Here is a 60,948-nt window from a genome sequence, read left to right as displayed (position 1 = left end):
TCTAGATGTCTTAAACTGCAAATCAGGGAATCTTGTTTAATTTGTTTAGATTTCTTTAATTAATGTTCTCATTAATTAGACTGCTTTGAATGCTAGGCATGTAGACACGGGACTGTATTAAATGAGGTGTCTCTGTTTAGCTTATCAGAGCTTCCTCCCACCTTATAGTATGTGTAATTGAAAGGAAAGTGATAATCTTTCTATTTAATCATTCTGTCTTTGTTGCAGGATGATTTGTCCATGTGCAGAAACCTCACAGTTCTCTACCTGTATGACAATCAAATTACGCAGATCTGCAACCTCGGCTTTGCATCCAATCTCACACACTTGTACATGCAGAACAATAACATCACCCAGATAGAGAATCTCTCCTCTCTCGAGAAGCTCTGCAAACTGTGAGTTTTAAAATGATCACTCTTAAGCTTTTAAAGGAATTCATTCAAAATGTATTTCAGAAGCTCTTGGATTCTTGTCCTGAAATTTTGGAAATGTGCACTAAAATTGTATTTGTCTCACAACATCACAGAACATATAATCTACTGTATTCTCATATGAGATCCATCCATTCAGCGCATTTAACCTTAAGTGGAAAAATGCACAATTTCACTCATACATGAGTCTGGTTAGTTGGTAATAGCTTTTGTGTGTGTGTGTGTGTGTGTGTGTGTGTGTGTGTGTGTGTGTGTGTGTGTGTCAGATTTCTTGGTGGAAACAGCATCACTGTGGTTGAGGGTCTGGAGGAGTTGAAAGAACTGAAGGAGTTGCATATCGAGGGCCAGAGGCTGCCGCGTGGGGAGAAACTGGTCTTTGACCCCCGGACTGTCCTCGCTCTCTCTGTAAAAGTCTCAGACACTCACTTGCTCATGCACAGTCACACACACACACACACACATCTTTCTCTATATATATGGGGGCTGCGTGTTATAGCTTACCTCAGAAATTTGCCTACAGAGATGGAAACATACTGTATTATGTTACTGGCCACTTTTCAAAGTGGAGCAAATGCAGTAATCTGAGAGAGCAGATCTGTATCATGGCCATTTTTACTGGATGTGATGATGGTAAAAGAGCTCTCTGTGGCCACTTACTCATTTAACAAATCAGTGTGGAGTGTTTACTGCCTAGACCTTGGGTAAACAAACTGCAAATCTGAGAATCTTGTTTATTTTGATAATTAATTAAATTGCTGCGTAAGTGTGAGAACGGTGGATTTTTCCTTCAAAATGTCTGTAAATGCTCTCCATTTAGTACTAAGGCTACATCAAATAAGGCATCTCTGTTTATTTAGGCAAATATTTGTGCAATTAAATATATACTGCTTTAAGACATGACTGTAATGTTTTTTTTTAAGTGTAAGAAGCTGCAGTACTTGTTTCATCTTTTCAGGAATCATTATGTATTTTGAATATAAATAACAACAATATTGATGAAATAAGGGACCTGACGGCCCTGAAGAATCTGACTCAGTTATATGCTGCAGAGAACCAGCTACAGGACATACAGGTAACACATAAATCCCCTCCCTGGAACAGTGAATCAGAATTTGACTGTGGAACAGAAAACGGTATACAATAAAACTTAAAGAGGAACGTATGCTGTGTTTATAAACAAACTAGGAGGCAGATCAAGAAAAATGCGCAGCATTATGGATTGATTACAACATTCTCTCTGAAACAAGGAGCTTAGAGAATATTAATATGATATTTTTGCAATCTCCAACAATGTGTGAAATGACATGGAGAACAGAGTGCTAAAAAAAAAAATGTAATCCTGTAAATCCTGAAGGCAGTCCCAAGTCTCTGGTCTTGCACTGGGTCAGAATTATTCAACAAATCAGTGAGCTGGTCCCTGGGGGACTGTCTTTGCTGACAACTTAAACAAGCGCAAGTTTTCCTCATTCCTTACAAGACAGATCTACCTCTGAATCACGCATTTGATACTGCATCTACTCCAACTCTGTGTGAAAGAATAATTTGAAGCAAATATATAGTTTCCTTTCATGGAAGTCGTATGAAAAGTAACCCTGTTGACTTTTGTGATATTTTTCTCAGAAAAATTCTTTCCCCTTTTGATGAGCTAACTTAAAAGCATGATAGAATTGCCTTAAAAAAAAAGATAGAGAAATAGAAACTGTCCAATTTTTCATACACACGTTTAGATGTGAAATTCTTAGTAGTTGTTAGCTGTAAATCTGCCACAGAAGATAGTCCGTTGAAGAACTGCTCCAGGTAATTGCTATACATGTGTCAAAGGAAGCCGTCATGTTTAGCGGATATCTCCTTTAATTTATACAACCCTGTGGCCAATATTGATTCAGCAAAGACAGAACTCCCGAGGATCAATTCTTGCTTTGAGCAATTTGGTCCAAATCCAAAGGAAACATTATGGATTTTTAAAATAGATTATGACAGGCAGTCAAGCCCCAGTGACAAATGGGTATCTGCCGAAGCCGTTAGCAGCTCGTAACCAGACGGTGAGGATGAAGATCGAAGCTCTGGTCAAATACAGGTTCATAACTGGCCATCATTATTCCAGCGTAGGGGGCTGGAGAGGACCACAGCCAGGGGTGTAGTCAACGCTCGTACGCAAGGGAGGGCAATTTGGAGCTGGGCAGTTCCCAGCGAACCCCCCGGTCTGAGTGACGGGCGTGACATGATCATTTATCAAAGCCTGTGAACGCGCACAGCACACACAGAGGTCTCACTAGAACTGATTGCACATGGACTGAAAAGTGGAAGCACTTTGGCTGAGACAGGAAGGCAATGAACAATCAGAGCGTGTCCAGAGAGTATTCATATTTCCAGCCTGGATTAATGTGTCGTTAGATAAACACACACTGTGGGCCGCATGCTTCAGGAGCCGCGCCCCAGGGACCTTGTTAGTTCCAATGTCCCTGTGACAGTATTTATTAGAACAAGCTGATGTCTTGTTTACACTTTTTCCTTTCATGCATGTAAATTCTGTAAGTTGGAGTTTTGTATAATCATATAGTTTTCTCCTGCGAATGATCCGTTTCTTTCTTTCTTTTGGGTTTTTTTTTGTTGTTGTTTTTTTGCTTTTTTTTTGGTTTGTTTCTTTAATGTCTTCTGAATACTAACCTATTTCCTGTTTAGAACTGATTTTATGTGCCAGAATTGTTTTGCCTTTAACAAAGGAGAATTCCTTTGTCATTGTCTTATACTGACCTTCAGTTTAATTGAGAACACCCTCAGCAATTATGCAGTGGCGTTTTAACTGAATGAAAACTCTGCTGAGTAGCCGTGTAAAGTGTATGTTTTATGTGTTCAGGAGTTGGAGGGGGTGTCCAGTCAGTGGCCTCAGCTGCAAAGAATGGATTTGACTGGAAATCCTGTCTGTCAAAAACCCAAATATAGAGACAGAATTATAACTGTGTGCAAAAGACTAGGTAAGAAAATGTTGGATTTGTGTACTTCTTATATACATTTTGAAATTACTAATTCATTTGTAAAATACTTCCTTTAAAATATTTTCTAGACATTAATATAATGTTTACCTATAAATTTTTATATTTGTGTATTGTATATTTCATATTCATATAAATCATATTATATGACTTCTACACTTTGTAACCAGAGAACAGTTGAGGGATTGCGTTACCAAAATGATGTTTGCCAAACTGTTGCTGTAAAACATGTAAAATACCATTGTTTTAGTGTTGTTATAATGACAAATTCCATTTTCTTGTACTCAGAGGTCCTTGATGACAAAGAGATCAATGAATTGTCCAGGCAGTTTCTTATTAACTGGAAAGCATCAAAAGAAGCCAAGAAGAAAATGAAAGATGAAAGAATTATGACAGGGCAGATTCCATACCCACATCTGAGTAAGAGAATTGATTATAAGTACTGTTTGAAATCATTTTTGATGGTTTTACTAAAAATGACAGTTGTAATTTTTTATTAGAGTGACTGCAAGTACAGGAACTGCATATGTGATTAATTGTTACACACTGTCAGGTTTCCAAGTTTCCTCGATGTATTTTTACAGTTTGGGTGAAAATCTATCCTTAAAACATTTTTGCAAGTAATGCTAAACATATATTACACATATGTCATCACCATATTGCTGAACACACCCACAACTTGTCCCCCTTTGTCTTAAGCCTGCAGTCACTGACAAGGAGTGTGACTCACTCTGTTTGTCTTACAGCTGACTTTCACATAGGTCCCCAGAATCCCAGCGCCGACAACTACGCTGGCTTTCTGGGCAGTCGGAGAGTATCCCAGTATGGGAAAGCCTGCATGAATCTCAAAACAGAGCCAGTGCAAACGCATTGCGCCACAATGAGGTATGAGCGGCCATGTTTCCATTCTGCAGTCCATAGCAAAGTTCCACCAAAGGAGTACAGGACATTCTGTAAAAAGTCTAAGTAATGCAGGCATGGTGAAAATGCCTGTATGTCTCTCTATAAATATATATAAATATGTGTGTGTGTGTGTGTGTGTGTGTGTGTGTTTGTGTATATTTACAGGGAGAGAGAGAGAGAGAGAGAGAGAGAGAGAGAGAGAGAGAGAACACGTATTCACACACAAAAAAACACAGATTCGAACTTTTTTTTTTTTAGATTTTTTTTTTTAATTTACATCATCAGATAAGCAGAATTTGTATTTTGCACTTAATGAGAAAAATGTTTAATCGATCTAAAATGTACATGAAACATGCTTCACTTAACTGCTTGTTTCCTTCCTCTCTCCATGCTTGATGAATGGCCTGCTATTTGTCAAACGCTACATCTCATACTCTTTCCTCCCCATGCAAATAAACAGCTTTCTTACTCGCAACAGGCCTGGGGTTAACCACCGTCTCAATATATAATCTAAGTTGAGTTATGCCTTTAGCCTAGAAATTCATTACTAAGGGTCGCTATCTTTCCGTGTTTCTTCTTTTCACTTTGATATTGATTGCTGTTTCTTTCAGATGATGAGCAGAAGTATTCAGACTGAACATTTGTCCTGCGTGGCAGAAAGACAGACTCGTGAATGACGGTTTGGTTTTGTTACCCTTAATTTACTTCGAGTTATTGATTGATGATTGATGTGCAGCCAACAATATGAAGCGCTGCATATTTTTCTACAATAAATGAACATCTAATATGTATAAAGTGTATGGCTACACAGACTCACACTGTACTCATTTATTGCTTTAAAATGCAAGCTACTTGGCAGTTGGACAAATGACTTGTTCAGAAATAAACAGTACAAGATTTAAAAATAAACTAATACTAAAAAAATCAGCTGTTATTAAACATAGACTGTTTGTTAAAAAAAAAATCTAATGCAATTATGAGCATCGTAGTAATATGTTTGAAGTTCTGTAGTGGTTTTTACATTAGAGTCGACATCTTTCTGTTTACAGGCAACAGAAAGTAAAGATTCAGCTGAATGCTGGGATGCTTATAGAAATGCCTGCCTCTCCTCAAATTCAAACTTACTTGACTTTGTAATAGCTTAGGCACTCCTGACCTTTGTAGGCTTCACGCAGAGAACTGACACACACTCTCTCTTTCTCCCTTTCTCTTTCTTTCACACACATACACACAAACACACACACACACACACACACACACCAACACACACACCAACACACACACACACACTGTCATCACTGCTTTTGGATTGGGTCTGTGCACTGTCAGTAGGATGAGGTCCATGGTCTTACTCAGCTACTGTCATTATGTCACTTCTGTGTATGTAGATGTAGGAGAAGCTTTTCATACTGATAGAATGAGTACGCTTGCTTAGCTGAAGTTGACTGAGATACGGTTCCATACGCACCTATGGCGCATGTTGCTGATTTTTTTTTTTTTTAATTAAATTGTGTGTTAACTAGCAATAAAGATTCTGTTTGGTTATACTTATTTTAAATTACGTGTCAAGATGTGCATATTGATTTGCACTGTGAATTCAAATGTATTATTGTTAGAGCTATGGATTTACCTTGACACTTTCTGGTTGATAATCTCGAAATATGGGTTGAGATCTAACGTGTTTACTTTGATCAAGAAATGTTAAGTTGAGAATAATTGTATCATTTGAATGTACAAGCAAAACCATTTTGTCTTATATTTCGCCACATTGGTATTTTGGTATCAGTAAACTTTGTTTCAAAGAGTGGCAGGTTCTGATGGACGCAACCAAATAAATATTTTTTTTAACGCCGACTCATCATTATCACTATCATTTTACTTCCTTTTTTCTTCTTCATTTCTGTTACATGAACATAAAACCTTGGGAAATGTAACATTGTTTTGTCGTTAAACTTTTCTAGGCGAGTGTGACTAACTCACTAAATATAATTATTATTCAAATTAAATGGATTTACATTAAACACAGATGTTTACTCACTGATGTGAACAGCTTTGATAGTTAACGTAATCTTATGTCCAAAATACCAATGCCAGATTTATGACCTGACACGCATTAAGTCTTAAGTAAACAAAGAAAGACTCATCATAGCGTCTGAGCTGTTTGACTTAAAATGTGAAGGCTGGATGTTCGTCGCCAGATTTTGTCGGACAGTACGGGAATATCGCTCGCTGTTAGGCGGTAGGGCTCTGGTGGTCATTGTTCAGTTGCTACACACAATTCCCTGCTTACTTCAGAGTGAGCCTCTGAACCACGCCAGGGTATAACCTCTGAAAGATGTGGTGTAATTAGGTAGAGAAGCTTACTTAACCTCTTTTGCTTTACTTCATAATTAGTGGCCTGGAGCGATACTGTTACTTCATCCTTACAAAAACAATGTTTATTAAGAGCAGTCTGAGATATACTTGTTATGAATAATTCCATTCATTAATTTCCCGACATCTCTGTTTGCGGACTTTGGAAAACGGAGTGATTAATTTATGAGTCTCACAAGAATTTCCTCATGGTTGCCTGTTGATTGCAGTGTTTGGAGTTTATTTATTAGTTGAGTCTCAGAAAATGAAACTCTGCTGTCTGCAACTCAAAATGGAATGGCAATATCAGCTTACTCATTTTTAAAAGTCATAGCCCAGTGTCAGCGACAGCCTGTAATTAAATGCAAGCGGCACACCAAAAGAAAGGATATTTGGCAGATTACACACAAATGTGATAGGATACTGCACAGTAAGACGAATGGTGGTCGACTCAAAGTTGTCACAAAGACATGTCATTAATTATGAATATGGCTCATTTGACATAAATAATAGAAGTTAAAAATGCATATGCCTTGGTCATGGTTTTATGATATTATATGGTTTGCATGTAAATTGTGGTATGCAGGGAAACGCGAGTTTGGACTTCAACGCGCGAGAAAAAATGCTGCCTCTGGCGTTGAAAATTGTTCTACCCTCTTCTGTTGAAATAAGTTGAGAAAGGGAAAAGAGCAGAGAGTCTCTGCCGCTGCCAGGGAGTTTTAGGGGATTTTGATTAATTGCGTCGGAGTGGACGGCTTGTCAGCTCTTTGTGTGCCCAATAAATTAGAGGCTCCTGAGACTTAAAGCATTCATTCAGGTGAGGGCACCACGCGTGCACAGGGACATCAGCGCACTTTCAGTAGTTGCCCCTGGTTTATATAGATTTCTGCGATTCCAACTGGATTACTCTCTCCTCTCTTACGGAGCAGTGCAGGAACTCTGCTAGGAAGAACGGAAGGTACCCTACCTTGATGTGCAGCCACTCAAGAATACATTCTTGAGAAGATTCAAGGTGGGTTTTTAAATTTGTTATGAAGCAACTGTAAATTCATAACTGATAAATGGTTGCCTGCAGTTTTTGAATTTTTTCAGTTTACGAATTCGTCTTTTTCACTCGTAGACTGCAGACAGTGTTACGTAAACGCTAGAAGGGTCGTGAAGTCAGAAAAGTTACAGTTGAGGGATGCTGTAGCCATTTTTATGAAGATGTTTTCTAAATGTGCGAGCTTTCTGACTGTTGGATGAGTGCAAATGGACCGCGTGTAAATTCTTTAGCCTTCTTTCATTATTTCCATTCAGTCCAGACATAGCTAATTTTAAAACGTCTGGCAAAAGCAAGAAAACCCGAGCAAAATACATTGTTATTTCATCGCTCGTTAACAACAAGCAGTATGATTCAACTGAGGAGCTGAAACATTTCATGCTTATAATCAAAAACTTACAATAATAAATGTGTCAAAGTACTTGACAAATGCACATTAATTACACAGACATATGTTATAATTCAGGTTTAAAACTGGTCCTTATGGTTGGAAGACAGACGATCCGAATGGATAGTGGAAATGGCCCTGTGACAATTATGGATGAGAGTCCAACGTCCAGCCCGAATTCAAGCCCCAGCCCTGACATGCTGTCTTCCGACAGTCGGCGCACGGAGGGCCTGTCGCGCTCCAGGGTGGTCCCAGCCAGTCTCAGTGGCAGAGGGCGTCCGGCTGCAGCTAACGCTGCGAGGGAAAGAAGCCGAGTACAGACTCTAAGACACGCGTTCCTGGAGCTTCAGAGAACATTGCCATCAGTTCCACCAGACACCAAATTGTCCAAACTCGATGTCTTAATATTAGCCACTACATACATTGCCCATTTGACTCGAACCTTGCAAGAGGAAGGGATGGAGGAGGGAGAGAACACAAAACAAACTGAAGCTTTACACTCACTCAAAGGCGATGGCTACCTGCACCCTGTTAAAGTAAGCTACTTCCTTTAACTCCCTTAAAATACTACTATTTTAGCCACACTTCGGCCCTTAGCAAACCTAGTTCCAGTAGAACATCAGACGAAAAAAAATGCTTGTGTGGTAAGCTACTTCCTTTAACTCCATTAAAATATTACTATTTTGGCCACACTTCGGCCCTTAGCAAACCTAGTTCCAGTAGAACATCAGACGAAAAAAAAAATGCTTGTGTGACTATTGCTGAAAGTATAGGCCTACAGAAAATATTAAGCATCAATGACAAATACCATTTTAGTTAAGTTAACAGACACCTCATTAATGGAAACGGACATGACAACCTGATTTGTTGCCACATTACGATTTTAACAGTGTATATGAGTTAATCCATAAATCCTTTTAAACTCTTTTTTTTTTTCAGAAATGGCCAATGCGCTCCAGACTGTACATCGGCGCGACTGGTCAATTCCTGAATAATTCAGGCCAGAGCGAGACGCAAGGAGCATCCTCATCATCTCAGACATAATGAACTTGCACAGCGGACACTTTTTGATCCAATGTTCTCAAATATGAAGGCTTAGATTTCTTTTTCTGCAAATCACCAAAATATAAATCGATTTAGCTAAGTTGAAGGAATTTCAGCTACTGAAATTCAACAGCCTAATATGGCATTGTTTCTTTTACGTGTGTGATATATGGTTTTTAAAATCGGTTTTGTTGTTTTATTGATTTCATATTGAAATAATCAGCTACGTTTAAACAATCCGACTAAATAAGTAACCTATATAATAACACGAGTGTACATTCATCTTAATATATAAATATTGCGATTGTGTATATAAAGGTTTTAATGACAACCCGTGGAAAAAAAAATAGGGTTTCCTTTATTCTACAAAGTTTTAACGGTAGGCCTACATGTATGTGCTTTACTTCTGTGTTCAGGAATTCTGTCCTTCTTGGAGGTATTGCCGTGTCCTTTCAGAAATTCCATGTGTTGGAGTAATGAGCTGTCATGCTTGACTTGTTGGCTATGCACTTTCAGTTAAAACATTTGCACTAAATGCATGTGTGAATAACTTAACATTTGTCATGTGAAGTGGTCTGTCAGAATTGCAACAATAGTAGTAGGAGCCTTCGTTTTCTGCTTTTTTCTTCTTCTTTCTTTCTTTTTTACACTTGACTGTTTCCGTATGTAATCGTGGTTTGTAAACAGACAAATAAAGATCATAAAGTAAACAAACAGATGTTTCTATTTCAAGGCTCATTTCTAACCTCAGATCATTAGAAAAAACACCCTTAAATGTTTCATTCATGATTTCAGACGACATGAAGTAACCTTCTGGTTTAAAAGTTTTATTACGTGAAAGGGGGAGCTCGATGTTTCGATGTAAATGCTCTGCGTGTTACAATTAAATACATTACATAGCCGAAAATTAGCAATAAATTAATTAGATACCTACATGCCAAATGAATGTCTTACATTGACGTCAAATGACTCTAACACAAAGTTATGGATTACACAAAACGATTCTTACGGAAGTGTGAAAAGATTTTTAAAAACCATTTGGCCGACAAAACAGCCACCTTGCATCAAGAGTATTTCAATATTTTATTTGTTCTATAATCATGTGTAGTGGGTCACATAACGAATAATGTGCTTTATCTACCTTAACATTTTCCGAAAACATTGAGAAATCATTAAAAGATCATTAGGAAATTATCAATATCTTGATCAGTATTGTCCCCAGTCTACCGAAGACAATGTTGAATTTCTTTAGGTGACGCATGTTCCATTCCTGCATCTGGTGAAGACTTGACCACAAAAATTGTAATTATTTTTACATATTCATTCCAATTTCGTTCTGAATATGATTCAGTGTGCCATTCTTTTAGTCTATGGTGAATTTTGGAGAAATGAATAAAGAATGCATCCGAAATAGTTCCTGAACTGTAACTAATTGCAAATGGATTGCGAGTAAAGTGAGTTATCTGACAGTGAAAGAATTTTGAAATAGAATTGTTGGTTAATCAGCGCCGTGCAGTCGCCGCAATAACAGCAATACTTGATTGTTTAAAATAAATTTGAAGCATGACGGGGTACCTCAGAAAATATCAACTTCACAGTGTATTTCCATCTGGTTTAGGGTTTTAAGAATCTGGGATTTTGAAAAGGTCACGAGTAGACACATTGCACTGCTTTTGATTCACTTCTCCAATTTCTCAAGTTCAAGTGATTTCCATTGGTTAATTTTACAGTAAACGACTTTATTACTATTATTATTATTATTATTATTATTGTTGTTGTTGTGTCTAATGCTCTTCGTTGTTCTTCTTGATCTTGTAGTGAAGAGAAAGACGAGGGCGACGGACAATAAGGTATCACAAGGGTGACGCTGACTATTCAGGAACGTGTGTTTAACAGTTGGTGAACACTTGCCACGTAGTTTCGAGTGCGCATGACTAAGACTTTTCTGCAGGCTTTAAAACTTCTGCGCATGCGTAACTTTATCCCCTCACCCTCGCAACATGGCACCAGGAGAGTCCGTCTTCTGCTTTGTTGCTAATATCCAACAGTCCTCTCCAGGTAATTTAAACATCTCATTTATAATTTTACGTTTTTTCCTCATTGAGTCATGCCATCTGAATACCTTGAAGATGTTTCACTCTTTGGATTTGAGCATGCATATTTTCGAAGTATGGGCAAGCTCATGACGAAAGTCGCTTGCTGACTGCAAATTATTGATTAGAGTCTGACGTGTAAAGTAAGCAACATCTAACGTGTCGATCTGCATAAAACAGACGGTCTCGAATATCATGTTCGCAGCTGAAGACTTATACCTTGCACGTTTTCGCTGCTCGCCTGGACCTGACGCCATTGTCCATGAGATCAATTGTATCAGTTAGGTTGCAAGGAACTAGATGTACAAGTACTCTACAGAAGTTTCTCCTGAAACACGGCAAATGCAAATTTCGGAATTAAAATAAAATAACGTGAAAGTACAAGGAAACGGGAACACCATCGGCACTTTTTTGTTCCGACCACGTGGGCACCATGCGTCGCAATGACCCAGCAGTGAATGCCAGAGGCCCCCAACCAGTACTGCTACTTTTTTATTTCGTTTTCCTCACTCGCATTTTCTCGCCCATTTTTTCCATCATAGTTGATCTTTATTGCTTTTTGCAAAGCAGCAGAAATAAGCTTGTCTATTTCCGTATACGTGGTTTGGGCTTGGCTCCAAAGAGGGGGAAGACATCAGAGAGTAGTCTTGCTGCAGTTTAATGTAGATTTGACGGTTTCTCGTATAGTCCGACAGTCTACAGCTAGCACATGCTGCATTGGATTAAGTCCTGATTTGACGTTTGCCTAGGTCACTTACGTTCCCTGTTCATTTGGAGGCTGTGGGAGTAGCCTATAATGTATTCACAGTTAGGCAGCTGTTTGACACACCTGTGCCATACAACATTAAACTAGAGGCAGTATGAAAATACGACCTCGGAAATAGAATCTTAGAATAAGCACATTAACAAACTCATGTACTTTCTGTACGTCCCCTACATAATGCACACTGTGGTTAAAAGCAAGCTAGCTTTCTTCCCACAGTTCGGCACTTGGCTTGTAATGAAAAAGAACCTCTGACCGTTATCATGAAGGGAAGTGGCGGGGTGGGGGGGCTTTCAGGAGCTTAATATAATAGTATAGTTTGACACAAGGTTAGCAGTACTCAGTGGTGCCTGAAGATGTTGTTTCATCATATTGACTTTTATGAACTTATATGATTGTTTAGTTAGTACTCGGATACATTTTAAACTCGCAAAGCACTAAAATTACCCCTAATAAGGAAATATGTGGTCAAGAACTATAATTATATGCCCTGAAACTGTGGAGTTCCTGTGGTCCTTTTTTATAAATAGTTTGAAGTTAAGTCCTGATTTATTCCACAAAAGGTTTAAATGTCCCAGCAGTGCTGCTATAAATCATGTTGGCAGCTCCGTGTCCCACTTCCAATGATAAATTGCCCCTTTGCCATTTGCCGTGCTGTTGGTTGGACTGTCCACCAACTCTGGCCAGGTCTGACGTCCCTCATGTGACCATGCCGTTTGGGGAATTGCCTTTACGTGGTTTGTATTGGGGAAATAGCGGCTTTGGCTCTCTGAGGTGCGGGAGTCTTGGAAAAGGTCCTGACCTTGAATTGAACCGGCCTTGGCGAGCCTTTTGTGGTAGTGTGAGAGGCTCTGCTCCCAAGCTGTGTTACACGAACCCTTTGACCTCTGGTTCATCAGTCATCTTTGTGTAATTGAGTCTTTCATTTATTGGCTGTTCCCTCAGTGCTGCTTATCTACAACAGCATGAAATCAATAGTTGAAATACTAGTGGGGCTATTATTTAGGGTGGTCCACTTTGTCTTCCAGTAGGGCCAGTGTTTCTCCCATAGTTTAATTTCAGAAGACAAAGTACATCCTCTAAAATGCTAATGGAAAACATAAACCCAAACGTACTTAAAATCAAGGCCTAAAATGTTCCCACTATTCCATTTTGACTGCCGATATGACTTGTGTAATATCCTACTGCATAGCTTGTTAGATGTTCGGTGTTTACACATGATTATTAAAGACAACTTACAAGTTTCTTCTGTTTTCTTTGTAGCAAGGGAGCAGATGAAAACATTGGTTGCTGCTCATTCTAAAGGAAAATTCATCATGAGGTGAATGACTTCAACACTAGGTACGAATCACCACGCTCAAAGGGAACTGTTGAGGGTAATAATTTGAAAAGGCAACAAAGAAAAAAGCATTTTCCAAAAACTTTGCGTATTTTGGACCACTAGCCTCCGACCAAGCTGTTGTAAATATGATGATTTTCACATTTTCGCCGTTTACCCATCAGACCAGATTGGGTTGCTGATGCCGTGACTATCTGAGACAGCAGGAGAATCACTTCCCTATTAACAAGTGGTTGCCACTAAACGTACTGCCACAGTTATTCTGACTGTTTGTTTGAATCAAAACAGAAAGTAACACACTTCCTCTTTTTCAGATGTTTTTAAGGTGAGAGAAGATGACCCCTTCTCAAAGAACAGAATGGTGGGTTTCAGGTTGCTCTGATTGAGAAACTTCTGAAATAACTGCATATAACATTTCTTATGGACGTTTCCTATTTTCCTTTGTCAGATTTGATTCAGCAGGACAACCCTGAGAAGAGTGACTGCACCATTTGCCAGTGATGGTAGGTCTTTTTTTTTTTTTTTTGCTATCCTTCCTCAGCCTCACAGATATTTAAAGCTTGAGGAAAGTCTCCTTACTCTAAAGACAATTTCAAGTTTCCCGCTGCTCTGTTATTTTCAGAGGAAGGTTTAATGTAGGAAATGTTTGCCAATATTGCAAAAACAATTTGCAGGATAATATGATCGTGCTGTGATTATGATGATTTTCACTTTTTCGCCGTTTACCCATCAGACCTGATTGGGTTGTTGATATTGTGACTATCTGAAACATCAGCCTGACAAAGTAATGCTGCAGAGTTGTCATCGTCATCCCCCGAACCTTTTAACTGAAGTGAACATGTCTTTTTACAGGTAATGGAGAAAGCCAAGGGCTGCTGCAGCAGTTTTGTGGTACTTATTTTGGTAAGCAACACTATCACTGTCATTCGTCTTTGTGTCACGGTAGGCTGAAAAACTACTCAGTGCATACATACAGGTGTGCGGTGTGGTGATGTTGCTGTTACGATGATGAATTTCACGTTTTTCGCCGTTTACCCATCAGACCACATTGGGTTGTTGATACTGTGACTATCTGACGTGCTGGCATGATCACTACAAAATCGCACAAGCACATTTGTTGTGGGACAGAAATTCAGAATTATATTTAAGTTTTGTACTTTTTTTTTTTTTTGTCACACAGATAGCCCAGCAAGTCTAAGACGACTTCAGCCGTTGGCAAAAAGAGTCCAATGAGTTTAAGACGACTTCAGCCGTTGGCGGCACGTGGTGAGTGTCATTCAGGCTCTAGTTTGAGAACTATGAGGAGCTAAAATAATTTGAGTCAGAGCCCGTGAAATAAACAGAGAATTAATGCTTAGATTCAACTAACTACTGCTAAAGAATGCTGGTGAGAGAATAATGATTTGCTTCTGAAATGTAAGGTGTATATATACAAATTCTCTCTCCCCAATTAGACAGTTCTGTGTTGATAGTTCAGAACTTTTCTTTTTCTAATTTGTACCTGTGTTACTTCTATAAGCCTTAACTAACTCTCCTCCCTTATTAGATGTCAAGAGGATGTCTCAGGATGAAGACTGATGAAGAATGTTGTACGTGTGCATGTTCAGTATTTCTATGTGCATTTTATTTGTGTTTATCTTGGAATAGCACTGGAGTGGAATACAAAGTTATGAATTTTAACCTGGCACCATGAACCTTGTCATTAAAATGATTGGTTTGCATCTCTTGGGTCTTTTCATTTAAAAAATGATTAAAACTACCTTGTTTCCCTGCTCAATATAACATGTGTTAGGGTCATAAAAAACAGAGCTTGGTGCATTTAACTGTAATTAAAACGAGTCTAGTTGGATGTATTACTGTCAGGAGCAGCAGTGTATAGTATAGTACACTACTCCTCTGTGATGTAGTTTGCTGCTCCTGGTGCATAGGTGTACACAAAGCGTAGGATCTGCTGGTGGAGCTGTTCCAAGGTCAGGTCTCGCCTGTGCAGGGAGTCCAGGTCACGGAGATCACAGGGAAACGCAGCGTCGGGTGGGATAACAAGCACTGAGCCCCCTGGGTTCCCAAGACAAACTCAGAGACTCCTGCCCAACCACTACATCAAAAGCTTCTTCTACACACTCAAAGACTAAACTTGCAATGTACTGCTACAGGGTGGACAGAACACATCTAGCTTTAAGACGGTACAATCCAGAAGTGAAATTGTTAAAATGTTACCCAGCAGTGAATATTAAATCAGGATGGTAAACAACTGGTAAGTCACTTAAGAAAAAGTTATTTTTGGAAAAGTTATGCCCTGTATTTTTTTTCCAAGGAGCTTTGCTTGCTCCAGGGTCTGTGTGTGTGTGTGAGGGGAAACTCACCGTGTTTCAGAGTGATGGAGTTCTCGCACAGCAGAACTGCTATGACGGCATCCTGCTCCAGAACACGAGGCCTCAGACTGAGTTTACAGTGAGCCTCGGCCAGGGCTACACTACCAAACAACCAAACCAGCAAAGAACAATGGCATTACACTGTGCTTTAGGTTTAACTAGTCACCACAGCTACCTCTAAGTGTGGAGTAATGTATAAGCCAATTCATTCAGCTCAAATGGCAATGAAAATAAAGGACGTGAATGAATAAGACTGCACTTGGTAAATTCCATATGTCCTGCTATTGAACGGCTTTAGTATCTATCATAAAGGTACTAAGTAGTTCTGCTTAATTTTTTTATACAGAGCAGGCATTAAAGTGAATGAAAATTCAGAACTGAATCAAACATGTACCAAAAGATTAACTGCCCATAATCTAAGCTGACAAAATCTTCCACTATTCCCTATAGTAGAAGTAGAGGTACTTTGTCAGACACACACTGAATAGCGTGCAGTGAAATGCAGCCTCTGCATTTAATCCATCCTAACACCAGTAAGCACATACACACCCACACTATGAGCTAGGGCAGCCGGTGCCGGAGCCCGGGCTCTAACGTCCAGCTCTTTTTGCAAGTGCCTTGGTCAAGGTCACGGACAGGAGTACTAATCCTAGCATGCATGTCTTTGTGGTGAGAGGAAACCGGAGCACCCGGAGGAAACCCATGCAAATATGGGGAGAACATCACACAGAAAGGACGTGGGACAGCCAGGATTCGAACCCAGGGCCTTCTTTCTGTGAGGCAGCAGTGCCAACCACTGAGCAACTGTGAAGCCCAAAGAAAAAAAAAAAAAGCTTGGAGAATGCGGGCATCGATCCCGCTACCTCTCGCATGCTAAGCGAGCGCTCTACCATTTGAGCTAATTCCCCTCTGTGCTGAAAGCCATCTATTTTTCAACACTTAGCCTTCAAAATGAAAGCCTCCTTTCTAAATAGTCCCTGACACAACACTGAAAGAATTTTCTAAACATTTGTGGTACAGTTAAAGAAAAAAAAATTAGACTTCGCTTAGCACAACGTTTCTAATTGTTGTGTAAGTGGTATTACTATACCCCCTACAGGACAAATGTGGTACTGCTTTATGCTCAAAAAACCCACAAACTTCTGATGTGTACTTCTTGCAATCTCTAAATTTCAAAGTCCGTTCTCAAGGGCGGTTTAACTTGGAATCACCTTAATACTGATTTGCATATTTAATTTGGTGGGCGGGGTTATATATATCCGTTCAGTGCTCACAGTAGTTTAATGGAGGCGGCAGAGACAGAGGAGCTTTGTGACAAGTCAGAGCGCACTTTCCTGCTCGCCATGTAGTAGCCGTGGATCATCGTCTCAGCCTCGGGGCTCATCTCCACCCTCAGGCTACGAGCACAGGCCAGCAGCTGGGTGAGAAAAAAACAAACAAACAAACAGGCACATCCTGTTTGAAGGACTGTCTGTCTGTTCAAGCACTGTGTGTCTCAGAGTGCAGGAGGCATGCTCTGCATGTTTCTACATGTGTATTGTCTCACCCAGGACACAAAGCCAAATGCTAAACTGAAGTCCTACGCAATACCTCCTTGTAATCCTGGCTGGTGAATTGCATGCAGGCTGGATACAGGGGTTCTCCAGGTTGGGTAGACTGCCTGAGTGTGTGCACTGCAAGGGGCAGGAAAGGTTGGTCACCCTGTCTCTCTCGACACTGGATAACGAGGCCAAAAGCCTCAGCGACCTGGGAGGGAACTGAGCCCATGTCCTACAAAACAAAGACAGTCACCAACAATGAAATATAATGTAATGTGTATGTTATGAATTTATGGCCCTGGACCAGCATTTCGGCTCCAATTGCTGGTGAAGTCAAAATCAGGCAAATGTTGTATGTCTACTGTTAGCGGATGCTGTGTTAAATTTAGACTTTTGGCGAGAGCAATTTGGGAAGAGAGTGTATTGTTTTGACTTTCTCTTCCACATATTATCCTAAACATAGACAGTGAAGTGAGGAGACGAGTTAATTTTCGCATTCTTTTGCTTTTGGTGATCTGCTGAATTGCTATAAATCAGTCCAGTTTACGTTATTTTACAATGGTCTGTTCATTATTTTGACACTTTTTAAGGTTTCAAGAGACAGTGGTATGAAACTCACCACAGATCCCAGCAATGCACTGTCACATTTGACAGATTTTTTCGAATTAGCTGCAGTATCAGCCAGAGCCCAGAAGTTACACTGGAGGGGGAAGGAGAGCTGTTGATTTGCATCCTCCCCATACTTCTTCCCAGGGATGAACACAGACACTGTTCTACTCTCCAGAGCTGAAAGAACAATAGCGCAGAGACTGGCAGTCACGGGTCAGAGGATAACACAGAGGTTTTCGGCGCATCTCCGTTAGATCTGCATCCTTCTGTTTCACTGAAACCATTTTATTTCATCATCTCGTGATCTCTTTCTCACCCGATACTTACTGACGATTCTCTCTGATAAAACAATACCTGACACACGATACTAAATAAATATTGAATGTACTTGGGTGTGGGTGGTGTACCTGGCTGGAGCATGTCTAGCTTGTCTTTCCTGTAACAGGCCAGGTCCCCCAGCAGGCACACCCCCCCTGTGGCTAAGAGCGCAGAGCCAGCGTGAATGTTGGCAGTCCCCGCCCCATGCTCGTCCCTGGACAGGGTCACAAACAGCTCCCCTGTGACCGGGTGACGTACCCCACGCGAAGCCAGTCCAAGGCTGTACGTCATCAGCCTGAGAGTAAAAACACAGATTAAACCTCTCTGTCCAACTTCAATGGAAAACCTGTCTACAGGATCCTACAAAGTGAACAAACAAGCCTTTTCATCTCTCTTTACAGGAAAATGATAAGCAGATTTCCAGCTGCATGGACTTAATGCTCTGATAAAGATTATGACTTAACGGTTTGGCTTTGTGATAAACGCAGTAATGCATGCTCGTGGTGGAGCTGCCCCTGATGACAGCATCTAATAAGCATGTTAAATGAGACCGAGGCCAGACCTGTCCAGAATCAGAGTTTCACTCGTGAGGGCGAGAACATCCAGATGATTGTGTGAGTCTGGATCTTCCTCTGTCTGCACCAGGCTAAGCAACAGGCCAAGCTTCAATGTCGCGTACAGGCCCGGTGGGACCACTGAAGATCCAAAAGAGTTTGCCACGATGGCCGAGAACCTCCAGGGGAAGCCGGCGGTGGCAGCCAGTAAGGCCTGGAAATTTTCACTGAGCGTGCACGGAACTGTTTAGGACAGTTAAAAAAAAAAGACAGTAACTTCGACACGATATCTACGGTCGTTACGGCGACACCGATGCTAGAGAAAGGCCTCACGTTCTGGAGTCCACGGCTGAACACAGCTAGCTTCGACGCTCCAGGTGACGTTGGGCCACTGGTGCACATGTGCCGGAATTCCAACCACTCTGTAGAGCCGACCGATTCGCATCGAGTTACACAGTTCATCTAAACATTGGGAAACAAAACACTAATATTCATGGGTTTGTTCACGTATTATTTAAGAAACATGCATGCCACCTATTCGGCTGCCAAGACAAACACTGCAGGGTCTCAGGAACAAAGAACCCGTTATGTGCGCCACTGACTAATGAGCATTCCCTGCCTTTATTAACATATATGTTTAGTAACTGGAGAAGAGTGTACTGCATTCCTGCTTAAGACTAGGTCAACAGAATATGCTAATGCTGGCACTGAGAATTGACAAGCTCTCAGGAGAGCTGAGTGGACAGTGTTATTGTAAGGGACAAGAACACTCAATATCTCACTGAGGGAGCCACGGTGACGGGATGTCTGCTTAACATTCTATTTATTTGAATTTTCCCAGTGGCATTAGCACTCTGAAACGGAGTTCGCTTTAACTAACGACAAACCAGACCAGAAAGACAAACATAATCAGACAGGCAGCCAGGCTCTATTGCTTGCTTGGACTTGCCTTTCTCTAATTTCATTTACAAAAGTTATTTTCACTTATGGAAATATAATATAACATTGAGGCTACATGAATATAGTCAAAACTAAAAGCACTCGTATATGGATAACATTGCTAAATAAATAAACTGAAATGTAAAAAATTTCAATATATATTATTGATTTATGAGGCACCCAGTATGCACTGTGAGATGCATCTTTTTTATACCAGATCAGTACCTCTCAGAAATAGTGTGATGGACTGATATCTCAGGGAGGAAGCAGGGCGTGACCCCAACACGTCCAGTGTTTTCACATGGATGAGTTCAACCAGCTGCTTATCTGTAATACCATACAACGTACTGGCCAGACTAGAAGGGTCCAACAATGTCACTTTGACTTACTGTAAAATTATGCTCTGTTCAACATTGTGTTTGGCACAGATTGGTTTAGGTTAGATTAGATTTAGATTTATTGTTAATCATCTCGCTGATGTTACAATCCACTGGGCACTAATGTACAGTCTAATCATCTCATAATTATTCTTTGAAGATAAAATACCTCATTACTCATTGACTCAAGTCAGACTGCACTACATTAGAAACCTTCCTTTCCTGCAGGATCCTGGATCTCACAGATTATTGCGTCATCTCTACTCTGTCTTTAAGGCTGTCTGAACTAAAACACTGTACACTGTCAGAGAAAACACCATTCACTCTGGAGCGTTCCAAGAATTCCAAGAATGAAACTGGAAGTCTTGTCCGCACAATGTCGGAAACAGGCTCGATTGTCTCACCGCCTAACACTCTGGATTTCACATCCTCTTTGAGAGGAGAGGAGCACAGGAAACAGCTGAAGTCGCTCCGAACCGTGGCAGACTCTGTGGCTCCTGGGGCATGTATTCGTATGTGATGATACCCTAAAGATACAGAGTAAAACTATAGATACACTCTGATATAGAGGTCAAGGGAAGGACCATTGGCACAGCCATAATGCTGAGGGATTCAAGGTATGAAGGGCACCTCTGGAACAAGGGCAGTTCTCCTCTGTACACAGGAACCTGGCTCCCTGTGTGTATTTGGTGACACGGGTCATTGCAATTACGAGGCCCTCCATGGCCATTGGCCGCATCAGACCATATCCACGAGGGAACTCACAAAGATCCAGAGAGTAGTTGGCAAATGGAGGCAAGTGAGTTGGCTTCAGAACGACATTGACCTAATGGTGAAATTTAAAATGTACTTCTTCATCTTGAAAAAAACATAACCTACATCATGTTCATGACACAAAAGAAGGAACATTCTCCACTGTAAAGGGCTGTATATGTATTCAAGCTGTGAGATGGGGCCTGTCGTTAGCTTCTCAGGTTTCATTTTTGAACATCTAGCCTACTATTCATTAACTCTGCTAGACGCTGAGGTAAAAAGAGTATTCCTACCTGATTTTCTGTGTGTATTTGGTCAATGAGTGACAAAGTCTTTATTGACAGAAAACAAACCTATAAGAGGGACAAAAAGAAAAAAAAAAGAAACGCATTTAGTTTGGTCTACTGTACTCAGCTATTTCACTAGGAAAACTTGGTCAAACTTACTGACTGAAAAAGAGCAGTGGCTTTGGACGGATCGTGTAGTACGCAGTCTCCCAGTCTAGCATCCAGGTCAACAACATCAGTGGGATTGACATCAAAACTAAAACGATACACTGCCTCACACTGCAGGGTATCTGTTAGACATGTCATAACGTTAAACTATGCAGCTAATGGTTTTAATTTTGGCAATAATCTTACAAATCCGACTTCGATAAAGCTAACACATTAGAGTTAGCTAGGTAACTAGAAATCTGACGTTTGGGAAATTAGCTGTTAGCTTGCCACTTGTTCCATGACTCCAAACCACGGACGTACTGTTAGATAATACATTATATCGATGTAACCTCATTTCATATATTTTACAGCAGAGTTCGGGGTCACCTTTGAATGGTTTACAGTCTTCAATGAGTTTACGAAGCCCACCGCTTCTGTCCAAATAAACCAGTGCAGCCTCTTTCAGTGAAAAATGGTCATCCATACCTCAGAAAGTGCAGTGAGCTCGTTAGTCGACGTCGAACACTTTAAGAAGACCATAAAGGAGATTTACTTACCAATAACACACAGCCTGCTCCCTGTACTTTTGACATTGTAGCTTAATTGGATACTGAAGGCAAATGCATGGACCTCTATCAATGTGCATAAATCTTTGACCATTAAGTGAACCTACAGTTACAAAACGATATGATTACACCTCGTAAGCTATATAAAGATATTTATTTATTGATTGATTTATATAAGTAAGTATAAGATATGGCTTTCTGTGCCCGAACGTTCTATTAAATTAAATCTAAATCAGTGTACTGTTACTACGAAATAACAATTTCTTAACAAAGATACGGCTTTTAATGCGAAACACTGACGACCAAGGAGACACAAAGGATCTGATGGTTCGTTTAGTGACACGTTTAATGATACAGCACTGTTATCTCACAGACACTGTGCATTGTGGTGCGTGCCATATTCATATTTGTCAGGATGAGACAAGGGCAGTTATCTAGGGGGAGGGAAAATGAATCAGTGTCAGTTAGGGTTAGTTTCCACACTTTGGCTATGACTCTAAAACATTTCCTGTAAGGAGGTAATCAAAGCCTACAACAGTTGACAACCCAGCTCATTACATACTGCTTTTTATGAGAAAGTGCTGCACCAGCCTCTCAAATGACCCTCGAATAATCTTTTAATCTAAGAAATTTGTTTTTTTTTCTTTCTTTTTTTACTTTTACAGTAAAAAAAACCCTTCTCATTCAGTAATGACATTTGACTTTTTTAACATAGAATGCATACATCTTTGGTAGAGGGGATACAAATTCATATACCATTTACTTTGATACACCACACAGCAATTTAAATTGCACTTTTAACATATATGGATGTCATTCCATTCTTTCCAGTTTTTGAAAAAGAAACCAGACTGGATTATGTACTTTGCCATGAGTAAAAAATTAAGGGTAATATCAAAGAAGATAAATTCTGTGACATTATTTGAGAGGAGAGGCTTTGCAGGTATTGGAATGTGTTCAATAAATTGCCTCTGGTTTCTGTTTCACTGCAGATAAAAATGATACTGTGCCTCTCTATTGTTTTTGTTTTTTTTTGTGTTGGGAAATCAAAACAAAACATCTTTATCACACAAAATATTCCGCAGAAAAAAAAAATAGAGCTCCTGAGATATATCTATGGGAAAGTGTTCAATGCTATACAAAATATAAATCTATTATTTGTGAATAAAAATACAAAGATTTGAAACACCCTGCAAACCCAATAATTCAATGCACTGCATGTTATAAGACGCTGTGATCCATCCACTGAGCAAATTCTTCCCTTTTCATCAGAAAGAATGATCACAGAAAAGTGATCTCAAGAAAAAGCACTCAGTGGATTACTGTTAGTGGCAACACCATTTTCATAGCCAATTACAGGAAAGAATCGTCTGAAGGCGGGGCATAGGAAAAACCCAGGAATGCATCATCGGCCTCCATAACACTGGCGTTAACAATGGAGTGATCTGAAGTGTTGCAGAGGGAGTTCGGAACAGTCTCCTCCGTGAATTCTGGGTCAAAGTTCGAAATGTCATATGGAGACTCCTATTAAAAAAAAGGACTAGATTAGGAGAAATGTGCAACATGCCAATTTTTTTTTCACGAATGCTGCTTTGTTAATGTGTGATATAAATATGCAGCCAAACGAAAATAAACCTAAAAATATAGACATGTATGATTCCTAATTATGGGGAAGCCACAATTTATAGTCTCTTTTTCTATTCTGTGAAAAAGACAAGTGTACAATCCAAGGCCAATGCTGAGCAAGTCAGAAGAATAAGTGCCACAAGACTAAGGAGGGGAGATTATATTTACCACACTGGGGTTGAATGGAGGTTGCACCTTTCTCTCTTCAAGGTCATCCCAGTTGATGGAGGAGAAGAAGTCATGACTTTTAATCTCGTTCTATAAGTTAAACAAGAAGGTACACTTTAAAAATTTTATCTGTAGTTCCAGCATATCTAATATGACTATGTCCACAGCCACTATTAATTTGAATATACCAGGAGAGACCGGAAAAACAGGAGTCTCAATTATCAACTGCAGCAAGCCAAACACATTTTCAACCAGAAGAGGGCAACATTGGTAGAACTATGACCAAAGGGGAACGTACAAAGTCATCTCTGTAACCCAGCCTTCTGGTGTGGTCCTTTTCCAAAAGACCTAGCAGAAAAGACCAAGCAATTGTAGATGCACCAGGTCGCATCAGCAGCTCCTTGTGAAGTATGTTGTCATACATCTCTTGAGTGTCCCTGCTGTAGAACGGTGGCTTTTGAAGACAAGCCGGGGATACATAGTGAAGAAATAAGAACAAAAAGTTGTCACAAACACAAAATCTAGAAGTCATTTAAAGCATATAAAATGGTGCCTATGCATGTTTTGATAAAACTAGGCTCCCTTACCAAGCCATAGAGCATCTCATAAAGAACTGATCCAAGGCACCACCAGTCCACTGTGTTGGTGTATGGTTGCTTCCTTAGTACCTCTGGAGCTAGATACTATTGAGACATCAATGATGGAATTTTCATAAAATTCTTTTGTTTCAATATGAAACCTTCTAATGAGAGTTTCAATGTCCAGTATAACATAGTAAATAGAGCCGTCACCTCAGGAGTCCCACAGAACGTGGTAGTTTTGTCATCTTGAGAAATGCCTTCCTTGCACAATCCAAAGTCTGTTAAGACTATATGTCCCTGTACAGAGAAGAAATGTAGCTACTTGTTAGATGACGTCTCACTACACAAACAGCCTGTTCTCCTCGGGAAAGGGAAAGAATCTTTTGTGAGAGTAAAATGTTGGCTGGAGCCAGGAAACAAAGCCCACTCACCATTTTATCACTCTCTCAATAAAATTCACTTGGCCACGCTCGAGTAAAACCAAAATCTAATCACGTGTGCTCAACAACCAACACCCCCCCCCCCCGCCCCCCCCTTCTTAGATTGAAATGAGACTCCAGTTTCACAAGTATATTGTACTTGGCTGGCTAGCATTTTCCTTGCGTTGGAAATAAGGAATCACCATTGCCAACCTGAACAGTTTCCTGTAGACACACAGCTAGGATACTTTACTTACTTAACCTTTGGGACTTTGACAGTGATACAACTTCACAAAAATGTTATTCTTACTTGAGAGTCCAGCAGGATATTTTCTGGTTTCAAATCCCTGTGAAAAAGGACAATCTGTAATCAATCTCATATCATGGCACCGGCTTCGCACTGTTAAGATAAATGTTTCTGAGTACGTGACAAGAAAAATGAATTGAAAACTGTCATTATAATAAATGATCAGTTGAAAGCACTGTAACTTGGTGCTGTTAAATTTCATTATACTGGATAATAAACAATTTTTAAATCAGCCACACTGAATCTAACTCAGCTGAAAAGACATTTTCCCGAGACTGCTTGAGCACACACATGACGTTGCAGTAAATTGTATTCACATGTAAGTTATTCAACAAATATAGACATACTGGAATGGCTGCAATGACGTGTGCTTTAATTAAAATTACTACGGCCAATGATAGTTCATTTAAAAATTCTTTGAAAAGAGATGCTATTTCTGAGAATGGCCGGTCACACCACTTGCTACTGCAATGAGTGGTGTCAAGCTAACTAAAGAGTCATGGGTTACATTTAAATTTCAGAACAGTCAACGAGAAATTCTTTGGAAGTTCATCAGAGGACAGCGTAAAGTAGAGGATGTTAAATGCTGCTCTTTGAAGACGTACTGTCAGACATTTAAAGAGTTAATTATTTAAAACACTGAAGAGAGAGGAACTGATATTACAGACCTATAAACAATGTTTTGAGCGTGTAGGTAGCCTAGTGCACTTGCCATCTCAGCGATGTAAAACTTTGCTCTGGGTTCAGGGAATGTTCTCTCTTTCTGAAGGTGAAAAAAAAGCTAGAATCCCAAAAGTGAAATATTTGTTTTAGTTTCAAGCAGAAGAATAAAAAAAAAAGTGAAAATATCAAGGTTAGAATCTGCAGTGGAATTTGCAGTCTGTGGCGTTTTGTATGATTCTAAAGTACAGGCATGACCAGAGAAATAAACCTTCTTACATCCCCTCCTGGTTTTGGATGTCAAATGGCAAGGCACCTGATTCATGTGCATTAAAATACTGCTGTATATTTTTATGTAGAAACCCTTTCTTATGGTGCTTAGTGTGAACAGCTTGTGTCTTTTCTGGAAGAAAGATCTTATCAGGCCAGTCTGCTTGGACAGCCTCTAACAAGGGTTAGGTCTGGCTCTGTCCGGATAACATTTTCACGTATTGTTTTGACTTTCTGAGAATTTACAACTAGGCCTCTTGCCTTTAAGTGTGAAATTTGACAACAAAAAAAAGTTCAAGGATCATTTTGGAAATCATAAGCCAGGGAGGTTACAAAAGAACAAACAGAGTCACACAGTTACTAATGTTCACACCACAACACATGCACTGCATTTAAGCTAGACTTTTTTTTTTTTTTTAATCCGAATGTCAGCCCTTCCTGAGAGTAATCTTGAGTCTGTTTCCTGTCTTTTTACTTCTCGAGGTTCCTCATTGCCTGATGACTCAATAAGGCGTCAAACACAGACAAGTGTGTGTACACTCACTTCTCCTCCATTGACAAAATCCAAAACAAAGTATAACTTCTCCGCTGTCTGGAAGGAATAATGCAGTCCCACCAGGAAAGGGTGCTTCACGCTCTTCAGCAACACATTGCGTTCTGCCATGATGTGTTTTTGCTGGTACAAAAAAAATAGAGGAGCAAGGCCAAATGAAAAGAGAACTTTTACAAGCGACCACACTAGAGTGGTACAAATAAAACTACTGTGAGGCTCTATGACTGTTTGTTTCTCTAATAACTAACCAATTCAAGAAAATGTTCGTTTATATTAAAGAATATGGTATATATGCGAAAAGATATAATAAATACAGTTAAAAAAAAAACAAAACTCAGAGACAAACCCTGCCTCTGTAGGTTTACCTCTTTTCGGTTCAAAATGACCCTTTTTTGTAAGACCTTGATTGCATAGTACTTCCCGTCCCGTTTCCGCTTTGCAAGGAGAACCTTTGTGTGAAAGAGAAAGAACGGTGGGTTAGTGCAACCCCAGTTTCCACTGAATCAACAGGGAAGTATGAAAAGACAGACTGTCAGAGTGCCATAACTTTGAAACTCTCACTTCCTTTGGGGACAGCCTATCGACACCACAAAACACAATCAGTCTCGACAATCTTTAAGGTTCATCACTGTCAACGGCTTCTGCCTGAGGTTGCATAATTTCATAATTTTTTAAAAAAATTTTCTCACATTACATAATAAAGGAATGTATGATGGCTGATGCAACTGAAGCCAGTTTATTTCAAATAAACCTTACCTTTCCAAAGCTCCCCTTACCGATGACTTTAAGAAAGTCAAAGTCAGAGGGTTTCGCACTGGAATGAAAATGTTTTACTTGTGTGAAATACATAACCAACGTTACACTTAAACTATGTCAAAATACAGTGACCAAATACAGTGTTCTTTGTAAAATACGAATCTAAAACTTCTAAGAACTTACTGTGGATTTCCAGATGGTCCCAGGTTAATATTTCTGGAGGTAGAACCGTTCTGCTCGGTAGGAAATTAAGACAAAAACACAAAAGGCCTTATCTTACAGTTAAATCAGAATATGAGCAAAACTTATCAAAGGAAAACAATATGAACTAACTCTTGTTAAAAAAAAAGGTTCCTGTGCAAAGAATCACAGTTTTATTCAGTCAACCAAGCAACTGATGTACATACTACAATCCCAACACCGTGGAAAATATTCATGAAACAACTTATACTCCTCAAAACGAAGTCTGTCCAATGTATGGCGACTTGATATGATTAAGAACACGAAAACAGTTCAAACCTTGTCATCCTCATCCTCAGAGACATCTGAGAAGTTCTTTGCTTTATCCATCTGCAGAAAGTCTCGTACATCAGGGCTGAAAGTTTGAATATGAGAGCAGTCACATGTTAGCAGTCTGACTGAGAAAACACCAAGCTGCTGCTGCTGAGTCAAATAAAGCCACAGATTTGCGAGTCACTGGATCAAAAGACGTAGCCATAACATAAGTTTAAGAAGCATCTTTGATCTGCTTCATAAGAAGAGAAAGGTTTTGAATGCTATGTGGGAAATTTGTTTTAAATTTGATGTTTTCTAGTGATATTTCACTGAGAGCTTTTGGGTTTTGTCTAGTTTGTCTGGCTGAGGGTATCATTTACAAACACCATATCAAATCATCAGAACTTTGCATGAACGTGCGACTCCCTCTGAATAACAATATTCATGACAGCAGAGCTGAACAATTGTCCGTTGTACTCACTGGTTGCTGAGCTGTGGATGGGACACGATTCTCTGGATGAACTCATGTAACCCAGTTCTTCTCTGTTTTATAAACTCTAATATAAATCATATGAAGTACATTAAGCATATTATAAAGATAATTATTGTGATTTTCTTTTTTCTTTTTTTTTTTACATCAAATCACATTTAATCACACATTATCAAAACATTATATGAACTGTGCTTCATATCGCATAACAGATAATGGTTCAGAGATTATACTTAAAATGAATCAGTTCCCTAGGTGGGTGGCACGCAGAACTAATCACTATGTACTGCACTGTACATAGTGATTAGCTCTATGTATTTTGTGAGCTTTTTTTGTATGACAGAAGTCGGTACTGTCATAACACAAGTGCTAAGCCTAAGTATGATACAGGACACGTGAGCATCTGTGGTTTCATAGTGGGTTTTAATAGTATGTTTTTCACAGACATCTGGACATGATGTGTATTTACGCAACACCTCACTTCTGTGAGGGAACACATGATAAATTGAAGGTATGAGGATTACAGTTTAATCATATAGGCAAGCCTAAGATGGTGTTGTCAGTTATTCCATATGTCAAAACAGTTAGGTGAGTTGAGTTAAAAATCATGTTCAAATTTATGTTTATGAAATGAACAATGAGCTTTTGCACATGACGCTAGTACCTGGATCAAAGTTGTCTCCGAATATTCTCTTAGCAGGGATCTTCAAATTCAAAGAGGGAAACTGTTTTCTCAACTGTTGGAAGAAAAAAAAAAAAACAGCAGTATAGAGTCGTGTCAGAGTGTGTGTAGAAAAAAATAAGGCAAAAAGTACACAAACATATTCCAAAATAAAGTAACAGAGAATCTGAGTGAAATAGATAATTAATATTCATGTCACCTCAACACAGATCAGTGTAATTATATAAACTTCAAAGACACTGGGGTAGAACTGAATGACACTGTTATATATCAGATTGTCACTACACATTGCTTCATTAAGTGATATTTCATTTCAAAGCTTTAAACACTGCCTTTGGCAATGCTGAAACATGCAATATCTGTTATCCAGGGGTTAGTGAGGGAAAAAAAGAGATTAAGCAAATTATTGTTTAACTGCAAATATCCAAATTTAACCATGTGCCAAGTCCCGAGAATCTTTGAAAATGCTGTAATAAAATGCAGAAAGCAGCATTTTAGTTGCTCACAAACACATAAATATATTCTTTTTATTTAGGTTCACCGAATGTATTCTATACTCTTATCCTTCCTTGAAATAATCTTGCATCTTATTAAAAGGTATTTTCACTTACTGTGTTGTACAGTTTATCAAATTCTGTATATCTTCTGAACACGAACCATTCATGTCGCCCAACATTGACCATCACTTTGTAAACCTATTCAACGACACAAAATGCACTTTTTGGTACATCAAAGACAACATGACAAAAGACCGATTAAGACTGAATTCCAGACTAAGAACCTTAATAAATCTGGTTAATGTATTTCAAAGAGAAAGAGTGTCTAATACTGACACTATCTCAAGCTCAGTGATCTAAAGGTTACTCAGAGAATGGAGCATGACATACTCAAAACTATATACTATAAACTGACATAGTTCGAACTGCTTTTTGGAAATTCTGCAGTAGCATATATGCACTCCCAACTAATCTATACAAACGAACAGAAATTCTGGCCATCGAATTTCTCTAGACCTCTTACTTCATCCCAGTTTTTAATCAACAACTCTACTCACGGTATAGCGTTTCTTCTTGTCTCTCTGCTCATTGTAGCAGGGAATGCTGATTTTGGGGCAGCTGGATTGGTTCTCCATCCTGAGGGCTCTCCCTGGTGTCTGTGCTCAGTGGGGTGAAGTCACGGCAGAACCAGCTCTTCAGCGTACCGAGCCTCTAATAGTTCAGGGCTCGCACGGACAACTGGCAAAGCGCATCCTGGCACTGTAGAGAATAGACCACAGGACAGAGAGTGTGTTCTGTTAGGTCACTGTATCCTTGATTCTGTTGGGAACAGACCGCAGAGCGTTTAAAAGCACATCCACTCTTGCTCTGGAGGTCTCTTCTTTTAGGAGAGCACTTAGCGTGACAGCATCGGGGTCACTGATCAAGTTCAGCATAAGCACAGTGTGGAGCCTCAGCTTGGGCAACCAGGCAGTAAGTCCCTCCTTTCTCTCTCTCTTTTCTCTTCATTCCCCCCTTTTCCCTCTTTCCTGTCGAAAACAGACTGGACGCGCACGTTTTTTTTGTTTTTTTTTTCCTCATGTGCCCCTCTCACACGCACGTTTGGCCTATGCGCACACACACACACACACACACACACACACACGCTCGCTCACTGGGCGGGCGACATTCTCCTTCCCTCCTGTGAGAGGGATGGTATTTGTAGCTAACCTTCCGCTGGACTTTGAAGTTGCAAGCACACAGACCAGGTGGAGCACCATTACAGCAGCACAGCATGGTCCCCACTGGGGAGCATTACCTCGAACTTTACTATATGTAAAAGCAATGACAACGCTATGAAATCCTACAGAAGGATTGTTGTCACATGCCATGAAACACAGTGAACTAATGTTCTCCAGATTTAAATCACAAAACAGTAGAATTCATTCACCATTTCAATGTTTAAATCAACTATCATTCGAGGTGTAGGGTTTTACTCAGTTCATTCATGGTACCCTCCATGCTGCTTAACATTTTTTTTTCTTTTTTTTTGGACATGTTTTGACATGTCAATACTGAATCTTGCAATCCCGGCCAACAACAAAAGCTGAATGATGGGATTTGGCCGACGATAGACATTTGCATAGTAGGTCCAAAGGAAAAACACCAGTAAAATCTGAGTGCACATCTCACCCGGGTTTTCATGGCACTCCACATGGAAAAGATAAAATGAAAACACGCTTGTTGACATTCCAGAGCTATCCCAGAGTGTATAAGAAAAAAAACCCTTCACAGACCTAAACACCTTCAACCAGAATGCCAAGAATACCAAAGAGCACATCATGCGATTGAAGGGCATTTACTGACTCTGCCTCTTATGGCTACTGATTCTGAACTGATATGGACACAGAAAGGTAACAGCCTTGATACAATGGCTTACAAGGCAGGACCGGATTTTAAGTTGTGTGACGCAACAGTGTTTATCTGTACTTAAAAAAACATAAAAAAAAATCAAGATCAGATTTGGCCAATGGCTTTATGTGACAAAATCTGACTCACTGGAAAATAAAAAGGACTCATTGTTGGTACCCCTATGGAAACACACACTGATAAGACCGTAGCATTCCTAATATTTTCATTAGCAGAAAAAAGTTACAGTGAGTCTCAAAATACAAAATACGTTCTAGAATTACGATATATTTCTCAGTCGCCCAAAAGGTAACTGACAGACTGTGGTGAAAAGTGTTTTCTCTGTAAGACTTGCCCAAAACAATAACAAACACATTCAAGTCTCAAAGAGCTTTTGTATGGGGAGACCAAGTATCAAACATGGATTCACAGCAGGGACCCTAAGAATTCTAAACCTTAAAATACAAATCTTTCACCATAGGTGCATTCATCCTCCTCGCTGCTAATATGAGGTACTGGCTGTCCACTAGACCATGTCATCTCCCCAGACTAGCTGCTAGGAGACCAAGTACACAATCGCTCATCTGTCTCTCTGAGAAAAGCAGAGAAGTGACTCAACTGCAGTGTGACACAGCTCAGAAAGTGAAAGCAGGAACTGGGAATTTTTGCTTCTCATTAAATCTCTTTAAGATCACAATAACAGCACGAAACATGATTAAAAAGAAAAAAAGAACATGATCACTGAAAGTTCAGATGTGATAATACTTGAGACAGACAAGTAGGATAAACAGATTTTGTTCACTTCTTTACATGGTGTACATACTGACCAATTCATACTCATTTACTGGTCCAATCCAGGAAGAGCTGTATCCACTCATCCGTAGACTTTTAAAATGGAGGGAGGAGCATCTGCTTTCACTAAATGTTCTGTACCCTGCTCAGCTAAATAGGTGTTCGTTATAAAACCACACTCAGTTCCAGACTCCAAAAATATGTGCACAGGCGTGTTTAGATAAGCTTAAGCATAAGGCCGTATTTAAAATATGTCCGAGCAGACAGATGTTCCTGTTTGAAACTGGACGTGTGCTTCTCTACAGTGTCACTCCTTGAAGTGTTAATGTATAATTTCAATTCTGAGGAAAGGTTAATATCCCTATAAATTTCACAAGCTCACCTCTAGCTTAGTGAATATTTCACTCCACAGTCCAATCACATTCATTTTAAACGACACTGTACAACACTGTTCTAAGTGACCCAGAGCAGACATCTCTATGGTTCGTGCAAGAGAATTATAATCATCAGCAGTATTATAGAGCACTGACCTCAGAGGAAAACACTCTCACGCCAGAAAATATGTTATTAAACGTTGTTCCATAAAATCATGTCTGACATGCCAATACTCTTGTTGAAACGTCTAAAAACATACATTAAAATAAAATTAAATAACAGTAACAACAAAAACAAAAACAAAAAAACAAGATTACAGTTATGTAGCTTTAAGTAACCTGTTACGCTGTAAGCACATGCTAAAAAACATTGTCCACTTAAACAACCTTAAAAGTGACATCAAAATTCATATGCCCGGCGTAAAACTTTGTCATGTCATTCTTTTAGTAAATGCCTCTACCAGCTCAGACATAACCACTAAGTTTTATCTGTTTTGTAACAGACTTCGAAAGCATGTTCGGTTGATAAAACAAAGTTAAGACTGTCACGCAAGACAACACTTGACTGACGAAGAAAGTCACAGAATATTTTGGCGAAACTAACAGTAATCTACAACGTTTGATTTTGTAATACTTTTTTTTCAGGAAACTAAGCTGTTGAGCGGCTGTAGTGATCCTTTCATTACGTAATGTACATTGTGTACCATCGTTATAAAATGAGGCTCTATATAGTTAAAGGACAGATGCACACTGTAAACTTTGATTTATGTTACGGGAATCTTGACAAAGTCCTCGAAAAGTTTGTAGTGCTAACTTACCTTAGTTTCCTAAAGTTTCCATACAACTGACTCCAGTGACGTGTTGGCAGGCAGAGGAAGCTCAATAAGTTAAAACCAAACTATGCGTATTTGACCAGTTGTTCTCCTGGATGCACTGGCAATAAACGTGCTATTCAGTATCCATTCTGTTCATCAATCAGTTGCAAATGAAGTCAAGAAAGTAGACGTTCGTTGTAAAAAAAAAAAAAAAAAGTTTCGAGCCAATTAGTCACGGGACTAAACTTCTAAGGAGATGAAAAAAATGTATAATGAAGAGAGGACAACAGTACTCTCTAGTGGCAGGAAGACGGCATAAGCACCATGAACTCAACTGTACTATATAAAGGCCGATAACTGCCCCAATGCAAATATACTTCAGATGAAGTTTACACTAGCATATTAGTAAGGGAGAGGTAAATCAAAACCAAGACCACACTATGTTTAGGATTACAGTCTTAGTGCTCCGATTTTAGTTTTCTTTCCATAAACTCCAAAGGTTCTCAATTTAAGCACTTACATTTCAAGCTTTCAAAGCTCAGTATACACATACCGTAAGGGTCCTCAGCGCACACACACATTTCAATGTATTAAGGACATCTTTTTAATTGGCAGTATATATGAGAGATTCTTAGCCATGCATGTTAAGTTCAGTGACGAGCTATCAGCCGATTTACCATACATGTGTTCCTGATTTTATGAAAATATGCTTATGTGAAGGTAGCGGACAGTCACTCTAAAGACATTTATTACAAAGACGAAATTTTACCGTACGCATTAATGTAGCAATATCAAGGTGGGTAAGTAAATATGTCATTTGCTACGGTGCGTTTTATTCCATTTTTGTTCGATACTTTTCAACAACGAACGTTCACTTAAAACTGTTTAGATCTCGGAGAACATTAAACAAGAAACAAAAAACAAACAAACAAAAACCCGAAGAGAAAGGGGTGGGGGTGGGTTGTAAAATCTTAGAATAACTGTTAGCAAATCCATGAAACTGCCTACACTTAGCATTCTGAATCATGCAGCAGGTGGTGTAAAACCGAGGTGTAAAACGGTGTGATGCTGCCACAAGGTGGCAGTATCACACAGTTGAGGAGAAAGCTTCGCATTTCTGCGTTTTATCATCACTGCAAAAATGATATTAATGATAAAGTTCGGCTGTGCATTCAGTAAGTATTCGTCCAGAGTCCTCATTACCTTAGATTTTTTATAGGTGTTCATAAGAAGACCAAATTATTTGATTCTTCAACTTGTCTGACATAACACTACTACGCGCCAGTACTGTACATATGCCATTACAGGCGCCATTAGCAAAGCGCCCCTCTTTTCTGACCAATCAGCGGCAAGGCCGCGTGCGCAGATTCAAACATTCTAGAAGGAGGCTGGGCGCGAGAATCGGCGGGATGGACAAAATTCAGCAGAGAAAATTAACAAATAGAAGTGGTGACAGCAGTGGGAGGGTGTGCACTGAACAAGGCGGGCTACAGCATTAGAAATATGTACACCTTATTGATTTTTATCCATTGTCATTTTCAGCACATGCAGGATAATTTAGACACGACTGTTTAATAATCGTTGCGCATTTTTATGGATGTCTGGACGGATCATTACTTGAAGATCGCATCCTTCGGATATAGAGGTGTAATTACAGTTCGCCCTGCTAGCTACCCTCGATGACATCATTTTTACACGGAAAAGAGACACATGTCTGACAGCGAGTTGTCTGGATAAATGTTTTGTGCATCAAATCGCGACGTTTTTGGATTTTATACGAACCTGTGATTGTGGATTTTAGTGACACTTGTTCTGACAGAGAGAAAACTGGTTGAACCACGGAGTGGTCACTATGGCCAACATGAAATCCCGTGGGTAAGTTATAAATGACAAAAATGATTATTATTTGAATTTAATAAATATTGTCAAACAGACAACAAACAAATTGCTTTAAGATAAACAGAAATGCCCTCAGACGGCAGTTGTTCCAACTGAACTGACATCTACAACCTAGAAGTATGATCGGTCATATGGCTAATATTTGACACATCATGTGCACCTGCTGATTCTCCTTCGCTAACCTAGCGTAGCTGTCCTGCTTTGTAATATTAGCATGTTCAAATGTTAAATGGAAGGGTTTGGTTATTTGCGTCGGTACGATGTGTTCGAGCTACTATACTGCGACTCCAACTAACGGCACTGTCAGTGATCTGTGATTAATTAGTTAATAGTAACGTTTGGCTAGAAACCTTACTTTTACTAGCCTGTTAGCACGAGGAAAGTTGCAAGGTAACCAAGGTTAGCTAATATGTAGTTGCTTCCAGGAGATGACGAACTATTTAGTTGGCTAGCCAGTACTTAATATTTATGCATACCTGGCCTGCTAGTCATCCCAACTTGAGGACCAAACAAGTTAACTTTTTCATGAAAATAAGTAATAGACTCTAAAGGCTAATATCAGAATTCAAACTTCACGGAATGATGTAGAAATTCCAGGGTAAATAGGCTTCCGAGGCAGCGTGCCTGACATGTGTCGGCAGGGCATGTCATTTTCCGGCCACTGCGGACCGAACTGTCAAGTCAAAACTTCGCGGTACCTCTTAAGGTCGCATCTTCAATAGCTCAATCACGGCAGCCAACGGACCTTGAACACAAAACAATGTGTTTTAATTCACAATTTCAGAGCGCATGACAGCAAATTATGTGGTAAAATTTTCTCTCACGACACATTTTCAAAGGTTACCTAACTTTTCGTCTCGTTACTCACGGTCCACCTATAAGCTGCCTTTGGTTTGCGATAACATAGATCGCCAAAGCCATACGTGGACCAGACTTTATAAACTGAAATGAATATTAAAATGTATAGGCTATCTCTACCTTAAATATTCTTAATTTCACCGTCTATATTATTACTACGTTGATACAGTGTGATATGGTTTATTTATTACCCCTTAAATTCCTTACTTTATATTACTGAGCTGAAAAAAGTTGGTCACACGAGTTGGCGTTTCGGTGTTGTAAGATTTCATGCAAGTTAAAGACTGATATATGGTATGATGGGTGCTTTTAATTGCCACTAACGTGACGACGACGTAAATTAAGGATGAATGAACGGCTCAGTGATGCATGTGTTCTTTCTCGCACCCCTTTTTTTGTGCCTCTTCTAAAAAGATGAAGGGGTGTGGGGTGGGCTTAAGTCTTCTGTATCAATGGAAGTTCAAGTTTGAATGTTTGCTTCAAAGTTTGATTCTAGGGAGCACTGCTTGGAGGATGCTTGGTAGAGGAGTGCTCTCAGAATATTCTTCAGAAAGCTCCGATGTTATCATAACTTACTGAGCCGCTTTAGTTTAAGGTTGAATGAATTATTTTTGGGAACACTGAAGGCTTGTGCTTCATTTCAAATGATATTATTATTCTCATGAATCGGAATGTAATCCTACTGGATGAATTTGAACCCTAGTTTTATGTGGATAAACAGCCTGTGCCTTGCTATTGGCTGAGTGTCTGGCAGGCCTGCCTACTGTTTTGATGATGCGAGATGTGCACCTCTAGAGTAGAAAGAGGCCGTTGATTTCATGCACCCCGCCCCCACCTCCACCTCTCTCTCACTCTCTCTCTCTCTCTCTCTCTCTCTCTCTCTCTCTCTCTAACTCTCACTCTCACTCTCACTCTCTCTCCTGGAGAGGGGAATTCATGCTAAAATTCAATTGGCATGTTTCTTTGCTGAAGTACCTCTTTCATCAGGAGCCAGTAATACACTGAACCAGTGGGAGGCCTTGTTCGACTCAGAAACAGCATGTATCAGATACAAAACAGGCATTTCGGACTTCCATATTTGTACCTTTACAGTCAGCGTTGGACTTTTGCCTGTTAAAACCTTTAAACATTTCCATCCTTGTTAGCTATGTGTGGTAATAAACTAAATGGAATCTCCTAGTAGAATATATCAATAACTCAACCAAAACTTTCTCTGAAACCTCAGACTTGTATGGATTCAACCTTTAACGCCTTTTAATATCACAGACAGCATTAAACATCTATAACTCTTTTCAGTGAGCATTTCTGTGTGGAATGTAACACTGTGAAGTGAATTAAATGACCAGTTTAGTCTTAAAGAAAGCTGTCTGTGGTGTCTGTTCTCTTATCCACTGCAGAAACAATCACACACACACACACAAGTTTGTATTCAGGTATCCCAGGGCAACTCATCTGCTTTGCCCTGTACTGTGTGGATTAAATACTCTGCCCCTCACTGTAGGGAAATGTTGCCGGGCAACCGGGCATTCCTACAGACTAAGTAGTTCCGCACAGACGAGCTCTCTCAGGATCAACCACCTTGGGAGTACGGGTTTGGATGAACATTTGAGCGAGGTGTTCATTGTTACATTTTTAAAAATGATTTAAAACTATCAGTCAAGTAGAAGAATGGGTGGGGGTAGTGTTTTTATGAGAGATGTTAAGTTTCAAAACATGTATTTGGAAATGGTAATTATCTGGCACTCAGTGAGGTCATGAAGCGTGCTCAAGCACTTCACCACCTCCTTAATTATACTTTGGCATGTCCTGTTTAATCCACCGGAAGCCTCTGCTCATTTCCATCTGAGAGTTCATACTGATTGGATTTTAGTCGGACTAATTACTTTATAATGGGTTTGTTAAAATGTTGGTACAGAATGAATTGAATGCTTGACGTTTGCGTAGCTGCTGTAATATGTTATCGTGTAGAGAAACCAAATGAGTTACGATGCATTTGTCAATTTCATTACGGTCTGTACACCAACTTACGACGGGGTCTACGGAAGCCTGTCTTTCAGAGAGTAGGCTTAGTCCTTGGTCTCTCTGTCTCATTTTCTGGCTCCCTCTCTCTCTGTCTCTCTCTCTCTGTCTCTCTCATACCTCTCCAGTGAGGATGAGGATGAAGAAAGACACTCTACAGACCCCGAGTGCAGAGACTCCAAAAACTCCAAGAAGACTGTGTGCAAAGTCAAGTGGTCTCGGGACGAGGTAACTCACGTCTGTGTGTATGTGTATGAATGATATATGTGTTTTTGCAGCATTTGAAAGCAAGTAGAAAAATGGGTGTTCACCAGCGCCCATTCAAATGTTTAGGTGATGTTATGTTTGGCTACTCTCTGCTGTACTGCAGTGGAAGGGTGTGTTGTTGATTTAACTGAAGCGTTGCTAACCGTGTATATAAAGGGCCCGCTTTGGGAAAAGAAGTCACCGTGCCTCATCGTAGCCTGGTCGTCATCATGGCTTTTTTTTTCTCTGTTTCCAGGACGAGAGGCTTAAAAAACTCGTTGAGCAACATGGCACTGAGAATTGGAGACTGATCGCTAGTTATTTCCCTGTAAGTCTCTCCTTACCATAGAGAGGCTATATTACCCTGCTATATGTAGACACTGAATTCATTTCTGTGTAGCATCGTATATTTCTTGTTCCAGATTTGTCAAGATTTTTTTAAATTCATTTATAGATATTGTTTGCATTTTTTTCCCTTTCAGATTGTTTTATCTTTAAATGTTCACTATGCATGATATATGTTTTATGCAATGTTATGGAATGGGGGCCTGTGTTACCAAGGTTACCCAAGTGTTCTGAGCTGTACATATTAATGTAGTAATTACACAGGAAAATACAATTCTATGCTGCACTCTCTCTCTCTCTCTCTCTCTCTCTATATATATATATGTATATATCATTATAACATTTCATTGCATTTAATCAGTTCGGATATGTCTGTGGAATATTAATGTTTAATCATTCAAAACGACATAGTAACAACAACGTAATAGTGTGGTTATTATGTCAGCGTAGAGTCAGAATGAATCAACACGCTGTAATGTTCATTTCACTGTCACTGATATGAATTCATTACTACTGTCTAAGGGAGTCAGGATAATTTCCCACCCAGCAGACGGTTTTCTGTAGCGGTTTCCTGATGAATAATGAGAGTATTCTGGGGTACGGCTGTGTGTTTTCATGAAGAGGGAATGGCTCTTGTTATTAAGGTGGGTTTTTTCTGTTGTACTTTGACAGTCAAGAACAGATGGGCAGTGTCAGCACCGGTGGCAGAAGGTCCTCAACCCAGAGCTGGTCAAAGGACCCTGGACAAAGGAAGAGGACCAACGGGTAAGAGGAGCCGGACTTTGCACAAACTGGAAAAAAGAAATAAGGAATGGATGAATAGAGGGAAGGTGTTGAGAGTGTATGGCTGGACAGAAACTTGTGAATTCTAAGTTGGCCTGAAAAGGAAAATGTTCACTGTCATGAATTTGAGACAGAAGTTATGTCTCGTTACACGCAAGAATGTTCCTATCGTGTGGATATTTACAGAAAACTGTTTTTTTTCTTTTCTTCTGTAAATAAAAAGAGAATTTAAGAATGAGGAAAACTGACCAAAAACGCCACGTGTTTATAGCCTACATTTTTTGGTTCCTCCTCAAAATCTCTCCTCAATCTCGTCTTTCCAAAAACATTGAGAAACACATGTGCTCCGGACCTAAGAAGGCACTGTGTATCAACCTGTGTTTCAGACTTTGGCCCTGGCCACGGGCCCACATGCCATATCTGAGAGGTGAAATAATGCATTCCCCCACTGGCAACACACGACGCCTCGGCTTCAGCAATTCTAAGAATGATGTCTTGTTCTCCAACAACAGAGCTGCACAGTGTTGTTTTTTCCACTCTGACACTGTAAAATGGCTTAACTGTGTGGGGAAACTTGGGCATCATTACAGGACTATGCAGTTTTGAAAGAGAACAAAACGATGAATAACCTTAACCAGTTACAGCAAACTTTTACAATATACATTTAGTCATCTTGGAGAAATAAAACCGGGGTATTTGGTATGGTCGATAAGTTATTAATGAGTAAAATTTTAAGTAACAATTTGATAGGTTATTAATAAGGAAAGTTTTAAGTTACAATTAATTGCTTAATATGCCATTTTCCATGTCAGATAAATCAGTAGAGAGCCTGTAAAAAAAATAGTTATCAAACATTCTCAACCAGTTTGGTCAGCTTTAATAATTTATCTCATTAATCATAAATTCTAGCTTGTAGAACACACATTGGAAATGTTGTTCTCCTCTCAGTAAGGTCAAACTGTTTATCAGGTCAGCATGACTGTTATAACACAGCCTTACTCTTTCTCATCTTATTCTGGAATTCCTCAGGTAATAGAACTGGTGCATAAGTATGGACCCAAGCGGTGGTCCGTCATTGCTAAGCACCTGCAGGGTCGTATCGGCAAACAGTGCCGGGAACGCTGGCACAACCACCTCAACCCTGAGGTCAAGAAGACCTCCTGGACCCAAGAGGAGGATCGCATCATATACGAGGCCCACAAACGACTGGGCAACCGATGGGCTGAGATCTCCAAACTGCTGCCTGGGAGGTGGGATACTTTCGGCTCCCTAACATTTCAGATATTTCAAAATACCCAAATGCTTCGCGGTCTTATTTGTCGCCTAACTTTTCGCGACTGGTTTTCGCAGGACGGACAACTCCATAAAGAATCACTGGAACTCCACCATGCGGAGGAAGGTGGAGCATGAGGGGTACCTGCAGGAGGACACCAGAAGCTTCAGCATGGAGCCAGCCGTGAAGAAACGCCACAAACCCTGTTCCACAGCAGATATCCTACAAAGACAGGACCAGCTGCATATGAATGGTCAATCACAGGTGATCACTCGTTTTCGTACAACTTGGCGGACGTATCCACGCCTTCTCCTCCTCCTCGTTGTTGATGATGCTGGTGGCCAGTTATGGATTTGTAGATTGAAAAACTAAAGGTGTGTTGTTGTTCCTGTTTTTTTTTCGTGTAATGTGTTCACAGTTGGCGGGATACTCGTATGGTTCTCTGAATGGACAATGCATGGAGAGCATTACTGAAACGACCAGCTTTATGTCGGTGAGTAGCCCGTTTTGTTTCTCTTTAAACCCAGTCGGCCATTCGGCACAGTGCTTTTCTCTTACTTTCCTCCTTCATAAACCTGTCCCTCTCTTCTCGTAATCAACGAAAGGATGTCACTGTTGTTTTGTCTTTGTGTCTTTAACTGTTTGAACTGCATGCGTGTGCTGTGGTGTTTTGAGACATTCGTCCTTAGAATTTCACCGGGGCATCGCGTAAAAATTCAGAATCTGATTTGATCTCATCCGTTTTACTAGAAAATTCCAAACTGGCCCCAGGGCCCGTAGGCCAAACTTAACTGTAGAGCGCCCCTTTTTGTCCGGTCTTCGATTCCTGATACCCGGTGAAGTTTGGGATCTGGCTCATAAAGTGCAGCGTGATTGTGTCAGTAAACTGGTTGTCTCTCCGCCTCTTCTCCCGTCCCTTCCTCCTTTCTTCCGGGCCTTTCTTTCACAGCCGTGCCAAGACGACCCTGACAAAGAGCAGAGAATTAAGGAGCTAGAGCTTCTGCTCATGTCAGCTGAGACTGAAGTCAGAAGACAATGCAGCATCCGTGTAAGAACCACTGTGTGTTCGCATAGCGTAGCGCGCTTTAGTCTCCTCCATCACCTTCCCAACCCCCAACTTCCTTATCCTTACTCCCCCCCCCCCCCCCCAACCCTCCCTATGCCTGGGCTGACCCTCACACTGCTTCCCTGCCTCTCAACGACCTGCTGTTGTTACCCAGAGGTCAAAGTGCACGCCATGAGCATGACCGGCCTACGGTTAAGCTTGGGAGAAGATGCTGTGACTATTAAAATGTCACATTTATTTATGTGTGTGTTATTTAGTTATGTGATCTTCTTTCATTGGAGTTTTTCTTTTGAATCCAAACTGATCTCGCTTTTTGGAGAAAATTGCTCGCTTCAAAGATGTGGTCTACTCATCTTTTCATTTCTCTGAAAAGTTATTTATGTCATCGCTGGTTGAAATGTGCTTGCTGTGGAACACGTTACCAGGGATGAGAAGCTGATTTTCAGCTTGGAAACATAAAATGTAAAAGCATTCTGTCACTGATGAGGATCAATGAACAATTGAGTTCAGAATTGTGGTCGCAAGTTGTTCATTGGTAGATGAAGTGATCAGTTGGCTCATTGATTATTTGACCTTGAAGCCTCTGTCCCCTCACTGTTTGAGATGAGCGGTCTTGTTTTAGAGGACTCTTGTTTATTGACCAGGGCATTTCCTTTTTTCCCCTTTTCACCCCATCCTTCCTCGATCACTGAGTCTTCCTTATGAAAACATTTCTGTTCCCTGCCTCCTGAAATTCCCTGCTTGTTCTCTCGCTCATTCATTCCCAACTCTTTGGTGCGAATCTCCACAGAACCCAGAGCGCTACTCCAACTGGTCAGACAGCCTGGCGGATGATACCATGACGACCACAGAGAGCCTGGAGGAGGGCGGGGTTGACCTCTGTCAGACGGATGAGACTCAGGGCTCGGCAATGCCACTCCAGGTCTCTCCCAGCAAGTTCCTGGCAGTGGAGGCCAGTGCTGTGCTCTCAACTCTACAGACTATCCCAGAATTCGCCGAAACCATGGAACTCATCAACTCGGTGAGCAACGAAAGATATTGTGCAACTGGAATGCATTGAATAATATGTTATTTTGGATATATTGATATTATGATTGTTTAGGGACATATGAGGGTGTGGTGTGTTAATAGTGTATGAATAAAAACATGAGAAGGTCCAGTTACGTTTGTTGGTAAATTGTCAAAGCAGTCAGCCATTTAGAATATAAACATTGCCTGACCAAAGAATACCTTAATGTTTTCTAAATGTGTCCATTCATTAAACATAAAACATTGTTGCTGGCATCAAGCAACAATCATAACATATGAGTTTATGCTGACTCTGTAACATGTGTTATTGGTTGTATAAGTTCTGATTTGAAAGTTCATTGTAGACGTTTCTGCCGTCTCAGGATCCCATGACCTGGAGTGAAGTGACCAGCTTTGATGTCTCTGAGGCGGCGACCCCTCCTAAGCACCCAAACCCGACCGGGCTGTACCCCCAGCAGGCCAGGGGCACAGAGAACATGGGCTACAACCTGGAGACGCCCGTCATGTCGGAGCTGGGCCGACAGTGTGCCCGTGTGTGCCAGGGCAAACCCGCCCCTCAGTCGTCCCCCACCGTGGCCAGGTTTGGCTCCCCCCCTGCATCCATCGTGAGGAGGAAGAGGAGAGATCGGGGAGAGCAGTCTCCCTCCGATGACAGGAACTGCGCCTCCTTTTTAGATGCGAGCAACAACTCACCCCAGAACACACCTGTCAAGGCCCTGCCCTTCTCCCCCTCACAGGTAAAATAGATTCAGATCAGTAACCACGCACTGAAAGAACTCTTTATTCAGAGTTTTCATCGTGTCGTTTCGGTTTCAGACGTAGAGTGTGCTGATTTTATCAACCGTTTTCTTTGCTTGTTTCCAGTTCTTCAACATATCGGGTGGTGAGCACTTAAACCTGGACAATCCGGCACTGACGTCCACCCCAGTATGTGGACAGAAGTGTTTCCTCAGCACCCCACATCAGAAGGAAACAACACCCAAACATCAAAAGGAAAATGCTGGGTAAAAGAGTCCTCTTCACGTCCGTGAAATTACATCCCGTTTCCTGTTTACGTTAAACCTCCTTCCTGATTTCATTGTTTATCCCACCTTTAATGGTTTGACTTTGACCTATGTCACCTTTGCTTCCACCATCTATTTTAAATCTTAGACTAAAAAAAAACTTTTGTTCAGATTCAGGACGCCTAAGATCCGGAAGTCCATAATGGGCCACACCCCTAGAACACCAACTCCATTCAAAAACGCCCTGGCTGCACAGGAGAAGATGCATGGACCCTTAAAGGTGGTGGTAAGTGTGATACCTTTTCACATATACCTAAATGCATTGAGTCTGTCTATGTTTCTGCATACAGATTGTGTGTATGTGTGTGTGTGTAGCCTCAGCCATTGGCTTTCCTGGAGGAGGACATCAGAGAGGTACTGAAAGAGGAGACAGGGGCGGACATCTTTACCCAAACTCACAGTCAGCCTGAATACACAGCCTGGAAACAAGAGGTCTCACACCACTCTCATCCTGTCTGATGGTTTCTCAGCCATGTGCCGAGTCCTACAGTGTGTTCTCCTTGTTTTATAGCACAGGCTAGTCACTGTCTTTTCATTCCGTGTTTTCACTTCCAGCCGGACGCTCCTGCCAGGAAGGTGAGGAAGACTCTGGTATTGGACTCATGGGGCAAAGATTACCTTAACGTACAGCTGTTTCCTCAGGAGCAGATGAACAACAACATTCAGGTGAGTATCACAGATTACCGTCTGTCCTCATTCTGTCCTCATTTACTCATCGTTCTCTCTCTTCCTCTTTCATCCCTGAACCAGATAGTCTTCTAAAATATATTCACATATTTAATGTATCACAAATACATTCAAATAGGACTAGGTAAATAAAAGCTCCCCCCTTAGTGGGCCCTCAAATGGTACGTCCTCCATTAGGGATTCATGATTTAAATCCCGTCTGCATCACTCTGGCCAGCTGTAGTCGCAGGTCCAGGGGAATGGATGTTTCCGTTGGGCAGCTGGGTCAGCCAGGGTCCCTCTCTTACTGCTCGTTGGTGCTCAGTGAAGGTCTACATAGCTGTGTATTTACAGTTGTCACGCGAATCGCACTCTCCACCGAGCACCTTCAGCTGCCAATATCGTGAAAAGTTGCAAATATCATGAAAGCTTGCCTTCATGCACTGGAGGAAGCATGTGTGTCATTCAGCTAGACTGAAGTGACTGCTATGCACTGGGAACTCTCTTAACGGCCGCTCCACATTCAGGAGATAATTGGGATAATTAAAAAAAAAAAAAAATTAAAATAAAGACCCTTTTATTATTGTGTTGGATCCACCAGCCGTTCTGAGGTGAACGGGTTTGTCTGTCTGTGTGTCGGGCACAGGGCGACGGCCTGTTGACCAGTTCTCTGCTGATGACGACTCTGCCCGAGAGAGAGGAGCACGTGGAATCTCCCAGCTCAGTGAAAGAGGAGTCCTGTGTCCCCGCCTGCCCTATCAGCCCCAGGCCCGAGAAGGAGATCTGCGTGCGGAGGTCCTCCTTTTATCAGACGCCAACACAGGTACCATACCTCCGCCCGTTAACCTTTGTCACAGCATACTGGACGAGCGACACGGGAATGTTGGGAGGCACACATACGGTTTAGCATCTCATCAACCGTACGACGGGGTGGGGTAAACATAAAGCGTTTTGGAGATTTTTTTACGCATTCCTCTGAACCGCGTGCGATTGGTCCGTCCGGCAGGTAACCAGCGAATGGGAGGCCGTGGTTTTCGGGAAGACCGAGGATCAGCTGATCATGACGGAGCAGGCCAGACGCTACCTGAGCTCCCATCCCTCCACCTGCACCTCCAGAACACTCGTCCTCTGAACAGAACCTCTACACTACCGACCTGTCGCCAAGGCAACCAAGCTCTCCCCCTCACACAACCCGGTCTCAAACACTTAGACAATCTGGTGTAGACAACTAAACAACCACATCTGTAGATATTTAGTTAAAACACCTAATAATTACACGTTGTATCGCTGTGTACTTTAATACAAAAAAAAACAAGGGCATACCGTAGACTGACGACAAACCAGAGTTTCGTCTTTGGAAAATGTACAGAAGGTGTCTGTCAGGCTAGGTTACATTTTACTTGTAGCCTAAAGAGAATGGCCAGACCGTTTTGCAGACTTTAAGACGTAGACAGTGAGTTGCTAGTGTCGGCTGCTTTCGAGTATCGTTTCGTGTAAGGAAAACTGAAACTTTTTAAAAATGTAACAATTCACATCGCTAGCTGTTGTTTTTTTCCATTTTTTAGCGTGGGTTTTTCTCTGTTGAAGATTTTAAAGATATGATGTCTTTAGGAATTGGAGAGCACTGGCAGTGATGCACTACTGATTTTGGTTGGCTGCAGAGCACAGGGGCTAGAACAGAGTGGGGTGTTTTTTTTTAGGAGTAACTGGATAGCACAGGAGCAGGGTCCTTTTTCTTTCATATGAAGCTCAAGTATATGCAGGTGTTTTCCCCCAGCCTGGCACAAATAGACCTGATTTGTGCGAGTCCTAGGGCCCTGAACAGCAGACGTAGTTGTGTTCGACCGGGGGTCGGGATAAAAAAAAAAACCTCTTTGACTGTAGCTTTTAAAAGACGGAGGTTCCCGTCATAGCACTTGCAAGTTGACTGTTTCTGCTCAAACAATAATGAAAGTTCCGCTCCACGTTTCCGAAAGTATGGACACTTTTTGAATGTATTGTACAGCGTGTAACTGCAAAGTTGCATAAAACGGAAGGGTACCTTTTTAAAAAAATTTTTTTCTTTTGTTTTTGTTTTCGTTTTTTGTTTTTTGTTTTTGTTTTCCAATTGTATTTATTTTCTGCTCAAAACATGTGAGTTATTGAAATGTATGTAACACCTGGATTTTCTGGTTGAGAGATCTACCTACGCTGGCAGATGTAAAACTGCAGCCTAAAAAAATTTCAATTTTAATACTTTGCTGCTTTTTGGATTTTCTCTTTATCTGCTCCAGATCATGATTGGTACTTATCTTAACGCGCATATCATAGCTGGCAAGAACAGAATCCAAGTTCCAAGAACAGATATGTAGATGAGGTGTTTTTTTCTTTCTTTCTTTTTTTTTTTTCTTTTTTTTTTTTGTCGTTCATTTAGGGCCATAGGTTGTATTTATTAAATCTTTACTAATTTATTTATTTCAAAGATATAAAGATAATCTTTAAGTATATTTCCGTTCTATTAAATAAAATGGATTTGGCTTCCATCTTTGCGTTTTCCAAATTATAATAACATACACTGCCACTAATCTCTCTTTTGTTCTGTGAAATTGGGCGAAACATAGTTTATAAGAGTTTGATACAGTAGGTACACTCTAGGGGTGCCTATGTCCTTTCTAGTTCCTTCACCTTTGTTCTGCTGAAGACAGTTTATAGGTAGCAGCTTTTTCAGCCTCCAATGTTTTAAAGTAGGCAAATCGCACTTTTAATCGTTTAAATGTTGGTTTGTTGGCTCGTATTTTTTTTGGTTTATCTCATAGAGTTTACATTTGTGTGTTTGTAACATGATTTTGACCTTTTTTTTTTTTTTTTTTTTTTTTTAATGGGTTTTGATGGCTGAATGTCAGAGTGCGCGTGACAGTGAAACACTGACGTGTTATGAAGGCGTTTTTTGACGGGGGGCGTAATTTGGACGTCGTAATTTTCGTTTCGTTAGTCTTTCTGTGTCGCTCCGTGATGCTGCTGTGGAGCAGCTGATTGACGCTGCTGTCACCGGTGGTCCGTATCCGGGATCTTGCACAAAGGATAGAAAACACAGATACTATCGTTTTAAGCTATAGGACCCCCCCCCCCCCCCCCCCACCCCTGCTTTGCCGCCAAATTCAATGAAACATGTTGCATATGGTAGATAACCCTCGTGTTTGTGGTGATGTGTGGTCACCACAAGTAAATGAATGTTTTTGTTCTCATTATTGTCTTTTTGCATTAGTACAAACAGCTGGACAACAAGAGAAGGATCCTGACATGTGTTCGTATTGTTTTTATCAGACACTCAGTGGGTACTTTGTATTGAAGGGAAACAGATTGTATGACGTACAAAGGCTTCTTTTTCAGCTGTTTTTGAAGCCTGTTTTTTTGAAACATGCCGATCTGAGATCTCCCGGTCATGTTGTCGGACGTGAAACGAGAGTGAACACAGGAGAAACGAAGATCTGATAAAGATATTGTTTTTGTTTGTTTGTTTTTTGTTTGTTTGTTTTTCTTTGTTTGTTTTTTTGCAGAGCCCCACAGAAGAACTGTGTCGATCCCTCGCTCCAGTTCCATGTTATTTGCTTAAAGAAAAACATTTGATTTTTAACATTTGGTTGAACTGCAGATAACACCTAAATATGTATATTTGTACTTTGTTTGTTGTAATTGGTTCAGTGCGTGTATGTATGTTTCTGTGTTTCTGTCTTGTTCGGTCTGAAGTTGTGTATGTAAAAGTCAGTTTTCTAACACTCAACCACCTAATCCTAGGTTGTGAGGGATGTGAGTACATGTAGCAGTTTTGAAATGCATGAAAGGGCAGTACACAAGTTATTTCTGGAAAAATAATATACACATTTTCACTTACACAATATTTAATCTCTCATAGGACAGTATTTTGGGCTGAAGGACTACAACTTGCCTCTTTGATACCACACAATTCTTGCCAATAACTATCTGTAATCCATGTACTACACCAGAGGAAATAAAATGCTATTTGCATTATGTTACTGTGGTGTCAGTTCTTTTCGTTGTCAAACATTACGGAGAGAATGAGTTGCGAGTTTTTTCATCTGTTTTTAAAGGTAACTAGCTCATGGCTATCAAAGTCATAATAAAAAAAATTGAAGAATAAATTACTGTGAAATTATTCATCTGAGAATCTTCCCTTCAAAAATACATAAATCTTTAGTCTGAATCAATACAAACTCCCATCTTCATATCATACCAGTTTTGCCTGAAAATTTCTCTTAACCTCTTCTGGATTCTACTATCTCCTGCTTTTCTGTTAGGCTCCTTCACCTCATGTCACTGGCCTGAGCCCAGGTGGCTCTGACAGTGTTGTTGAAGGTATGGTGTGTGTGTGTGTGTATACATATGGTTGACTGTAAATGCCCTGTCCCTCGTTAGTGGACTGGAGTGTGTTGCCATCATGGGCCGTGGACACACACCACCTCCGAGAAACAAGAGGCCTCCCCACAGGTCAGCTGCTGAGGCTAAAGGGACCCATTCACCCGTGAAATAATGTCTTTTGGCTCCATTGTTCTCCAAGTCTGTTAGTTTTACAGGCCCATTCACTCAATTGCCCCTGAATGGAAGGGCGCAAGGCCCCACTGACATGCCTTCTGCTGGCGAGAGCCAATACAAGTCCACGGCACATGTGCTCTCAATCAGTCTCTCCTCTGGGCTGAAAGGACATGGGCCGTTTTGTCCCTTCAGATGGTCAACGCTGGCTTGAGAGATCTCCAAGAGCCACTGGGCTCCTGATTGCTTAATTGTTAATGAATTTGTACAGTGTGTGCGCGTGAGTGCAGCTGTAGACGCACTGGGACCGTGAAGTGGCGATTAGCGGAACGCGAAACACCTGTTACGCCGTGGACCGTAATGGTTGTGATCAAACGCATGCAAAGGCTGAGCCAATGTATCTGCCGGAAGAATACATAACACAGATCATTTGTACGATGTTTCCAAGTCTAAAATTTCCTGGACTTGTGCAGGATTCTGTTCAGAGCTTTTAGCTTCTAGCACTTATAGTGTTACAGTTTTTACAGTTTGTCGTAGAAGGATGCTGTTTTCCAGTACTTTCATAGTTGGACTTTCTCTGCTGAATGTTAACACTCCAAAAGTGTTTATGTAATCCACACTGACCTGTGCAGAATTCATAAAGACATATAGACGCAGTTTAACACCAGTGAACCTGCTGTAGATGCACATCAGGGCTTTGACATTGAGGGCTACTATCTCAGGACTATGAATGTCAGGATTACTGTTCTCTTTGCTGAACACCAAGGTTAACAGACTTTGTCATTTACTATAAATCTTTGTAAGTACCAGCACATTCTCAAAGGACAGAGCGTGATGAAGATATGCTAAGCGACAATACCAGATAGATCCATCCCTTACTGACAATACACAACAGCGCATATTTGACTATGCACGGATGCATGCGTGTGTGCGTGCGTGCGTGTGTGTGTGTGTGTGTGTGCAGTGTGAGGGGTGCTAGAGCAGCATGTGGCAGGGTACAGACCTGTCCCCTTGATGCCCCTCCCCCCCAGCCTGTGTGCACACTGCCAGCCTTTGTGTGTGCCAGACAGCAGATGGCAGGCCATTATAGCAGTGACAGGCCCAGTCATCTGGCAGGCACCCAGTCACAGAGCACTGGGCTGTTGAGGCGGGAAAGCCTGAGGCTCCTCCACCGGAGCCTGGCCCTGTCTGCACTATATAGGTCAATGTTTCCACAGGCTTTTACACTGGCCACTGCTGAGAGTTTAAACTGGCTGCTCACACAGTGATGGTCAAGCGTTTAACATGGTGAGAGAGAGAGAAAAAGAGAGAGAGAGGTAGTGCAAATACATACATTGAGACTGATTTTTTTTTATATAGGGTGAGTATATGAAACAAATATTTTATTTTGTTTTATTTTATAAAAATATAGAACAGGTGTATCTGGCTAACAGGTATTTGTTATTGAGTGAAGTGAATGTGTCCCAGTGGCCAGGGTAATTTAGCTGCTGCTCAGACACCTGGAGGGTGTAATCAGAGATGGTGAAACAGTGCTCTGCGCACAGAGGAAAGCTGGGTTTTTGAATAGGTCATTCTGGAGGATAGACACCTGCAGAATGGGCAGGAAGCCTAATGGTGACTTGGTGTTTTCTGGGTGGGGCACAAGAAAAGTGTTTGCCGTCTCTCTCTCTTTTTCTGTATGGCAGCTGCTCCACTCAGGTGGGCTCCACACACCAGCTGTCACAGAGGTGAACCCTGCATCTCTTAAAAAAGAGAAGTAAAAAAAAAAAAAGAAAAGAAAAAAAACAACTGTTGAATAATCACTGCATTGTGTGTTAATGTGTGAGTGCCTTTGGGTGAGGGACTGGTTCTTGTTCTTGTGGCATTGTTTGGATCAAATGATCTCCAGAGAGTATACATATCTGACAAATAAGGGCTCAGCGCGTGGGAAAACACGTTTAAAAAGACATTACTGTTCGTGATCATGGTGAGTCTACAAATCTTTAGTTTGAGTAAAACCGAAATCAAATCTGAAAGTTCCCCAGTATGATACAAAGGCAAACTTGTGTGCGTGTTTGTGTGTGTGTGTGTGTGTGTGTGTGTGTTTGCATCCTGTGCTAACTAAAGTTCTCCTTTTAACTGAACTCATTCTGATGGCGCCAGAAGCAGGCCACTTGCCTGACAGCAGCAGAGACCGAACGGGTAGCTGGATTAGGACTAATGAGACGCTCTCAGAGTCCCGAAGCAGAGAGCAGGAGAAAGCCGCTGTCTCACTCATGGGTTAAGCTCCACTCAGCAGATGGCTCAAGCACCTTATTATATTATTATATTATCCTAAATCCATTAGCAAGTCAGTTACTTCAAGTCAGGGGGAAACTTAATCTTTTGGTTTATGACTTTCGGAGATTACTGAATCTACTTCACTACTGATGTTTGCTGGTCTTAATCTGTATTCGGTGGTCCTAATTTGAGGTGCCGCAGGGGATTATGGGGGTCCTCAAGATAAAGGTGCATGTGCATCTGGGTGTGAGTGACCATGTATATGTGTGTGTGTGTGTGTGTGTGTGTTTCTCTGCTTTTTTCTCCAATAACTCCTATTCTGCCATTCCACCATGAAAAGGCTTGAAGTATGACATGTAGTTTGTCTCTCTGTGTATTTGCTGAGTTTACCAGCTGGTGAGTGTTTAGCTTGCTTTCCTCGTGCACCTGCGCTGAGTAAAGTAGTCTGAACAGTGACAGAACAGGAAACTTAATAGAACAGGATCTGTTTTTGAGTTATCCGTTACCGTGGCAACATAGTAATGAAGTTCTCTAAGCTTGAACATTTACACACTTAAAATTTCATCTGATTTTTCTAGGTTACCGAAATAAGCAAAATTGATGCTGCAAAATATAAAACAGTGGCTTTGCGTATTCAGCTGAACATATATAGTCATAACTGTATATTTAATTTACACCTAACATTTGATTGAAAGAAGAGAGCTATGAAATAATCACTGAATAAAGGGAGAAAGTTCAGCTTTAACACAGCACAATGATTCATGGAAAACCGCATGGCTCAAGAAAAAAAGACTGTTGGTACAATTAGATCTTTCATAGAAATACCATAAATTAAAGGGGTTTTCACCCTTCATTTCACATTCAAACCAGAATTTATGGGGTGGGGTCATTTTTGTAGAACATAAAATTCCACTGAGTCACAGTGTATTCGCACACTGTATGAATGTATGTCCACACTCTTTATTTGGTGCTACCCAAGTGACACAGATTGCAAAACTTGAATCATTCAGGCAGTGAAACACATCATCATTTTATAAAAAGAAAAGAAAAGAAAAGAAAAGAAAAGAAAAGAAAAGAAAAGAAAAAAGAAGCTACAGTACTCAAGTTCCCCGGACCCCTCTCTCTCTTTCTCTCTCTCTCTCTCTCTGATGCATTCTGAACCATCCTGCAATCAGAGCTATTCAGTCGGGCTCAAAAGCCCTGTTGGTGGCCCCCTGGCACTGGCTCTTCCTGCGGTGCTTGGACAGGATCCTGTGGAGCAGACTGGGGGAGCTGTGGGCCGTAGCTGGGGTCTGGGCCTCGCGCGAAAGCGCCAGGAAAGGACCCTCCTCCCCTCCTCCACCTCTGGGGGCCTCAGGCCTGCGTCCGCTGAGGGAAAGGGGGGGGGGGGGTGGGACACAAAGAGGAAACAACAAACACAAAGGGCCTGTTTATTCCTGCTGACCCAGATTCCACCGCTTTGAGACAAGACAAGCACGGGGCTGTTCGGACCGCAGCCCGGGCCTGTTCAGAAAGGACCGTCACCACACACACACACACACACACACACACACACACCTCATCAGCAGCCTCCTCACCTTCGACAACACACACACCCAGCCTAAATACAGCCATCAGAGTTAAGTCAACTCAGATGGATACTTCAGTAACCGTGAACGGAGGAGCGACAGCATTAAAAATGATAGTAGAAAAGAATAAAAGTAAAGTGTGAAATTAACTTTTAAAATGTTTCAATAACATAATATTGTACGCTAGAATTTGGCAATGCTGTCTTCAATCGTCCTTTTGGTTTATTTTTGTTATTTCAAATGTGGTGCACAGTAAATGTTTGCTACCCCTAAAATGCAAAACTCCATATCGTTACACAGCCTGGACACTTTGTGTCCAGAGTTAATGCAAAGCTGTGGAGAAAGGGGCGGGGCGAGAATTGATCGGGGCCGGCATGCTATCTGTGTGCATTGTTAGCTAATGAGGTACGAGATGGGCCACCTGTTTGGGTGTGCTGGGTGGAGTGGGGATGGGGGTGGTTTTTAGACAGGGAGGAGCAGCTGCCTCAGCAGTGAGGGGGGGTAGGTTTGGATGTGTGTGTGTGTGTGTGTGTGTGACAGAGAGCAGCACAGTGCGGTTAGCTGCACACTCACCCTGAGCAGTCCCTCAGGACCTCTACAGATCCAGCTTGGCCTGAGCTCCGTCTCCTTGAGCCCCAGATAGTACCACTGGATTCATCCCTCTAGGAACACAAACAAAACAATTACAGATCAAGGAGGATTACGCGCACTCTGTATCACAGACCTCACACGAACCATGTTTTATGTAACATGCTAATACCCGCTATGCAAGAAGTTATCAGACAAGAAACCATCTTATATTATTCTACATACTGTCTATGTCGAAGAGTATGGTGTAGTATGATACACTGTATGAAAATAGCTTCAACTCATTAAAACCGTTTTCAAGGTCTTTGCTTCCTAACTATAAGGAAACGCCTTTTGACTGACGTTTGTTTTTGCTCACCTGATGTATGTCATGACTCAGCTCGAGGACATAAGAGGCGGGGAAGTGTCCCTGCTGTCCGTTCGGGAGGCGTCCAAACCACCTTGATTCTTCATGTTTTGACAAAACTTGAATGACATCGCCCTCTGCGAGTTCCAGCTCATCGGGCCAATGTGGTTTGTACTTGTGTGTTACTACCACCTAGTGGACAAAACACACATTGCGTTTAAAACAATCTCACGGTTGCAGCCAGGTGACAATTTTAACGCCTCTTTCATGAGAGAGATTAATTAACTTGATTAACAGAATTGCCTTCTACTTTCAATGAAGAGTACGATCTAAGAAGGATTAGCCATTCAGGGAACGGATTGTGGCTTGGCTTGTGTATCTACAAGTACAACGCTCAGCTGGCATCTACTAACGGTATATGTTAAAGTACTTTTCTTTTAGTCTCAAATAACTACAGAAATAAAGGCAACGGGTTCTTCGAAATATAATCATAAACTGTCAGATTGCATGACACATGAGTGATTCTTGAATTATCAGGTGTATAATTTTCTTATGAGCTTTGCAGATTTTTTTTTTTTATATGTTGTCCTGTAGGTACAATCTTCAGATGGATTTATGAGTTTTATGATCAATCCAAAAAATCACTTTTATGATTAATTAAATTATTTTTTTTAAGAGAAAAAGGAGTTACCTTGTCGTTTCCATCAGGTCTTGGTCGATGCCTTGCTCTGTTAACTATCAGATGGAAAGAAAGTGTTGGAAAATTGCTGAATGCAAATACATACAAAACACTACTGCAATTATTTCTAACTTTCAGCATAATACTAAATATATGCTCTAGATATTTTCTCTTCTTTTCATAATGCACGTTTACACTGCAGTTAGAATAATCTAATTCAGTGATGTACAGTTCAGATGAACACATCATTAATCAAATTATCCTTCCAAACCAACAATTTTCAATACCATCACCGAGCCAACTTAGGCTATGATTGAACATTCAACACTAGCCTTGAGTTCGATGAGGAACGAAGTTTAGCACGACTTAATTTCTATAACTACAGTTTGAAACATCTGTCCGATGAACTTCCATGATTATAAAAAATATTGTGTTTTCTACAGCAGATTCTATGCAAACTGCCAGCGTTGTTGCCTAGCGACTTACCTTGAGGAGAGAAAACGGTAGTAAAAACTTCAAAGTGCTCATTGCTCTGCATGTAGATGTGCTGCATTCTGCAGCCCTGTGTCTCAGCGACACTGACACTCTGCTTATCTCATTCTCCTCTTTAAATAAACTCACTAATCCATGCCCGCATATATTTAGGCCCACTCACGCACGCACTGTACGTACACAGGCACACAAAAACACATATAGATCGCATTTTGCCATATTCTCACCTTTGAGGTATTATTTGGTAACAAAGTGACACCTTCAAGTGTGAATTTGAAATATTGAAGTATACAGTGGTGCAGTTGCGTACTCACTCCCAAACTGGAGACGAATTGACATCCTTTGATATTCCAAATTCAATTTTTGAGCTCAGTACAACTCTATTATGACTTTATCATTAACACAGCTCCACTTCTTAAGTCAATGCGCCCCCCCCCCCCCCCCAAAAAAAAAAAAAAGAATCAAAAGAATTCTCCAAAAGTTATATTAAATGAAATGTTTAGTGCTTACTGTCATCTTGTGAAAGGTGACCTGAAATAATATGTCCTTCGTCTAATTTCCATATGGCTCATTAGTACAACAATCCTGTTGTCCCAGTATGGTTCAGAAATTGTTGGGTCAGATAGATTTCTTGATTATGCTGTTCATGGTGCTCTAATTTTCTGGCCATACGGGTGAGTAAGAACTGAGGTAGTTATGTAAATGATGTTTTGAACTGTTCTATAGCAAGCAACAGATGGGAACCCACCCCCCTGCCCCTCCAAGTCCCCCGGCTTTGCTCTGGGTTGATGTCAGTGGTCAAACAGCATCCATCAAATGCACGAGGGCTGAAATGTGCAGTCAGTCGGAAAAGAAGCACAAACTCTTAAAGATTTTAATAAACACACATGGTTGCCCATTGCACATGACCCTACAAATGCCGACACATAATAAATGAGTTAATTTTTTTTTTTTTAATGAAAAACAGCTCCTATTAAATGACCAAAAAACTATTTTGTACATTTTCAGCATATAACACTTGAAGCATTGGGCTTTTCAAATAGTTTGTTGTGTCCAATTTACCAGTGTATAGAATCATCGAGGATGCTTGTTCATGTTAGTTTTGACGTTGTCATGATCTCTGTAAGGCTGGCTAAAATAGTTCACTGCTGATCCCTCATTCAGTGGCAGGGTAGGGGAGGAGCTAGGTGTGGTTCAGAGACTGGAGTCCACTTAGTGAATGAACCTAATAGCCTGGTGACCTCACAGCTGAGGTAAAACGCTTGACTACAGATTACAGCCTCTGGCCTGCAGGGCACAAACTCACTTCTTAATCCTCAGTCAGTATATGTATCAGTGTCAGCCCTAAAACCTACCAGCGGTATGTGTTTAAAAACATAGTCCAGTCGAATATATGAAACAACATATTAATACACAACTGTCACAATGAGAAAGGAACGTATGCCTCATTTTTATAAAAAGACAAGATGCTTTGTCAACTGGCCTCATCAGCAGCCTAAAAATACCAACGGTCACCTATAGGAGGCGTTCTCTTCGTGTCATACGTCCACTCAAAATGAACGGAAATGAATTTGTGCAGGATTTCTAGTTGTTTACTGTGCGTGTTGCTTAGATATTTTTAGCGTACTTTTGGCCGCGCACATGGAAACTTCAGTAAAACTGGCGCACTTCACTGCGCTGACACATTCTTAGTGCAAAGACACCCTTTACATAATGTGTTGCAGGTAATCTGCAAGCCCCATTACATAAGCCGTTTCTACGAATACAATTATTCTTGATTTGTGTACCTGTGAAAGGTGATGACTCATTTAAATTGTTCTAAATACTAATTAAGCCACAACATGTTAGAGGAGAGTACATTAAAAAACAACAACAAAAAACCCCCGATCTGAACAGCAGCTTGTATTCACTCCAATACCTCACATGAGTAATCAAATAAGTTAATAACAAAACTTAATTAAATCTTCTCAGCCATGTCCATAACCATAATTTATTTATTTTGTGGAACTAAACAGACAGTGACGTAATATTCTGATGAATAAAAAACAGTTGACAATGCTTTTGGTTCAGTCCTTTTGGACACATTTTAAGTGGAAAAACGATACTTGCACTTCATTTACATTATACAAAAACTCAATGTGCGCAGGTCAGAATGAAGCAATTTATTTTAGACCGAACAAATTACTTTAACGATTACACAGATGCTCATCAGTCATATCACAAAATGGACACATTGTATACAGCGTTTACGAGAACGTAAGATAAACTGCTGAACATGTTGCTGACATTGAAATACGTCAGCTGTCAATCAGTTGACTTGGTTCAAGCGTCTGTAACAAGGCACTTAAACATTTAAGACAAGCAGAAGTGCCTTTCATCACTGTTGACCATGACATGTCCAACATCAGTTCAAGCACATGATTCAGAATGCAAAGTTCATGTTAGTGCTTCCCCTGCTTAGCACGAGGATTGCGTCCCTTGCCTTTAGCCGCTTTCCCCTTTCCCTTACCAGGGGCACTACCTTTACCCCTCCCTGACATGTGCCCTCTTCGCCCCTTTCTTGCTGACTCTTTTCTACGTTTTGCTGCCGCTTCCATGTCCTCCTCTCTCATTTGCTTATTCACCGCCTTGGTGATATCAAGACGCGGCTTTTTGCTGTCCATTATTTTCAAAATGTCCAGCTGTTTTTGTTTCTCATCGGCAAAGTCGCCAATAACGGGTTGGAATTTTCTCCTTTTCCCCGTGTTCCTCGGAGCTTTTTCCTTCGGTAGACTGTCCTGAAATTTGCCCACAGAGGCTGTGGATATTTTGGCTATATTGACTGCTTGTGCCAGTTCCGTTTTTGACTGCTGGCTAGCAGGGGGTAGCCCAACACCAGGCACTTTAAGCTTTTGAGCTCTGGCAATATTCCTAAGACGATTAAACTCGTTCTTTGCCACCCTCTCTTTCTTTTCTTTGTTCCGTTTGGCAAACTGATCCTCATTTGGATCTGCATTTTCAGGAACTTCGATCAACCATTCTTTCGTGCCATCCTTAGCACGCTTGTATCCCCAGCGTCTTCTCCACTCTTTATGGACCTCGTCCCAGACCAGGTTTGTTTTCTTCTTCTTTTGAATACCCTTCAACTTAGCAAACTCTTCCCATTTTGTTGGAGGCCTCGGTTTAGGTGCCGGTTTCTCCCTGGGTAAGACGGTTGTTGGTTCTGGAAGTTTCACGACGATTACCTCCTCGACTCTTTCTGTAGGATGTTTCCATATCTCGTTGATTAGGAGCTGCGTGTTGTCTCGTGCCAAGGAGCGTAGAAAGTCGTCTTTTTTCTGCTGTTTAAAATCGCTGACATCTATACGATTCTTGTCCAACGCGAGCAAATTACCAGCATCAAACTCGAGATCCAGTTCTTTTTGAACCGTTATACTTTTGAGTTTTTCAGCTTCATCTCGTTCTACTTTCGCCAACACGTCTTCAATACTGCAAGCAGCCATTTTGCGTTCTCCAGCATACTACACACGTGCTTTGCTTTTTGAGACATGTCAGGTCACAAGCAATCACTTCCGGGTAATGATTACGTTTAACAAATAATTCCGTTTTCGTCCACAAGGTGGCACTGATGCCTTAGTTTCATTACAGAATGAACCCGTCTGACATTAGCTTGATTTTTGCTACTATGACAAATATTGTAACTTAATATCCTTGAAAAAATGGATTTCTATTAAGAAGCATTTGGAGATAATACCTAAAAACATTATTAAATATGTTTATTATTCGAGTAAATTGTATACTGCTGCACTTAAAAAGTGACCATGAAGTGACCATGATTCTACTTTTTAGTGATATTGTATTTTTAAGTGGGTGTGGATTAGCATATATGTGTGCAACATAGCAGGCATGCTCCATTGTAAGACAATGTTACATCTGCACCCATTTACCAAAAAATAAAGTGAAACGGGTTTTACTAACCAGTGTATCCCTTTTCCATATCAAACCGTTTTAGGATATTTGCACCTCAAAAACAGTCCATTCCACATAAGCGCTGTGGACCGGAGCCCCCCCCCCCCGCTTTTTTTTTTACACAGAAAATAAGACGTGGTGCGTCACACACAGGGGACTGGCCTTAACCGTTTACTCTGTGTGCCCTGTGCATGGTTATTGACAGATCTCTTCAGAGGGCTATTGCTGGGCATCCTCCTCATTAAGTCTACTCTTACAGCACACATAATTATTTCTGTCACAGTCAAAGAACAGAGGGGCTTTGAAGAATAGCCCCCATCCTTTGGAAGAGAGTGAAGAGGAGATGATGTGTGGATTGGGAGTGGCAGCTCAAGAGTAAGGATACCCTCTCATGTTTTCTTGCGAATCCCTTTTCCTAATCAACATGGGAACTGAATTCCATTTTTTTTTTTTTTTTTTTTGCTTCAACGGGGACAACGAACCTTTTGATTGGTGTCTCCTGGTAGACCTACACCGAGGGCGATGGCGTTCTGAATAAAATTTCCGTTGGCTGTGCGGTATTAGAGCCATCACTAATAGATTCCTCTCAGGGCCTCGTGGAGCACTCTGCTTGGGCTCAAAAGGTAATCAGTCTGTGTGACAATCAAATAGAGGGTAAATAAGAGGGTAATTTAGATTGAGAAGAGACACTTCCCGATTCAGAGTCGAGAGGATCCTTGAAATCAAACCCACGTTTTTGAAGCAGTAGGCAATGCGGCATATCAAGTGTGTTGATTCAAGTTTGTAAAAAATGAATAAATAAATAAATAAATAAAAATAAAAGAAACATCCCTTTGTTTTTCTGCCATTATTTTCAACTGTAGCTTGACCTTGGCATATTACATTGTAAGAAGCTACATTCTCCTCAGTGAATGAATTTCAAGAACCCCACCATCATTCAAAAATATTAGAATGAAGTGGTATCATCATTTTAATACTGGTTGTAAGCCAGGCAAGTAAACAATATGACAAAATTGTGTGTTGTGTACACAGGACAAGTCATACACACACACACACACACACACACACACACACACATATATACAGTATATCTACACACATATATACACACATATATACACATACATACATACACACACATACACATACAGTATATACAGTATATATGAACATTCTACTGGTGATCTGCTTGAAGTTTTTGAATTGATATTGAATCATGGCTACATATTGTACCAAGACCAACAGGAAAGCAGTTGAAAAAGGGTTTTAAGGTTTTAAGAGGAATCCTTGGGGGAAGAAAAGACAAGACAAAACAAAACAAAACAAAACCCTCATGTTCTCTGAGAGTTCTGAGAGTATGCTAAAAACACTCCATAAAGTTTTGATTGTCTCTGAGGTTCAGTCAGCTTTGGGTCACTTCATTTCACAACAGATGGTTAAGAGACCAGACATAATAACAACTTATGCCTCAATGAAAACCCGTGATTTAAAAATTGGTACCAGGTTTCTGAAGTTCCTTCATTTTTGATGAACAAACCTGCTATGCATAACCATAGTAAATATAATGAAAGCCACATTGACAAAGCAATTTCAGGTTAGCAGTTATAACCTGTGGGCGTCACTTTATGTGTTCAAAGCCGTAAAATATATTACTTACATGATGCAATACAACTATGGCGATTTAAAAAAAAAAAAAAAAAGTACAACAGTATTCTAATATTTTCTCTGGATACTTCACAAATACAGGCCTAATTACCGCGTGAACCGCAGTGAATATGTACTTAGCAATGTCAGTGCGCCGGCAAACGGCATTGTCTTATTTTTGGAGCCTACTAATTATATTCAGTATTAAAGTCATCCTGTGTAAGTGTGGCTGCTGACAGCAATAGGAATGAGAGCACGAATGACGCGGCTCAATACGCCCGCAGGTAGCGTTATGGTGAGAATCTTAATGAGAAGCGAACATACTCGGATAACACAAAGCTTGCGTGCTTTACAGCAGCGCATTTTGTGTCTTGAACCACGAACTGGTTTTGTTTTGATGTTTGCTTGTCAGTCTTTGCCACAGTTTGCTTTGTGGCTTCTATAGATTCCGTCGATGTTCGGTTTC

General features: G+C 40.7%; 6 protein-coding genes, 1 long non-coding RNA gene and 1 other non-coding gene across 8 annotated transcripts; 3 read left to right on the top strand and 5 right to left on the bottom strand.

The window, feature by feature from the left end:
- The first annotated feature begins 8,204 nt into the window (after nucleotides 1-8,204).
- tcf24 (transcription factor 24) lies at nucleotides 8,205-9,153 on the top strand. Its single transcript, XM_030770250.1, has 2 exons — nucleotides 8,205-8,645; nucleotides 9,049-9,153. The coding sequence occupies exons 1-2, from the start codon at nucleotides 8,205-8,207 to the stop codon at nucleotides 9,151-9,153; spliced, it is 546 nt and encodes a 181-aa protein (XP_030626110.1).
- A 1,993-nt stretch (nucleotides 9,154-11,146) lies between these two features.
- Nucleotides 11,147-15,049, top strand: LOC115808592 (uncharacterized). The gene is made up of 7 exons (XR_004025212.1): nucleotides 11,147-11,211; nucleotides 13,273-13,350; nucleotides 13,663-13,709; nucleotides 13,797-13,851; nucleotides 14,201-14,251; nucleotides 14,529-14,614; nucleotides 14,895-15,049. It is a non-coding gene; the product is annotated as an uncharacterized LOC115808592 (long non-coding RNA).
- Nucleotides 15,050-15,236: 187 nt separating this feature from the next.
- On the bottom strand, nucleotides 15,237-21,729 carry mcmdc2 (minichromosome maintenance domain containing 2). Its single transcript, XM_030769978.1, has 14 exons — nucleotides 21,633-21,729; nucleotides 21,255-21,385; nucleotides 21,102-21,161; nucleotides 20,686-20,881; nucleotides 20,460-20,582; nucleotides 19,904-20,005; nucleotides 19,073-19,201; nucleotides 18,748-18,982; nucleotides 18,256-18,480; nucleotides 17,878-18,034; nucleotides 17,311-17,490; nucleotides 16,995-17,137; nucleotides 15,712-15,821; nucleotides 15,237-15,403 (listed from the first exon to the last, which is right to left on the bottom strand). The coding sequence occupies exons 1-14, from the start codon at nucleotides 21,727-21,729 to the stop codon at nucleotides 15,237-15,239; spliced, it is 2,055 nt and encodes a 684-aa protein (XP_030625838.1).
- trnaa-agc (transfer RNA alanine (anticodon AGC)) lies at nucleotides 16,556-16,628 on the bottom strand. Its single transcript has one exon. It is a non-coding gene; the product is annotated as a tRNA-Ala (tRNA).
- Nucleotides 21,730-22,925: 1,196 nt separating the features above from the next.
- On the bottom strand, nucleotides 22,926-33,338 carry sgk3 (serum/glucocorticoid regulated kinase family member 3). Its single transcript, XM_030767398.1, has 17 exons — nucleotides 33,187-33,338; nucleotides 29,873-30,074; nucleotides 29,430-29,513; nucleotides 28,801-28,873; nucleotides 28,128-28,203; nucleotides 27,671-27,746; nucleotides 27,335-27,384; nucleotides 27,152-27,209; nucleotides 26,761-26,844; nucleotides 26,387-26,518; nucleotides 25,581-25,693; nucleotides 24,916-24,952; nucleotides 24,397-24,483; nucleotides 24,193-24,288; nucleotides 23,904-24,059; nucleotides 23,606-23,695; nucleotides 22,926-23,335 (listed from the first exon to the last, which is right to left on the bottom strand). The coding sequence occupies exons 2-17, from the start codon at nucleotides 29,948-29,950 to the stop codon at nucleotides 23,165-23,167; spliced, it is 1,461 nt and encodes a 486-aa protein (XP_030623258.1). The 5' UTR covers nucleotides 29,951-30,074; nucleotides 33,187-33,338; the 3' UTR covers nucleotides 22,926-23,164.
- Nucleotides 33,339-35,035: 1,697 nt separating this feature from the next.
- Nucleotides 35,036-45,563, top strand: mybl1 (v-myb avian myeloblastosis viral oncogene homolog-like 1). The gene is made up of 16 exons (XM_030769252.1): nucleotides 35,036-35,058; nucleotides 38,088-38,187; nucleotides 38,462-38,533; nucleotides 39,223-39,315; nucleotides 40,363-40,583; nucleotides 40,684-40,870; nucleotides 41,025-41,099; nucleotides 41,556-41,654; nucleotides 42,463-42,693; nucleotides 43,064-43,438; nucleotides 43,566-43,705; nucleotides 43,877-43,991; nucleotides 44,081-44,197; nucleotides 44,321-44,431; nucleotides 45,078-45,254; nucleotides 45,438-45,563. Exons 1-16 carry the CDS (start codon nucleotides 35,036-35,038, stop codon nucleotides 45,561-45,563), a joined length of 2,262 nt encoding a protein of 753 aa, XP_030625112.1.
- A 6,835-nt stretch (nucleotides 45,564-52,398) lies between these two features.
- On the bottom strand, nucleotides 52,399-54,951 carry LOC115806464 (vexin). Its single transcript, XM_030767167.1, has 5 exons — nucleotides 54,885-54,951; nucleotides 54,411-54,454; nucleotides 53,732-53,911; nucleotides 53,359-53,447; nucleotides 52,399-52,585 (listed from the first exon to the last, which is right to left on the bottom strand). The coding sequence occupies exons 1-5, from the start codon at nucleotides 54,949-54,951 to the stop codon at nucleotides 52,399-52,401; spliced, it is 567 nt and encodes a 188-aa protein (XP_030623027.1).
- Nucleotides 54,952-56,905: 1,954 nt separating this feature from the next.
- Nucleotides 56,906-58,372, bottom strand: rrs1 (ribosome biogenesis regulator 1 homolog). Its single transcript, XM_030769036.1, has one exon. It carries the CDS (start codon nucleotides 58,370-58,372, stop codon nucleotides 57,332-57,334), a length of 1,041 nt encoding a protein of 346 aa, XP_030624896.1. The 3' UTR covers nucleotides 56,906-57,331.
- Nucleotides 58,373-60,948: the final 2,576 nt, after the last annotated feature.

The sequence above is a fragment of the Chanos chanos genome, chromosome 3, assembly GCF_902362185.1.
Source record: "Chanos chanos chromosome 3, fChaCha1.1, whole genome shotgun sequence".
Taxonomy (NCBI): domain Eukaryota; kingdom Metazoa; phylum Chordata; class Actinopteri; order Gonorynchiformes; family Chanidae; genus Chanos; species Chanos chanos.
Note: the sequence above shows the minus strand (reverse complement) of the source record. Positions and strands in the feature narration are given on the sequence as shown.

What these genes read in the sequence shown, in the direction of transcription:
- tcf24 (XM_030770250.1), top strand. Translation starts at nt 8,205, where the DNA reads ATGGTTGGAAGACAGACGATCCGAATGGATAGTGGAAATGGCCCTGTG. An exon ending in GCTACCTGCACCCTGTTAAA is followed by an intron (nt 8,646 to 9,048) that starts GTAAGCTACTTC and finishes TTTTTTTTTCAG; the next exon opens with AAATGGCCAATGCGCTCCAG.
- mcmdc2 (XM_030769978.1), bottom strand. Translation starts at nt 21,729, where the DNA reads ATGGATGACCATTTTTCACTGAAAGAGGCTGCACTGGTTTATTTGGAC. An exon ending in AAATACACACAGAAAATCAG is followed by an intron (nt 20,882 to 21,101) that starts GTAGGAATACTC and finishes TTTCACCATTAG; the next exon opens with GTCAATGTCGTTCTGAAGCC. An exon ending in GCCGCCTCCATTAAACTACT is followed by an intron (nt 15,822 to 16,994) that starts GTGAGCACTGAA and finishes GTTGTTTGGTAG; the next exon opens with TGTAGCCCTGGCCGAGGCTC.
- sgk3 (XM_030767398.1), bottom strand. Translation starts at nt 29,950, where the DNA reads ATGGAGAACCAATCCAGCTGCCCCAAAATCAGCATTCCCTGCTACAAT. An exon ending in ACAAGAAGAAACGCTATACC is followed by an intron (nt 29,514 to 29,872) that starts GTGAGTAGAGTT and finishes GTCGTTGAATAG; the next exon opens with GTTTACAAAGTGATGGTCAA. An exon ending in TGGGTTACAGAGATGACTTT is followed by an intron (nt 23,696 to 23,903) that starts GTACGTTCCCCT and finishes TTTAACTTATAG; the next exon opens with AACGAGATTAAAAGTCATGA.
- mybl1 (XM_030769252.1), top strand. Translation starts at nt 35,036, where the DNA reads ATGGCCAACATGAAATCCCGTGG. An exon ending in GCCAACATGAAATCCCGTGG is followed by an intron (nt 35,059 to 38,087) that starts GTAAGTTATAAA and finishes ATACCTCTCCAG; the next exon opens with TGAGGATGAGGATGAAGAAA. An exon ending in TCCAAACTGCTGCCTGGGAG is followed by an intron (nt 40,584 to 40,683) that starts GTGGGATACTTT and finishes TGGTTTTCGCAG; the next exon opens with GACGGACAACTCCATAAAGA.
- LOC115806464 (XM_030767167.1), bottom strand. Translation starts at nt 54,951, where the DNA reads ATGCAGCACATCTACATGCAGAGCAATGAGCACTTTGAAGTTTTTACT. An exon ending in GACCTGATGGAAACGACAAG is followed by an intron (nt 53,912 to 54,410) that starts GTAACTCCTTTT and finishes TTTGTCCACTAG; the next exon opens with GTGGTAGTAACACACAAGTA. An exon ending in TGAGTCATGACATACATCAG is followed by an intron (nt 53,448 to 53,731) that starts GTGAGCAAAAAC and finishes TTGTGTTCCTAG; the next exon opens with AGGGATGAATCCAGTGGTAC.
- rrs1 (XM_030769036.1), bottom strand. Translation starts at nt 58,372, where the DNA reads ATGGCTGCTTGCAGTATTGAAGACGTGTTGGCGAAAGTAGAACGAGAT.